Genomic DNA, 72089 nt, shown 5'->3' on the forward strand with positions numbered 1-72089 from the left:
CAATCCCAAAGGGAGAAGGAGCAGGAATTTGAGCCGCGCACCGTCTCCACCTGTCATTTCTGACAACATCCTGCAGTGGATGTCTTCTGAGGTGGAACTAGATACGATCACCCCAGCAAGTGCAAAGTTTGCTGCCATAGTGACACAGCATCAGTAGGTAAAGTAGATACTACTTCACTGGCACAACCTTGAATATGTACAAGGTCACTTAAGGTCAAATTGCAAGTTACACATATGACCTCCTATCCATGTCTAATAGTAACCATTTGTCTATCTGGCATTATTTAGCCACTAGTCCACTGGCAGCACAGTGGATTAGTGGTTAGCACTGTTGCCTCACAGCAGAAGGTCATGGGATCGATTCCCACCTGTGGCCTTTTCATGTGAGTTTGCATGTTCTCCCCGTGTTTGCGTGCGTTTGCTCCGGTTTCCTCTCATGTTTAAAAACATGCAGGTTATGTGAATTGGAAACTTTATAATTGTCCAGAACTCCCTTGCAGAAGAGGTCTCGATCTCAGTGGAACTAATCCGGTTAAATAAATGGTGAAAACTTGAGTGACCTTGACTGTAACCATCACGATCATTCAAGGACAAATGTAATGATGTCATTTGAAAGCCCACATATATGAAATCCTAACCATGTCTAATAGTTTATCATCATTTAGCCACTATAAACAATCCAAACCTGAGTGACCTTGATTGTGACCTTGAAGATCATGCAAAATCAAATGCAATGTTATGTTTCAAAACCCACATATGACTTCCTTCCCATGTTAAATGATAACTGTTAGGTCTACCTGGCACCGTTTATGGTGCCAGGTAGACCTAAATAAGGCATAAAGTTTGACCTTGTGCTGTGACCTTTGAGTCCTGAAACTGAACTGTTAATGGGTTATATTTGGTTTAGAGTTTAACTAATGTCCAGATTTTGGTTGAAATGCCTCCATTACTTGTTGAGTTATTTCATTAACAAGCACACAGACGCACGGAGGTGAAAACAATAAATCCTCTGACGGCTGATGATGGGATACATAAAGGATTATTCCTGCTGCACCTTTCCATCAAGTCAAAAAAAAAAAGAACCTCAATAGCATGGACTTGAAAAAAAATCCAGTGAAACAATGACATGAGGACATCGATGGTGTCACCACAGCCCACATATCCCCAAGCATCACAAACGGTTTCTCTGCAAAAGAAACAAAATGAAATGTCGAGGCAACTGGTTGCTGATTGGAAGCAGCACACAAAGAAAATGTGTGTGTACTCACGCGTGTGTGTTTTTAATAAACTAACACCACAGAAATGTCATGTCAGCCACTGAATTGCTTGTTAGTGTAACACCACATATTTGGTCTCACCTATTTTTTTTTTTTCTCGATCAATGCTTACTAAAATAGATCAAGAAAGCTAATATGTGCAGCTTTTTGACAGATGAATTTAATGAGGAACACACCGTCATTGTTCTCGGATCAAAGGGCGCAGTCTTATTTTAATTCCGTTTTGAAAACTGCAAATCCAATTAAGAGCAATTTGCATCAGAACAGCGTTGTGGGTTTTTTGTGTTTGCAGAAAATACGTGTCAGGTCGACCATTGTGACCTTGCGCATATTTTTATATTCTCGTGCATGCATGCTTTAAGATATGATTCTGCGTGCGTGCACATGTTGCTGTGAATACACGTGCACATGCATTTTGCATGAGATGTCATTCAAATTGCTCAGTGTGAGAGCTGCGGGCTGCGATAAAGCGTAAAGATCTGATTGCACTCCGCTGTCTGCCTCCCACGTTAGCTCATTTTCATAATTAATTAAAAAGCTGGTAAACATTACATCATGCAGCAGATAGAGCATTGTGCTCATCTTTTTGAACCACCACCAAAAGCGAGAGTGATCAGCGGATAACAAACATGCATGCCTGCTAATATTTAACCAGCTTACAGTTGGGTTCATAGGTATTTGGACAGGAGCTTTTGCTATCTGTCCTGTCAAAATGTGACCCTTTTGAGGTTCATTCAGCATATGTGAGGCATTATTATGCAAATCTTGCGGTGTCTAGAGTGTGTAGATGCAGAGTAGTGATTGCATAGTGTGACTGACGGGAGAGAATAACATGTTGTTATAATGGCATCTGTCAGTAGGTGTAACATATTGGCCAAGAAGTTAACATTTTGTCCTCAAAACTGATATGTTGGAAGCAGGAAAATTAGGACGCATAAAAGTTTGAGTGACTTTGACAAATGCCAAATTGTGATCGTGAGAGGACTGGGCCAGAGCATCTCCAAAATTGCAGCTCTTGTGGGATGTTCCCAGTCTGTAGTGGTCAGTAGCTACCAAAAGTGGCCCAAGGAAGGAAAACCAGTGAACCTGCGCCAGGGTCATGTAGGATGTGCTGGACAAACAACTCTGACCCACCTCACATCTTATAGAATATAAAGGATTTAAAGGATCAGCTACGGACATCTTGGTACCAAGTACCACAGCACACTCCAGAGGTGAAGTGAAGTTCCATGCCTTCACGGGTCAGAGCTGTTTTGGTTGTAAAAGGGGGTGCCTATACAAAATTGTCAGGTGCATTCAAAAATGGCTCAATGGATTAACTCAATTCAATTATGTGCAGATTTCAAACTAATAATATATGTAGCCCAGCACATCCATGCAAGATAATGTAATGTAATTTAGTTGGGACTATATATATTTATTAGATGGATAAATCCAATGAGTCAGGTTTTTGAGTGTATCCCTGCAAACAAATGATTCACTGGATGAAACTCAAATCAGTTAGGTGCAGGATTTCCCATCTAATAAATATATTAGCGCCCAAACTTAGTTGGGACTACACTTAAGTTTGCAAGTTAGAGTTGATTTAACTTTCAAACTTAAGTTCAAACAACTTAATTCATTCAGGTTTTTACAAATTGTAACACTTTTTTAAGCTGGTTCAAACATTCCCTTTTTTCAGTGTGCTCATAATTGAATTGAGTTCATCTAATGCATCAGTTTTTGAGTGTGGTCACATTTAATGTTATGGCTGATCTGTGTGAATATTGTAGCTACCAGACTTACCTTGAAGAGGTGGCGGTCATAAATTATGTAAATCCATCTTAAATTACTAACATGGAACAAAATCTGGCACTTCACCTCTGTAACAATATTACCAGACCCTCTGGGTAAAAAATAAATGATAAAAAATAAGGGTGTAAAAACATTTCCTTGATACGGCTTCCTTCCACAGTCCAAAGACATGCAAACAGTGAGTTTATGACTCCAAAATAATGTCTGCAGGTATGAGCCGTATGATGGGCAGTGACACGTACTGTGGTCACCACAACACCATCGACAAGCCAATTACAACACAAATAGTGGGTAAAGCAAGATGGTAAGCAAAGAAGGCCAGGATGGAAATACTGGAGAGAAGGCGAGAGACGTTTCTAGTGATGTGCACACAGCTGCCTGCTCTGAATAAGAACTCTCAGGCATCCTGTTCCCTCGGTCGGTTCGGATGACTTAGAGTGTGCACCACGGGGCCCTTCACGCTCCTCTACCCGCACCCTCCATTACCATTTTCGCCTTCCTTAATCTTCAGGTCATATTCCTCCTCTCTCCCATCTTATTTTTTATTTGTTGCCCGTCTCAGCTTCCTCTACTTAGTCTCATCTCTTTTTCTCCTCCACCAGCCTAGCATCCTAATCGTATGTTTCTGTTTATACTGTGTCTAAAACTGGATGTTTGTCTCAGTTACATTGAGACAAACTTGTCATTCGATGGCTCGGCATGTATACAGAATACTGTACTTATCGCCATCTTTTCGAGCTGTCGGCGTCACCCAGCCATAGCAGCCACAGTATTTGCTTTGGGTTTCGATGAATAAGGAGATTTCCTGTTGTTCGGCAGTCTGCGCTCTTCCTTTGTGCGTGGAGTGTAGCTGTCAGGCATTAAGGCCTCCTAATGAAGAGCAGAGGGAGAAGCCGCGGACCCGAGGTCAGCCTGGGAAGGGTACTCCAAGAGATTAACGCAGCACATAAGTGTTGGTTGCGCCACAGTGCGTGATTTGACAAACTCATTCCCAGGATATCGCCCTGGGGATTGTGGTGAAGCCTGCAATGAGTCCAGTAAGGCTGAGTGAGATTGACACATCAGGTAAACAGATCGATGGCACTACAATGAACTGGCATTCTGAATGCAGAGGAAAGTACCATCCCTAAAGCATCAAATCACGATGCTTTGCCACAGGCCTTGGAGTCACATACTAACAAGAAGGGATGGTAGCATGTAGGTAAGTGACGCTGGTTGCTCATGTGACAGTTTTGACAGATTGATCTGTTGCACATATGAATGAATGCATTTGCCCAATATTACCTAATGGCAGCATCTCAGTTACCCAAAGCTGGGACTCCTTTGGGTCCAACCTGCTGGTCTGACTAGGGATTTGGAATTGAGAACCCAGTTCCAGTTGAAACTAGTTCCAATTCTTCAGTCAATTCCGCTCATTATGCCAGTATGTATTCTGACACTTCTGTGTTAGAAAAAAACATAAACCATGATGTCACATCTGGCATCATGACATCAAAATGTGCATCTAGCAGCAAGGGAATGGTTGCTTGAATGTCAAACACCTGTATAGACCTTCATTTTTTCACACAGGTAATTGATGATGAATTGATAAGGGAATCACTAAGAAACAGAACCAGATAGCAGAACTGACAATGGCTGTGATATCGATAAGCTTTTATCATACCCTTCCCTAGGCATGATATGACCTACCATCCCTCGTTCTCAAGACCGGGCACCTAGTGGCTTTACTCTACTCTTTCTACTCTTCTATTTTACTCTTCCTTTTTAGATATTTAGATATACCTTTGATACTGGCATAGTTCCACCTTAGAATTGGAATATAATATATAAGATATACCTTACGAATTTTCATGGTGCATGAGCAGGGAGTACAGTGGGGTAGAAGTTGGGGGTAACAATATGGTAGACCTGGGTTAGATTCCTGGTCATGCTACCTGTCTGTGTTCTTGGACAAGACACTTCATCTGCATTGTCCCAACCCAAGTAGCTAAAAATAGGAACCATTCTGCCTGGCGAAGCACCCTGCAATGTACTGGGGTGCATCCAGGGGGAATCTTAGGCATTCACCCACTTCATACTACAGTATCTGGGGATAAACAAGTCATATAGTCAAGTCTTTGAGTATGCGTAGGCACAATGCTTCACTGTATCCACCACAGCATGGAAGCACCCCAGGTGTTGGACAGCAACCACCCAGGTAGACGACCAATCCATCACTACCACTCGAAAAACCATCTATCTCCCCTAGCCAGGTAAACATGTCTGCCCCCTTGGCCTTCTCCAGCCACTGGAGTCCTTAACCCTCAGGTACCTACATTCGAGATCATGCACAGAGAAACGTGCCACATGTCCTGTGTAGATAAAACAGCCGGCATGACAACTACTGCCAGATGCTAGATATCCATAAATTATATTTGCGTCACACGGTCCATTAATGTCCTGCTGCACCAATGCAGAGAGGTAGATTGAAGTTGGAATTAGTTTTGACTAGTGACCATGTCAATGTAATGATGTAGATTGGCGTTCATCACATGGCTGGACTGATGTTAAGACCTGCAGCACACAATCAGGTTTACTGCAGAGAGTTAATAAAGTGAAGTACAACCTGAACTACTAACATGTTGTGGAAAAAATGGGACAGTTGTAGCCAATGTGGAAGAGACCTAGTACTAAAGACATCAAGTCTTTACCATAGGTTACTGGTTCGCATCCAAGTCTCACAATCACACAGTAAGAGAGGAAATACCTGGACCCTACTGACCAGGAGCTTCAATCTCCTGCAAAGGTATCACTACCACCAAACCTCATGACATCAAAAGGTCTTCCCAGATGTCCCTCAGTCTCAAAAACCAAGGAATCAAAGACAAAATGTGGACATGTTGCTGCACATGTGCAGATGACATTTTATGCATCATCTTACTAACATGTTAACGCCAAGGGACCAGGGTTCAGACAAAGCTTCAGCATTTGAAAGTTAGTGTGGGCTTCAAAAGTTCCAATCCACACTAAACTGTATCAGCTAATACACAACACTAATATGAAATAGACCATATGCTCACAATACCATTCCAACCATTAGTGCTAATCCCTGCTGAGAAAAAGATTGGTGAAATAAAACGACCGTACCTAGAGGCATCGGAAAAGATGGCGTGAAACTTAGAAATAAACTCTTGAGCCTCTAAAATCTGACGTTGCCCTCATAAATATGGCGCCACATGCCACAGGATAACTGTCCAGCTTAATTGCACTTTTTTCCCAACAGTAATTGAAGGAATAATTAAGACTCAGAGGAGTCACTGAAACCATCTGTGCAGGTAAAGCGAAAACGTCCATGAGGGGCGACAGAGGAAAGGGAAGAGCAAAGGGACAGAACGGGAGGGCAGCGACGGGGACGCGGGATAGAATGAGACACAAAGAGCAAGATTTAAAAAAGAAAAAAAAAAACAATGCAGCAAAAAGGGAAAAAAGATGAACTCGTAAGTCTCTGTGTGTCTGATTGTTTCTGTGTGCATGTGCGTATTATCTGAAACTATTGTGCATAGCAAGATCCCATTAACATACAGTGTGTGTGTGTGTGTGTGTGTGTGTGTGTGTGTGTGTGTGTGTGTGTGTGTGTGTGTGTGTGTGTGTGTGTGTGTGTGTGTGTGTGTGTGTGGGGTGTGTGTGTGTGTGCATTGGCCAGTTACTTATCCTCACATCAATATGATAATTCAATTTAGAGGACAAATGCAGGGATGCAGCAAAGAGAGAGAGAGAGAGCGATCAGAGATTCGAAGAAATAAAAGAAGGGAGAAAAGACACAGCCATTACTCTTCTGACATCTCTTCCATCGTGCAAACATTTATTCTGTGATTAACATAGATGCACTCAGACCATCTGGGTGTTTGCACATTTAAAAAAAAAAAAATAGCAGCCACCAGTGTGTCTTTGTGCATGCTGGTATTACAAATCGTTGGCAGCCAAACGTGTCGTAGCAGACGTCCCTCACATCATTACCAGCTGACAGAAAGACGGAATAAAGATTTATATGTGCTTTAGTGTTTCTTTTGTGTTGATGTTTTTCCTCTGAGGTTAATGCTGCCGCCTGAGATCGACAGCCTATTGTCTCATGAGAGTTGGTTTGTTCTGAGGAAATAAGCGTGTAAAAATAGGTAAGAGCGGCGGTCATCTGCCAGACTTACTAATAGTGCAGCAGATAACTGAAACGATCCTTTAAATGGTGATAGAAGCACCAAATTTGCCACAAATACATCTTAGACATTATTCTTTTGAAAAAAAAAAACAAAAAAAAAACGGACTGGCCACTTGAATTTTCAATAGGCAGCCAGATAGGGGTCAATTGAAGAATTACACAGGGGTCAAAATTTAAAAATACTCCAATCAAATTGAAAGCTATACCACATTACTTGCCTGATCATAAATATTTCAAAAATGTATAGTTTTATCAATCTGTGACTGAATGTTTTGGAGTTATGGGGTACAAAAAAAAACAGCAAGAATGGTGACAAACGTCAATTTCAGTTTGTACAGGGGTCAAAAGTTAAAGTTGCTCCAGTTTTGGGAAAAGGTGATGCAAATTATTAGTTGAGCTAATAGGATGAATAAATAGAAAAGTTTTGCGTGTGTTAAATGCTTGGTCTCCAAAGCAAAGGTCAAGCAAGGTCAACGTCCATTAGATTCTGTCAGGGTTTGGATGTTGGATTGTGTTTATTTCTGTATTTAGTTTGCACTGTCTTTCGCTGTAGTGAATTTTCTTGCTTGTCCTTTTCTCCTGCTTGGGGTTTTCTGTCTCTATCTCTCTTGTCTGTTTCCTGGTGTTTGGTGGTAGGTGTGTCTCTCTCTGTTTGGCCATGCCCTCGTTGTGGTTCTTTCTTACACACCTGCTTCTCATTTGTAGCTCATCACCTGGGTGTATTTAAGCCTCACCTGGTGCACCTTTCCCCTTCCAGTGCTGTTTCTTGTATTTTCTCATCCTGCCTGCCTCCTTGTGTGTTTTGACCATCTGTTTTTTGACCACACCTTTTTGCCTGATGAACTTGATTTGTTTGTTGATTTTGAACTGCCTTTTTGTGTACCGGATCCAGCTGACGACCACAGTAAACTGTCTTAACCCTAAGAGCTTGTTGTCCTGCGTCTTGCCGTTGTGTCCAGCCATCTCTGACTGCAGAACTTGATTGGATTCTATGACATGTGACATATGTTATCCCGTAACGTCATAACTAGCACGACACATGGTGCAAACTATTCTTTTTAAAACCCTGTTAACTAATAACCACTTTTTACCAAATTTGGAGCAAGCTTAACTTTTGACCCTGTGCAAACTGAAAATGACCTTTGTCACCATTCTTGCTGTTTTTACTCTATAACTCCATAGAATTCAGCCACAGATAGTCCATACTATAATGTTTGGAATCTTTAAGGTCAGGGAAATAATGTGGTATAGTTTTCAACATGATTGGAGCATCTTTAATTTGACCCCTGTGTAATTTTTCAATGACCTCTACCTGACCCCCGATTGAAAATTCAAGTGGCCAATTTTTTTTTGTTGTTGTTTTTTTTGTTTGTTGCTGGTTGTTGTTGTTTCAAAAGAGGAATGTCTAAGGTGTATTTGTGCTGAATTTGATGCATGTATCACCATTTGCAGGATTCCTCTGTAAATATTGTCTTATCTGTTGCACTATTACCCCACGTAGGAAATTGTCATTCAGTCCAAGAGGGGCCCGGTCTGGTGCTGATAGATTTAAACGGTTGCAACTGTCACCTCACAGCCAGAAGAGTTTTTGTTCAATCCCTTCTTGGTGCATTCTGCATGTTCCCCTCAGGGCTTTGGTTACTTTCTCAGGTCACAGCTATATACATGAGGTATTGCGTGGCGCAAAAACATGGACAATAGTGGGAAAATGTGTGATCTTACGTCATTAGGTGGTTTTGCTGTGGGGCAGAAATATACCCTCATGTGTTGTGAAATGAAAGTATGTGCTCTTTGAGGGAACACAATTAAATAAAGGTGAGGCTGGTGTTCGACTAACCGGAATCAATGAATAATTCAAACTAAAAGGTGTTACACCACTAGAATTTAAATTTTGAACTTTTTAGCTGTCTATTTCCAATAAATTACTTTTTCAAACTTAAAATGAGCCAAATATATTTAATATTTAATCCTCTTTCAAGGGCCATACAGATGTGAGGCTAATAAAAGTCGCATTGTGCAATATCTAACATGAGAGCAAAACTAAGCATCAAAATGGACTGCATTTATATAGCGCTTTTCCATCTGCATCAGAAGCTCAAAGTGCTTTTACCAGTGATGCCTCCATTCACACATGGGTGATTCTTTAACTACGGGCACTATTGGCCTTGTAAATGTAATTCCACCCACACCATTGCCTTACATATAAAGCGCCTTGGGGCAACTGTTTGTTGTGATTTGGCGCTATATACATGTGCTCTGATGTCACTGTTTATCTCCATAGAAACTACCCAAACAATCTTTCATACAAACTGTTTAAAGGGACATTACAGTGTTGTGGTGGAAATTACGGCAATAGTGTGGGACAACTACATTTTGTTTAAAAAAAATCACAACAGTTGTATGACATTGAATACCCCAATTATGTTTTGATTATATTACTGATATTTTATTCAGAGATATTTTAATACATTAGAAAAAACGTTTCTTTACCATTCATTTTTATCATTGAAGATCAAAAGTCTGGGTGTGGGACAAGCACAAAACAGCAATATTTGCATATAATGATGCTGAAAAATGTGAAAAAGTCATCATAGACTACTAGAACAAATTTCTTAACACACTTTCATTGTAAAGATAACTATAAAGTGTGAAATTTCCCCTTTTTTCTGTTTTTCATACAATATGCTCAAAGGACATAATAAGTGCCCGTAGTCTAAGAATCACCCACATATGCACTCACACACTGTCAGGGTGCTGTCATGCAAGGTGGTCATGACACACCAGGAGCAACAAGCAATTAAGAACCTTACCCCAGAGCCCTTAGTGATTTTCCATTCTGGCTGGGTTTTGAACCAAGGATCCTTTGGTCTGAAGCCCAACACATAACTGCAAGACCATCACCTCCCAAATGACATATAACTATATATGTTGATATATAACAAATTGCATTAAATATAAAAAAGTATTGATGAAACATGAAGTGTGTATCATTTCCATATCATAATAGCCAAGTGGTGTCTGTGTGCGTGCATGTGTACGGCTTTGATCACGGCAAAACCACAGAGAGCTGACATTTGCTCTTTGGTATGCTTATGTATTTTACTGGTCTAATATCTGACGGGAAGCCTTGTGGATTTAAAATATCAGGGTAAAAACACCACAAACCTTCAATAATTCAACAAGTGTATTTTGTCAGGTCATGATAACATTCAGTATTTCAGATGTGTGAAACACTGTTGACTGAAACCGCAATCAAAAATAATCTGTGTGTTTATCAAAACGACTAAAATGACTCAACTGAGACTAAAATACATTCAGTTCTCTAACAGAATAAAAACTGTGTGAATCACTAAATATGACGAAAACTAAGAACACTTGACACAAGACTAAAAGACTAACTTAAAAACAGGTAATGAAATTAACATTAAAGGTGACAAAGTTTAGTCCACCAGGGTGGTGCTGAGATGAAAGAATGAATATACAGGATGTGTGAAAGTGAAAAAGCAGGGACACAGTTCTGACACACAGCTGTGGATGAAGGACGAGACGTGAAATCTTGACAGAAGTGACTCGCAACTAACCCATGACAGTTAAGAGCAAATTTTAGGCTTGAAACAGCTTGTTTTAATTCCTGTGACTTTTGTGCCTTGCTCTGTTCGACCCGCCCACATGACCTCTGAAGGAAATACAATAGGAAGTAAACCCTATACGGGCCCTCAAGACCATCAATATACTCAATATTTAATCATCTTTTTAAAAGCCATACAGATATGAGGTTAATAAAAGTCACGCTGTGTGTAATATCTGTCCTTAGCAGAGTTAAATGTGTTTGTAATTTCATCTTAAAAAAAACAGACATTTCTGTCTGTGCATGTAGAAACTATCCTATCGTAATGGTTTGGCAGAAAACCCCAATTCAGAGAACGACAATAGAAGGCAAGTTAATACAAAGGTTTATTATCACCTTCACACCACAGTTTTAGTGGCTGGTAACAGGCTTGGTCATTAACAGGCAGACGTTAGGCACATGGATGACCAGTCCAACAGGCAACAGTCTTAGTATGGGGAGCGGCGGAGGGTTATCCAAAATACAGGAAGTAGGTCAAAATCCAAGATGACAGCAAAAGTCTGCACCAGAGAGGCAAAAGCACTTGGAAATATAACGTGAAAGCAGGACAAACCTATTTAATCTGTTGATGAGGGAACGCTCTAATGGCAGTTAAAAAAGGCAACCAAGCAATCAAACACAGGCCACAAACAGGAAGTAAAGCTACACAAAACAAACACAGAAGAAATGCTAAGATAAAAGTACCAGACAATATTTATCACAGGAGAGAATTAGCCACATGACACTTAGAATAATAAAATAATACGCAGAGAATAATGCCAGAGACATTATAACACGGTCATCAAAACTAAACCTCAAACATGACCCATGACGCCTTGCTCTGTGAGATATGCCCACATGACCTCTGGAAGAAATAAAGAGCTATGATAGGAAGTAAACCCTACACAAGCCCTCAAGACCATCAGATCACTGCTTATTCCTGGATACTGTAGCATGAAATACATAAGAGTCTTAAACTACCAAATTTTTGAAGTGTAGCTGAGTAATAGAGAAGAATTTTAGCCATGTCATTGTATATTTCATGTCACTTTAGTTAAGGTGTAGTGAGTTGCATTGTATTGTGTGTACAACCCCTGGCAAAAATTATGGAATCACCGGCCTTGGAGGATGTTCATTCAGTTGTTTAATTTTGTAGAAAAAAAAGCAGATCACAGACATGACACAAAACTAAAGTCATTTCAAATGGCAACTTTCTGGCTTTAAGAAACACTATAAGAAATCAAGAAAAAAAGATTGTGGCAGTCAGTATCAGTTACTTTTTTAGACCAAGCAGAGGAAAAAAATATGGAATCACTCAATTCTGAGGAAAAAATTATGGAATCACCCTGTAAATTTTCATCCCCAAAACTAACACCTGCATCATATCAGATCTGCTCGTTAGTCTGCATCTAAAAAGGAGTGAACACACCTTGGAGAGCTGTTGCACCAAGTGGACTGACATGAATCATGGCTCCAACACGAGAGATGTCAATTGAAACAAAGGAGAGGATTATCAAACTCTTAAAAGAGAGTAAATCATCACGCAATGTTGCAAAAGATGTTGGTTGTTCACAGTCAGCTGTGTCTAAACTCTGGACCAAATACAAACAACATGGGAAGGTTGTTAAAGGCAAACATACTGGTAGACCAAGGAAGACATCAAAACGTCAAGACAGAAAACTTAAAGCAATATGTCTCAAAAATCGAAAAATGTACAACAAAACAAATGAGGAACGAATGGGAGGAAACTGGAGTCAATGTCTGTGACCGAACTGTAAGAAACCGCCTAAAGGAAATGGGATTTACATACAGAAAAGCTAAACGAAAGGCATCATTAACACCTAAACAGAAAAAAACAAGGTTACAATGGGCTAAGGAAAAGCAATTGTGGACTGTGGATGACTGATGAAAGTCATATTCAGTGATGATCTCGAATCTGCATTGGGCAAGGTGATGATGCTGGAACTTTTGTTTGGTGCCTTTCCAATGAGATTTATAAAGATGACTGCCTGAAGAGAACATGTAAATTTCCACAGTCATTGATGATATGGGGCTGCATGTCAGGTAAAGGCACTGGGGAGATGGCTGTCATTACATCATTAATAAATGCACAAGTTTATGTTGATATTTTGGACAATTGAAAGGATGTTTGGGGATGATGAAATCATTTTTCAAGATGATAATGCATCTTGCCATAGAGCAAAAACTGCAAAAACATTCCTTGCAAAAAGACACATAGGGTCAATGTCATGGCATAGGGTCAATGTCAATGAGCAGATCTGATTTGATGCAGGTGTTAATTTGGGGGATGAAAATTTACAGGGTGATTCCATAATTTTTTCCTCAGAATTGAGTGATTCCATATTTTTTTCCTCTGCTTGGTCTAAAAAAGTAACCGTTACTGACTGCCACAATCTTTTTTTCTTGATTTCTTATAGTGTTTCTTAAAGCCAGAAAGTTGCCATTTGAAATGACTTTAGTTTTGTGTCATGTCTGTGATCTGCTTTTTTTCTACAAAATTAAACAACTGAATGAACATCCTCTGAGGCTGGTGATTCCATAATTTTTGCCAGGGGTTGTATGTTGTCGTCATTAATTTTCATAGAGCAATTTGTGACATTCATGAGACTCAAGTGACTCATGATAAAAAGGTGACAGCATGTCATATCACTGTCATGCCGTACACAGCAGGTACATTTTAATACGCACACCTTAACTCGCACAGTGTACGCTGCCCCTTTCGGATTGTATTTAAAGTGCACCCTAGCCAGCCGCTACTATGTAGTAAGTAAAGTGTGATGCTTGTTACCTGTCCTGACTACCACTTGAACTCTGAAAATAAGGGCTCTAGTGATTGTGATTGTAATTAAAGTGCACGTACGCACGCAGTGTGCATTGGCCCGTTCGGATTGTAATTAAAGTGCAACCTATGTTATGGTTAGGGGTTCAGATGGAACTGAACCGTTTCAGACTAAGGACCCAAATGCAGGGAGCTGGACACAGAGAGGAGTGCAAAGGAAAAATCTGATTTATTTGCAATAAATAAATGAAAATGCTGCACTGGTGTGCCTGCAGTATGGAGAGTGGCCCGCCCTCTAGCGGTGAAATTAGGGAGCTGCAGTTTTCCAAGCCAGTCTTGAAAGAATGTGTAACAAAGGATTCTGATACCAGGACCAGGTGGGACGTTTGCCTCTGTGACCAGGAACTAAGGAAGAAGACACAGAGGGTGAGTGGAAGGCACTCGTAATGCTGGAGTCTCACACTGTCACAGTTCATAAAATGTTTAACACAGGCTGTAGCAGAGTACACAAAATAAAGTCCTCTTCTTTAGAAATACAGTTCACTGTTCAGCAGTTCATAGTTCATAAGTTGTATCCAGATTTCAAGCACAGTTGAAGCGCAGTTCCAATTAAGTAGTAGTAGTTTGTGCAGTTCTTACACTGAGTTCTTGTTCTTTATCATAGCACAGTCACAACAGGAACTTGGTGAGAACGGGATCTCACAGAGACAAGGGGACAAGCGCTCCATGCCAGGAGCTGAGAAGTTCCCAAAGTAATGTTGAGGTGCAGGTATTAGTACCAGGGTCCAGATCTGCTTGGAAGCCGTACTGGGATTATCTGGAACAGTAGGAAAAGACAGTCTGCTCTAATGCAGAAATTAGAGGGAGAGACCAGCATTATCTGAGCATAAACTGCAGGAAGCTTCAGCGTCATAAGCGCACGGCTGGAGACATTCAGGGTCAGCAGTAAGGCTTGGCCGTTCGGGCTCTGTCTTCACTTTCAACCAGGCTGGAAGCTGGCGAGGAAAACATGGAAAGCAAGGCACAGACAGCAAAAACATGCACATCTCTGGATCTAAGATCACAAAAGTATCTGGCAATTATCTAACAGATGCTCAGAGTATAAATAGAATCACAGGTAATTATAGAATCAGTTGAGACTAGAAACTAAAGGTGCCATCTAGTGGGAAATAAAACACATGACACAAGTGAAAAACCGAGTCCAGAGCTGAGGCCGGGGGAAATCCTGACACCCTAGCCAGCCGCTACTATGAAGTAAGTAAAGCGTGATGCTTGCAACCTGTCCTGAGTACCACGTGAACTGCGAAAATAAAGGCTCCAGTGAACAGGTTGAGATCGAATATATAAGGCTGTGTGTGTGTGTGTGTGTGTGTGTGTGTGTGTGTGTGTGTGTGTGTGTGTGTGTGTGTGTGTGTGTGTGTGTGTGTGTGTGTGTGTGTGTGTGTGTGTGTTCGTGCACATACTCTTTCAGCCTAAGGGCCCTGGTGACCTCCCCCTTGGTGTCCCCAGTAACCATAGCAGGTTTGGTGTTGATTGCTTAATTACTGTGGCTGTGCATAGCAAGCACACACACACAGTCAGCTTTATATATTAGATTATTTACATCTTTGACACATATTTTTAAGACACTGTTTCACACTTTGTCGTCTCTCGTCTTTTGGATTGTTTGCATTTGCACCAATCCTGTTTGCAGGGTCAAAAGGAGAGTAGACTTTAGCTCATAGTACAGGTAGGATGATGGAGTGAACACGGGGGAAACACTCTATAAAAGGATGGGTGGGGTAAATCGGCTGCCATAACGTCAAAGAGGTCCCTGGAGTAAAAGAAGAGGTCTGCAGAAGTGTCCTGAATGCATTACTGTCATCAACGGCACAGTTTGCCCAAACTCACAGAGAAAACTACTGCGAAGAAGGAAGGAAAACAATTGATTCTATTCCGCTACACGTGTTGTAGCTGTCAGCGACGGTCTGAGTGACGTAGAGGGCAGAGACGCATGCTGGCACAGGCACACACGGGTTAATTACAATGACAAATGTGATCACATTCATAAATGAAAGTATGAATACTTGAGTAGCTTTCATTTAAGAGTGTTTGCCTCATTGCTAAAGCAAACGCAGGTGCAACTTGTCAGGTGTGAGGACCAAAGCCTGACCCTTTTTTCAGTCCAGGATTATTGTGGAAATAGGCTACATTTTGTACCACTGATGAAAAATGCAGGCATAACTTAGTTAACAAATAAATTAACACTTTTATACATTTTCCTACAATGACAATCAAGCATATATTTCATATTAGTGCATGCCTACTTAGAACACTTCCAAATTAATAATAAGAATAAGAATAATAATAAAAATGAAATCGTTAATCTCTGAATACCATATTAAAGATGTCCTAATTTTTTCTGCCACTAGATGTCACACTGGCTCCATTTTCAGAACAAAATAATTGTTTCCCTTCTCTGACACTCCTTTCCAACCTTTACTGAGCAGAAGGAATGACAGTTGGAGTTTAACAGGTCTAATGGCTCTCCATGTGGGAAAAGACAAATGTATGTGGATTGTAGTCCAACCACCTTCTTCGCAAGAGACATTTTTAGTCATTAAATCACTGTTTCTCAAACATTTTCAGACCAAAGACCACTTAACCAATTAAAAAGAAATCCAGCTGACTACCTAACTCCCCAAATATCCAACAACAGGTCTTCTTACCACTGTTACTACTATCTATTAGACTTTGGAGTAGTTTTAAACAGTGCTTTTATATTGTATGAGATGAGCTACTCTTAATGTAATTTTTGAAGGTGTTTCTGGAACATCATTGCCATCTGCCACTTTGGGGGAAGAAAAATCCAATACCAGTGGAATGATTACCGAGTACTGCTGTCTCCTTCTAAAATAGGGAGGGGCAACAGTTTAATGGGGGGGCTCACATGCACAGATCTCATGCACTAATCATACATGCACAGTCATACCTGGAAGGTAAACAAAGGACAAAAAAAAAGCTCAGGGCACAGAAGGAGTGTTGCTAGCAATGTTAGTCAGCACGCATTATACATATATTTTTGTAGCCACCCGGTTTGATGGGCATTATTAAATTCCAAGTAATGGGCAGTACCGAGTTAAATGAAGCACAGCGAATTCTGGATTCTGAACTGTACTGAGCAGTGGACAGTCACTTGCTCTTCCACCCACCCGTCCTTCACCTCCACTTTTTTATGCCGCCACGTCTGTGTCAAGAAACTATAGATCACAACTGCTGCATTATGGGAAAGAGAAATAATGATTTTGACATGTGACATCCAAACACCTTCTCTGACAAAGGTCATTGTGTTCTGGTGCTTATTGCCCATCAACTAACAAGGTGACAGATGAGCACGGATTCATATAATCACATTTCTTTTGATTAAAATGTGGAGCAAACATAAAAGACCATTTTACATAGAACATAAAGTGAACAATTGAATAAAGTTGTTTGTAATTTTTAATAAACTCTAATGTGCAAAAGTTTTAAGCACCCTGACATTTGATTGAAACATTCTTATTTCCGCAAATCTCGGTTGGGAAATTATGATGATATAAACGTTATTTCAAGAATGAATAAATCATTTTTATAGGTGTACTGTTTCATAAGTGTACAAACGTATCCGTACAACACTAAATAAAAAATGTAATTATTATAAAACATCTTTTCATAATGTTTTATTGCTTCTGTGGTTTATTTTATATGCAAACAACCAAATTACAACATGCAAAAAGGAGACTAGTGAAGGAAGCCACCAAGAACAAGTTTTGTCTACTGCAACACAAGTTATACATCTTTATGGTGGCTCAGAAATGGCTCTCTTAAAAAACCATACTCTTCTTTGCCTCGTGCCGCTATGAAGTTGAGACTGCAGATGCAACAGAAGCACAGCTGCTGTAATCACAGCCAAAGAAGCTTATAACTCCTTCAAAGATGTCTTTGTGGCCCCTCTCACTAGGTTCCTTTTTGCACGGTCACCCATGTAGGTATGAAGGGCTCATTGTAATCTCACGGAAATTCATTCATTCATGGCTTCTGTGTGTGTGTGTGTGTGTGTGTGTGTGTGTGTGTGTGTGTGTGTGTGTGTGTGTGTGTGTGTGTGTGTGTGTGTGTGTGTGTGTGTGTGTTGTGTGTGTGTGTGTGTGTGTGTATGGCTTCGATCACGCAAAAACTGGGGAGAACTGACATTTGCCATTTGGCATTCTTGTGTATTTTTTCTCAAGGATGAACACTGCAAAAAACAGAAAGTTGATAGGACAAATATTTTTGGAGAAATTAGCAATTTTAGCTAACCGATAAACAATGTATGCTGTGCTACAATGCACCATGGGAGGTCGGAGTTATGAGGTTTTAAATGTTGTTGTGGTTTGTTAGTTTAACAGTGCTGTTAGTGTTATTAATTTATTGTGTTTTGTAGTTCAGTTGGTTTAGTTAGTTTAGATAAGTCTCATGTTGCTATTACCACAAGTGACTTCAGTTTCTTGTTGGTACCATGAGTGAAATGTTTATTGGTTTAAATGTCTTTTAAAAGTCCCACGCCTCTGGTGGAGGACACAAATTTGAGGGAAACTCACATAATTTGTGTTGCAATAATAAAAAAGCCCAATAGGAAACATTCTCTCTCTTTATTTCTCTCTTTCTCTCGCTCTCTCTGAATATGGAGCAGCACCCGCAGTGTCTTTTCATTACATGGTAATTAGAATAAGGCAACAAAAACAAGCAAGCAGTTCAGGATGTTACATCACATATAAAATAAATAAAAGAGAAACACGATCACTTACACTTTTCAAAAGCTGTCAGTAAACTAAATGCACCTAAAGGTTTTTGCTGTGTGTGTTCGGATACAACAGTGTCAGACACTGCCTGTGTGATACGAATGGCATTTTTGCATTCATCATGTTCTCGGGGAACATCTTTATAATTGTTAAATCACTCGGTGGGTGTTTGAGATGTGATACGTGTAATTTCATTACAGGCTCATTTTAAAATGAAAAAAAGTATGGGAGAGATGGGTCTGAGGTGCTCAGATGTCCTTGCCCAGCTATTATTAGCAGAAGAAAAATGAATATAGAATTTGAGATGAATGGATTAGTGTCTTAATGCTGCACTTTTCAAATATTTGCCTGATTATCTGACGGTCTCAGGCCTTTTCAGGTTTTGAAATTATCCATTCAGGGCAATCGTGTCTGTTGATAATTACAAGACACCTTAATAGAGCTTGCTTTTATTTTTTTTTAAATTACATACCGATCTGTCTCTCTATCTCTCTAGATAGATATATGGATGGATATATATACATACACACAGTAAATGTTTCGGAGTAAAATATATGCTACTGGGATAACATTTGGTCCAGTCCAAATAGAGTTAAATATACTCTATCACAGTGCTAAATCAACTCCATCATGCTGTGAATGACTCTTATTGGAGTATAAACACTTGATTTCACAAGACAGTAGAGTTGATTTCACTCTATAATAGTGTATTTTACTCTATTTAGACTGGGACCAAATGTTATCCTGGCAGAGTAAATTTTACTCAGCAAAATTAACTGTGTGTACATACGAGATCGTAGATCCTCTGTGTTGTCAAAGTAGCAATAGTAGTGAATTGTTTTCACTGGTGTGTGTGTGTGAGAGAGAGAGAGAGAGAGAGAGAAAGAGAGAGAGAGAGAGAGAGAGAGATAATGCAAAAAAAATGATAGATTTCCTTTAAACTTGATGGGAACACTGCTTGGATCGATGTCTAGAGGTGATTATGTTTTAGAGCAGTTTGGTCAAAGAACAAGGAAAACAGGTGTGAAAAACTTTTCTCTTTTTTTATATTTATATATTTATATCTCAACATACAAGAAGCCCAGATGGATGATCTAAATATATTGATCATCAAAACATTTGTTATTAATTAGTAGGAATGACAGCGGCACGGTGGGATTAGTGGTTAGCACTGTTGCCTCACAGTGAGAAGGTCATGGGATCAATTCCCACCTGTGGTCTTTCTGTGTGGAGTTTGCGTGTTCTCCCAGTGTTTGCGTGGGTTCCCTCTGGGTGCTCCGGCTTCCTCCCACATCCAAAGACAAGCATGTTGAGTGAATCGAAAACTTTAAATTGTCTGTAGGGGTGTGTGCGGGTGTGTGTGCCTGTATGTGGCCCTGCGACAGACTGGCGTCCTGCCAGGATGTACCCCGCCTCACGCTGTATGACTGCTGCGATAGGCTCCAGCCCGATCTTGAATAAGTGGCTAAGATGTGTGTGTGTGTGTGTGTGTGTGTGTGTGTGGTATGTATGACTTCATCAAGAAGTCAAACATAGTCAAAAACACCATTACAGAAACATGTATATGGCGGTGTGCAGGGCGCGCGGGCTATGCATTAGCCCTAAGCCTTTACTTTTTCTTCATGCCACTTCTATGTGGCCCAGTTTTCTGCAGCTCCTCAGATTTAATAAAACCCCGATGACGGAGGAGGTGGGGGGGAGTCGCGAAGTCTTTGAAGCAACTCTGAATGTCAGAATGGCGAAAGAACGGGGGAGCACCAGGAGAAAGGGGGAGCGAGGGATAAAGTGAAGAAGAATTGAGCGCTTGGGAGGGAGAACAGAGATGGATGCAGATACAGAGGCACAGATAAAGAGAGTGTGGAGAGCTGGAGGGAGGAGGACCGCACGTCGCACGGTCACAGACGGGGTGCAGCGAGTGTGAAATGGCTTAAATAAACACTGTAGGGGAGCAGGAGGGGGAGGACGTGAGTCATGCAGGCCCCATCACAGGGAGAAACACAGAGGCCTGAGAGAGATAAGAAGCCTGATTGCAAACCAAGTCGCAGAATCTGACTGAAAGATTTTTAAATGATGGAGAGATGCAGGTGGTCTAAAAGTCAGTGAGAGATAAACACAACTGCAAACAGACACGATGAGCGCCGGAGGGGAGAAAAATGCCTCAGGGGCCACTTCATCCACATAACGCCGCTGTGACAGCAACACGCTTTACCTCCAAAACCAACCGTCACTTGGAGCCGCCGGTGTCACCGCGCTGCAGGGATCACACCATCTACTCAAGCAGCAAACAAAAAGCACCGAAATATTTCAGTGCCGAGGGCGCAGATTATTTCTGCACTAATGTCCTTGGTTTACAAATAAATAAAATGCAACTTTTCTTCCTATAAAGTAAAATAATGACCCATGCTGTGGTGTAGATAATCATTTTTGTTCACCTGGGAGAAAAATAAAATGAATTTTTCCTGTTGTTTCATTACAACAGAATATTGTTTCCAATATGAGGAGAAACAGCTCATGTTTCATTATAATAAGATTCATTTTATGCTAAATATCTAAATATATGGTGCTGTCACTGAACTTATTTATTTATAGACAAAGAGGTTTAGTCCAGGCCCTGAGGGAATAAATTGTGCAGATTTGTCTACAAGCATGAAATTTGGCCCAGGTGTAGACCAGAACATACCATTTTCATTTTTGGAGAGCGCCAAGCCAGCGCTCACAGGGAGCTGCAATATTTGTCAAATCAAAGATGGCCACCCGCTAATCTGCGGTTATATCATAACTTCATAACTGAAAGTCATAGAACAAGGAATGAAGGCACTTTTTATGGGTTTTGACCTCAAGGATTCCAAATCTGTTGTTCACAGACTGGCTCCTCCCTACCTAGCTGACCTAGTTGAACCTTACGTACCGGCCTGGGCTCTGCATTCTCAGTGTGCAGGACTACTTTGTGTCCCTAGGGTGAATAAAAAGTCTGCGGGTCACATAGCTTTCTATTATCGTGCCCCTGTTATGTGGAATGATCTCCCTGCATCAATAAAACAGTCAGATTCTGTACAGACTTTCAAGTCCAGACTTAAGACGCACTTATTTTCCCTTTCGTATGGCTAGCATACTGGTATAGTATGTTAAAATGCTTTTTACTTCTTTTATCTTCTGGTTATCTTTTGCTGTGCTTTTTTTAATCTTTTAATTCATTTTATTTTGTTTTTTGTTTTATTATTGTTTTGTGAGAAGCGCCTTGAGACGACTTTGTTGTAATTTTGCACTATATTAAATGAATAAGTTGAATTGAATTGACATTCACAGTCAGGATAATCCCTCCCAGAGCAAATAGAGCCTAATTTTGTTTAGCTTTAGGTGTCAAATTTGGGCATCTGTGACAGCAATCTATATAATGCTTGTTTTTCTGTGTTTGTCAGGTCTGAGGATTTGGATGTTGTGCTGTTTGTATGGTTAAAGGTCTGTTGAGCCCATAAAGGCCACAGATATTTCTGTTTATTTGGGATAATTACAAAGTATTTTTTATTTCTGTATGGGTTGCTGATATGACTACTTGTTCTGTAATTTTTATTCTGGTAATTTATGTTTATGTGATTGAACCTACTAATAAATAGTCTATCTTTTTCAGATGTGCTTGGCTGGATTGGTGAATTACATGGACTGGTGGTGGTGCTAAATAGTGAACCTGCTTAAGATATCTGTGATTCATAATACTGCGTCAACAACTGATAATATCCAGAGGTGGGACAAAGTCACCATCATGTCATGAATCAGTAAGTCTCAAGTCATAATGACCACCAACTGTTTGCAAGCTGACTTGAGACTTGACTTGGGACTTGCAGATTGACTTGACAGTGACTTCATCCCACCTCTAATAATATCAGTTGGGAACTGTACTGTCTTTGTCAGATAAAAATAAACAGGGAGAGGAAGGACTTCTATCATTTGAGAGATCTGTATGACTTTAAGAAAATCAATGCTGTTCCTTCTGATATTACAGTCCCCTTTGATCATCTGAATGATGGATTAGGATTAGTGTAAGGGATGGCAGCACTTGAATCCCAAAGCATGATTGGAACAGTGGGTTCCTTAAAAATCAGGATAACAAAAAGGAGCTATTCTCCTTCCTCAGTGAGGAGTCAAGAAAGATATGGATGGGAGGCTCCCCCTCAGTAGAAGGTTGGAGAATGTGCTCTCCAACAGACCCTGTGTTGTGTCAGCTCTCCAACCCTGTAACCACTCTGAGGCAGATCCAAGAATATTCCTTCATCTGGCACAGGGTCACAGGACAGCCTATGTTTGTATCGTTGACAGCGATGTGGTGGTTCTTGCTATATGCTTCTTTCACAGCTGTGGGTGGGCTTCGGTAGTGGGAACAAATTTTGTGATATTGCCATCCATTATATCTGCTCTCATCTTGGACCCTCTATGTCTCTGGCATTGCCGCTCCTCCATGCCCTCACAGGATATGATATGACATCACAGTTCCTTGAATGTGGCAACAAGGCTGCCTGGACATCTTGGCAAAGCACCCCAGGACTCACTGAAACAGTGGTGGGCATCACCCATGAGCCAAAAGTCTTCAGTCTTGAGTCTCTTCACATGCATAAGCTGGAACAATTTGTGGTAATAAGATACAGTAAGAGAGGTGGTTTGGTGAGGCACCGTCTTTTAACAAGCCGTACTATCATAGTACAAGTTGTCCAACTCTAATAGAATCATTTGGACCCCTTGCCAATGGACCAAGACTACAGTCAAAAAAACTGGCTTATTGGATTGGATTTCCATGTAATAAATATATGTAGTCCAAACTAAATGAAATCAAATTATCTTGCATGGATGTGTTTTATTTGAGTTGGAGCTACATATATTTATTAAATGGAAATCCTGCACATAATTGAATTGAGTTCATCCAATGAGTCATTTTTTAGTGTAAAATGAAGGAAATGTGATCTTGCTGATGTACCTGCAACAAGCAACAGCACAACAGGAGAATAGCTAACTCCTGTTTACATAAACAAGAAACCAAAAATAATACCGTACACTCAAAACTGATGCATTGGATGAACTCAATTCAATTATGAGCAGGATTCCATCTAATAAATATATGTAGACCCAACTCAAATAAAACACATCCATGCAACATAATTTAATTTAATTTAGTTGGAGCTACAAATATTTATTAGATGGAAATCCTGCCCATAATTGAATTGAGGTCATCCAATGAGTCATTTGTTTGAGGGATAAAACTGACTCATTGGAGTGGATTCCATCTATTTTTCAATTTTTTTTTTATTTCAATTCATTATAGTGCCAAATCACAACAGAGTTGCCTCAAAGCGCTTCACACAGGTAAGGTCTAACCTTACCAACCCACAGAGCAACAATGGTAAGGAAAAACTCCCTCTGAGGAAGAAACCACAAGCAGACCAGACTCAAAGGGGTGACCCTCTGCTTGGGCCATGCTACAAACATAAATTACAGAACAATTCACGGAGAAATATACAAGAAATGCTATTGGCGCACAGGACAGGAGGATCGCTAACACGAATACAACTCCCATCTCTGGATGGAGCTGCACCTTAAACAGAGAAAAAACAGAATCAGGCATCAGAAAGACAAAAAATACTGTATAATTTGCCAGCATTAAACAACAAGAAAAACAGAAGAAATACTAAGGTGATCGCCGGCCACTAGCCCTCAACTTCACTAAAAGACCCAGAATTTAGGTAAAGTTGAGGCCGCAGCCCTCTCCAATTACTAATAAATGAATTAAAAGAGTAAAAAGCGTAAAACAAAACTGTACCAGTATGCTAGTCATATGAAAGGGAAAATAAGTGCGTCTTAAGTCTGGACTTGAAAATCTCCACAGAATCTGACTGTTTTATTGACGCAGAGAGATCATTCCACAGAACAGGGGCACGATAAGAGAAAGTTCTGTGACCCGCAGACTTATCTAATAAATATATGTAGTCCCAACTAAATTAAATTACATTATCTTGCATGGATGTGTTTTATTTGAGTTGGATTTACATATATTTATTAGATGGAAATCCTGCTCATAATTGAATCGAGTTCATCCAATGAGCCATTTTTTGAGTGTATGAGCAGCAGTTCACGGAATATCTCCTTGCAGCTGTGCATTAGAGACTTATACTTTCTGATTAGGTCCAATATAACAACCCCCTAACCACAGCAGGACCTGCAAAAAGTCCAATATCCGTCCAGCTCTGTCCTTGTTGCTTGACTCTTATCCTTCTGAAAACAAACCATCTATAACATAAGTTATTCCTGGACTTTTCCGTACACACATTTACACACAAACACTACATGTATTCCTGTGTCTCGCTGTATCTGTGGAGCTTCCACGTGAGTGCGGGTGCTGCTGTGCCAGCTGGTGGGTCCTGTCTGGTGTCTCAGGGCCAAAGGTCACTGGCTCTGCTGTCATATTGAGTCCGTCACAGGATCTGATCTGTCTTACAACACCGGTGTGTGGCTCAAGCTCCGCTGACGACACTCAACCTTCCGGAGAGAGCTTCATGTGAGCCGAGACGAGAGTGACGGGGCGGGCAGACGACACAGAGGTCACGGAGCCAAAGGGCCGTGAAGAGCGTCGCAAGGATGAAGAAAACACAACAAGGGTGATGGAGGACAACTTCTTTTGATAAATGCTGCTGTAGTATTTCTGTATTTCTTTCTCTCGCACCTCCTTTGTTTCCTTTCTCACTTTCTCTCCCATTTCGTTTGCTCCACTGCTTCTGCTCGGCGTCATGCACCGCCGTGCGTTCCCCTCTCTTGCTTTGACTCAAACGGCGAGGAGAAACTTGGACTCCTATCCCATTCTCTGCTTCACATAAAAATCCGTTACTTGATTATCACCTTACAAGAGCCAACTCGTTAAATTAAACATGTCATTAATAGAGCCTCCGTACGGACGCAGATGCGCCAAACTCTATGTAGTAATTAAGAATCTTAATGATCTGATCCCAGATCCAGTAAACTCTAAATACTTGCGCGTGTGTGTGTGTGCGCATGTCCGTGTGTGTGCAAATCCAGGTGGACACGCACGCCTCCGTGCATGTGTGTTTTTGCCTTTGTGTTTGAATATTATGCTTTGTTATCTCCTCACACACCTTAATGAGCCAGTTCTTCAAGATTGGACCAATTAGTCTCAGCAATCTGGTCAATTTAGCCATTTTGTTTTCTCCTCGGGGTTTTAAACTCCTGGAAATCTTGCTAAAGCACTCGATGGGTCGGAGGAAGGGACTTTTCCGGAGGTGGGGGGTTGAGGGAATCTATCGGCCGTTCAATATCATAATGGTGCATTACGGCTCCGAAAGCTCCCAGCGCGCTGCGGCTAGCTCCGCCCGAGGTCAGTCAGAGGATCACTAGCGGCGGTTAGAGCGTCTGTGCAGCCTCTCTGTCCCATAGGCATTATGGTTTAATTGCAGGTGTAGCTGGTACACAGGGTTGGCGGGGTTAGCAGTAATGTGAACCTGTTTGGTTATAACCATGTATCACTGTCACCTCTTCTGTCCATTAGACACAACCCTGTATTGTGGTATCGATCTTCAAGCCTCCTTTACATCTAATAGGCTGCAACGTTTAATGAAGATTTTTAAATCTGGATCCGCTGTGGCCTCAGCACTTGAGATGTGTAGTCTATACCACCCGTCACGGACCCTCGCTCCACTACGTCTCATTACATAGTGACAAATGTAAGCCAGCATAACATAGTGTAATTAGCACCAAGCTATTTTAAAGCACTGCTTAAGGATCATCACTATCTGAATGTTTTGTTGTGCTAACGTTGCACCGGGGGGGACTAACCTGGCTCCTAGTTCTCTTCTGACTGTCTTTTTTTTTTTTAGGAATGTTTGTTATATGTGTTTATCATAATCTACTGTTTTCCTCATTGAGAAGTGTTCACGTTATGACTTAGTGACTTAGCACTGTGGCCTCGCAGGAAGAAGGTTGTAGGATCGCATGTTTGCATGTTCTCCCCGTGTTTGCGCTGGGTTCCCTCCGGGTGCTCCGGCTTCCTCCCACATCCAAAGACATGCATGTTAGGTGAATTGAGAACTTTTAAATTGACCTGTAGGTGTGCGTATGGGGGTGAATGTGTTTGTGTGGCTCTATGTGGCTCTGCAATGAACTGATATCCAAGTGATGATGATGTCCAAGGTGTATCCCACCTCACACCGTATGACTGTTGGGACAGGCTCCACCCCGGAACCCTAAAGTGGAGTAAGCATAGAAAGAATGAATGAATAATTAAAGGTGTTTTTGCCTTATCTTATGCATGTAAAAAAAAAAAATGTATTTATTTATATATAAAATTAATTTGCACAGGTGCAGAAAAAACCATGGCCCAAGCAGAGGATCACCCCTTTGAATCTGGTCTGCTTGAAGTTTCTTCCTCAAATCATCAGAGGGAGTTTTTCCTTACCACTGTCACCTGTGTGCTTGCTCTAGGGGTTGGTGAGGTTAGACCTTACTTGTGACAGCTTTGCTGTGATTTGGCACTATATAAATAAAGTAAATTAAAATTTAATTGAAAAAAGTAAAACAAAAAAACAAACTGGACACTACACCGTCGTCTCTCGCAGATGGACGGATGCCAAGGTGATATCAGGATGGTGTGTGTTGTGTGTGTGTGTGTGTGTGTTGTGTGTGTGTGTGTGTGTGTGTGTGTGTGTGTGTGTGTGTGTGTGTGGTGTGTGTGTGTGTGTGTTGTGTGTGGTGTGTATACACTCAACAAAAATGTAAACGCAACACTTTTGGTTTTGCTCCATTTTGTATGAGATGAACTCAAAGATCTAAAACTTTTTCCACATACACAATATCACCATTTCCCTCAAATATTGTTCACAAACCAGTTCTAAATCTGTGATAGTGAGCACTTCTCCTTTGCTGAGATAATCCATCCCACCTCACAGGTGTGCCATATCAAGATGCTGATTAGACACCATGATTAGTACACAGGTGTGCCTTAGACTGCCCACATTAAAAGGCCACTCTGAAAGGTGCAGTTTTATCACACAGCACAATGCCACAGATGTCGCAAGATTTGAGGGAGCGTGCAATTGGCATGCTGACAGCAGGAAATGTCAACCAGAGCTGTTGCTCGTGTATTGATGTTCATTTCTCTACCATAAGCCATCTCCAAAGGCGTTTCAGAATTTGGCAGTACATCCAACCAGCCTCACAACTGCAGACCACGTGTAACCACACCAGCCAGGACCTCCACATCCAGCATGTTCACCATCGGAAGATCGTCTGAGACCAGCCACTTGGACAGCTGCTGAAACAATCGGTTTGCATAACCAAAGAATTTCTGCACAAACTGTCAGAAACCGTCTCAGGGAAGCTCATCTGCATGCTCGTCGTCCGCATCGGGGTCTCGACCTGACTCCAGTTCGTCGTCGTAACCGACTTGAGTGGGCAAAGGCTCACATTCGCTGGTGTTTGGACGTTGGAGAGGTGTTCTCTTCACGGAATAAGCCCGTTCACATGTCCAGGGCAGATGGCAGACAGCGTGTGTGGCGTCGTGTGGAGGTGAGCGGTTTTTCTGATGTCAATGTTTGTGGATCGAGTGGCCCATGTGGCTGGCTGGTGGGGTTATGGTATGGGCAGCGTCTGTTATGGCGAAGAACACAGGTGCATTTATTCATCAATCAATCAATCAATTTTTTATATAGCGCCAAATCACAACAAACAGCTTGCCCAAGGCGCTTTATATTGTAAGGCAAGGCCATACAATAATTATGTAAAACCAAATTGATGGCATTTTGAATGCACAGAGATACCGTGACGACGATCTGAGGCCCATTGTTGTGCCATACATCCAAGAACATCACCTCATGTTGCAGCAGGATAATGCACGGCCCCATGTTGCAAGGATCTGTACACAATTCTTGGAAGCTGAAACTGTCCCAGTTCTTGCCTGGCCGGCATACTCACGGAATGTCACCCGTGAGCATGTTTGGGATGCTCTGGACTGGCGTATACGACAGCGTGTACCAGTTCCTGCCAATATCCAGCAACTTCGCACAGCCATTGAAGAGGAGTGGACCAACATTCCACAGGCACAATTGACAACCTGATCAACTCTAGCGAAGAAGATGTGTTGCACTGCATGAGGCAAATGGTGGTCACACCAGATACTGACTGGTATCCCCCCCCCCAATAAAACAAAACTGCACCTTTCAGAGTGGCCTTTTATTGTGGGCAGTCTAAGGCACACCTGTGCACTAATCATGGTGTCTAATCAGCATCTTGGTATGGCACACCTGTGAGGTGGGATGGGATTATCTCAGCAAAGGAGAAGTGCTCACTATCACAGATTTAGACTGGTTGTGAACAATATTTGAGGGAAATGGTGATATTGTGTATGTGGAAAAGTTTTAGATCTTGAGTCATCTCATACAAAATGGGAGCAAAACCAAAAGTGTTGCGTTTATATTTTTGTTGAGTATATATACACACACACAGTGTGGGCACACTTCCGATAATCCGATAACAGATAATTATCAAAGATAATGTTTTCATTATCGGATTATCTTTTTAGATAACTATAAAAACCATTATCGGACTAATTATCTTCCGATGAATTGTCGTCCGATAACGTTTAGACCGATAACGTAGTAAACAAAGCGAACAGCCAGGAAACATTTATAAAATTTAGGATCAGTTAAGACTTACCTATTGAAGGTTTCGTTAAGAGACGTGTAGTTCTTCTACTCTCTGCAAACAGAAGTGAGCCAGTTTCAGGAGAAACCACTCTACCCTCTGCTGACACAAGAAGAAGTGGTCATTTAAAAAAACAAAAAATCACTTCTCTTTAACACCATACTGATATGCGGGCAATATCACCCAAGTCATCCAGAGGCAAATTTTTAACTTATGGTTCACGTTTTATGAAGTGAAAACATCAGTATATGTTTTAGTTTTAAAGTAATGTGCTAATTTTTAAGATTTTGTGAGTACATGCTGTGCCCGCAGTGCATTATGGGTAGGATGATGTAATCTCAGTACGTTACGACAGGACAAATGCATTTCAGACACTCTGTTCAGGCTCCATGGACAACAGCATTAACTCTAGTGCCTGAAACTCTTGTGAATATATTCTCTGGGTTTATAGATGTTATTGTATTTGCGTTTGTTAAATTCCACGCATTTTAAATGTAGCAGACGCTAGACACTGATTATCTGGAATATTGTTTTGGCAAGTTTTTCAGACCTCTGCTGCCATCTACTGGCCAGTAGTGTTCATGGCAGTATTCGCCCTAAGTACTAAGTGTCTGGTTGTCAAATCAACTTTATGGCTTTGCAAATGGCTTTTTTTTTTTTTTTTTACAAATTAAGTTTAAAAACAAAACAACAACAGCAAAAAACATTACAAGACAGCTCTGCGGTGTTTGCACATGCACAGTGCGAGAGGTTGGACGCTTGTAGCTCTGCAGCAGGAGGATAACCTCACGAAGGCCAACCAGAATAATATCAAACAGGTTTGATTTTATTCAACCATACGATCGCGATCAGAGGGTGGTGTGAACGCGGCTTGTTACTCCATGACAATCCACGATGCAGGATGTGCGATTAACCTGAAACTTGGTCCAAAAATTCCGGCATGAAATCATCTCGCACAATGTAAAGCACATTTTACAACATCATAAAACGTGGCGCACATTCTCTCCACATGCAAAACATTTTGTGATGACACTTCCAGGGCTCCATAAAAATGCCTGTTTTTACAAATAAAAAAAATGGAATATTTTACAAAAGCACATTTAAACACCAACACACGACAGACGTCACATTAACGTGTTGGTTTACATAATGAATGACTGAACCAATCAGTATTTAGCAGAGGCACTTTTACCCAGAATCCTTTTGTGATCTGTTTGTGTTTGTTACAAACCTCAGAATTAGTGCATTATTTAACATTAAAAGATATATGCTATATTTAACTTTGTACAAATGACAGAATTGACATTAATGGAGTTATTCTATCGGGATTAATGTTATTTATAAATCAAAACCATAAGTCAGTATGACTTTATTTTTCAAGACCTCCACCTGACCTGAGCGTTGTAATTTATTGAGAGGTAGCTTCATGGCTGCTCTCAAGGTGTCTCTGTGCTGGGAGCGCTGTAGTTAACAAGAGCTTCTAGCAGGGGCAGAATGTTCAAAGGCAAAAACGTGGTTTCATTGTTTGGGTCTGTTGTTACTTTTAATATTAATAGAAGCTATAGTGGCATTAAAACTTAAGTTTGTTCTGCTAGTAGTTGCAAATGTGCGAAAGACAATATGGAAATTTATCGGTTATCTGTAACTTCCGATACATTTTTGAGTGGTTCATCGGTTTATCTTATCAAAGATAAATTTTCTCCTCTTTCCATGATAAAAACTCCTGTAACAGTGGAATGTGCCGTTCATTTCTAAACTGGATGATGTCTTGATCCGGTATGTCGTCTGACTAGCACAGGAATTGCGGAAGACGCGGACATCAGCACTTTTTCGGCACATTGAGACACACGTGCGGCGAGCGCAAAGCACCGCCGTGATGAAGCCTCACAGGACATGTTGGGGCATGTCCAGCTCATGCACAATTTCACGGATACTCACACGACTGAAAAGCAACCAGAAGCCATCTGAAAGCCACCTGAAAGCCGTCCTGTGAGACCAACACGGAGGTGGTTTTGTCCCACGCCATGAAGCGGCATGGTGGCGCAATCCTCCGCTTCTCTTTCCATGAAAAAAACTCCTGTAACAGTAGAATGTGCCGAAAAGTGCTGATGTCACGGCTTCTGCCTTTTGTGTGAAAGTTAGACGACGTCCCGGATCAACAAAGCCTTCACGTTGGAAATGATCTGGTTGTTTGAGCAGGGTTTGAGCTTGTCCATCAGCACTCGGAGCGCGCCGCGCTCTCAAACGCTGTGGGCAGTCTTTAAACCAGTTGGAGCACTCCTTAATCTGTGTAATCCCCATAAAATCGTCGCTGAAAGCCATCTAAATTTTCCGAATGGTGTCCAGCTGGAGGTCTCTCACAGTTTCTGGAAAGATTTGATGCAGCAAACCAGTCGATACGCTCGTTTATACACTAAGCTAGCATAGCTAGTTGCATGTAGCTGGCCTGGTTACTAAACAATAATTTTGTGAGAGCAAAATTTGTAAATTCTAGTGTTTATGTTCAAATCAATATGCAGATCCACCTTGGATCTGCGGTGGCAACCCCGAATAAAAAAAAAAAGAAAGGGACCGCCGAAGGGACTTACTTTTATGTAACAACTACATAGAAGCTAATAGCTAGAATATATGTAAACTACAAATTAATTTATAGATTGATACCGAACATCAAGTGAGGCTGAAGGCCCGAACGAGATGTCCGGGTGATGACAAAAATAAATGAATAAATAAAATCCAGCTGGGCCATCCGTGTCATCCACCATGAGCACCCTTAGAACCATGGGCGCTGCTATTTTGAATGGTCACATGTGCCGTGCCATGCCATCCGTTTCATCTGCTATGAGGACCCGGTCACAGTGACGTCACTTCAAGTTTGCTTCCACGTCAGATCAGTATCTGCCTTGTCCACCATGAGAACCCGGTCAGAGCGACGTCACTTCCAGTTTGCGTCAGTCCCGGCATTGCTAAACACTTTGCTAAAATCTTTCAAACAGAGTACCCAGAAGTGCAACCGACTGAAAACGCATCTCGAATCTCAAAGTAAGTAGTGGATAGTACCCAAACAATTTAAAACCCTAAGCTTGCTTTTAATACCTAGTGGTGTTGTGACATGTTTTGTTTTTATGTGCTGTTTTAACTTTATTGTATGTGTATTTTATTTTTTTGAATCTTTGATTTTACTGTAAAGCACTTTGGACATTGTCTGGTTGTTGTAAAGCCCTTTATCAATAAATGTTGTTTGAAATTTGCCACGTAGCTCGTCACTCAGATTTATGTCATCTGTCGTCTGCAACATCAAAATTGATTGAGAATCTGTGATATTCTTTAAATCACAGGCAGAATATTAGCATAAATATGAAAATAACATATAGGATTAAGAGCATTTTATTGTACATCATGTTTCTTGCCAATTTATTTCTCTTAATTAAATTTGACTTTTGTTGCAATCAAGTTGCAATCGCTAGTGTCCCTGCCCATTCCAATACAGAAGCTGAAGGGTTTTAGTTAAAAAGTCTGAAGGTCCTACTGTAAATGACATGGTGAGGAGCTTCCCATCATGTGAGAGGCAAATAAAAGAAAAATGCTTAAAATTGCAGGGTGAATAAAGCCCTGGTCGGGGGTCTGGGGGAGCAAAGCTTGCCAGAAGCTGAAGGATTTTAACCATGCTAATGCTCCCCATAACAATTTTACTGAAAAAAAAAGTCTGAATTACCTAAATGAAATGGTGAGATGTTGAGGAGCATCCAGGCATGTGAGATGCAAATAAATAAAAATGTTTAAAATGCTGGTGGTCAAAAGGTCCCTGGTGGGGGGAAGGGGGGTCTGGGGAGTGAAGCCTATCAGGCTGGATGGTCAGGAATTACAGGACACAAATGCACAGCTCGTACAAATAGCTCTAGTTTAGTGAAGGCTTTAATGAAGTGGATAGCAGAGGTCGGTACACGAGTAAGCAGTCCAGAAAAAGCAGCAGTACAAAGAACATCAGGCAAATGGCGTGGTCAAGGCAACAGGCTGGAGGTCAGATACACACTGAGGCAGGCAGGAATACAAACACAGAAATACAGCTGGAATGAAGGCACAAGGCAAGACAAACCGGCGAGGGACAAACACACCCAGTCAGTTTATATAACCCCAGGTAGTAATCAGCAAATCAGAAACAGGTGTGCATGGAAAGTACCAGTACCAGGGCGTGGCCAGAGAAAGAAACACCCATCACCAAGAACCAAGAGAGAGAGACAAGAGAAATAGGGACAAACAGACCCAATCAGAAAAACCCAGCAAGAGAATAAACAATCCAAAACCAATGAAATGCAAAAAATAATAATAATAACAGAACAAAAGAACTAAATAAAACAGAAAACCAAGCAAAACTCAAACCCTGACAAAGCTCCCCAGAAGCTGAAGGGTTTTAGCCATGCTAATGCTCCCCAGAACTATTGTACTGAAACAAAGTTTGAAGGACCCAAATGACATGGTGAGATGGTGAGGACCTTCACTCATTAATGTCGGTGACATGAAACATCTTATTTAATAAATCTATCCGGTTGTTAAGCGCTGACGTAACGCATCACGTGATAAATCTGTTTCCGGGTCCAAGCACCTCCAAGTTTACAATTAAAGTTACGTCTGTTCGATCCTTTTAAGGATTTACAGTTTAAGTTTAGTTTGTGTTTACAGTGTGCGCAAACCTCTGTCCCTCCCTTCTCCGCCTCCACCGCCGTTAACCGCATTCTATGATTCTATGGTCAGAACACTTAATAAAACTTTTTTTTTCTTTTACTTATTTTATTATGTACAGGTAAAATATACATGTCTGTTTGTTAATAAAAAAATATTTATTACAATAAACAGGACGTTAAAGTGCAAACTTCACTTTCTCCCTGAACGACATGAACAGGAAGCGATCGCAGCTCGCAGCAACTCTCATTGAAAATAATGGAGAAACAACCTGAGCGTCTGATATTTTTACATAAAACAAACACAGTAACAACGTCTAAAACCCAGTTAATATATCAGGAGAGTTTTAGGCACAATATACTTGTACAAAGAGTTTTATGTTACAATGTTAATGCTGTTGTCCGTGTGCAACGGTGTTAAGTGCAGCCTGATCAGATCATCTCAGTGCAGTTCTCAGTGTTAATGACAACGCGCCTTTTTTGTTTGGAGCCGGAAGTTGAAAATCACAGGATGCGTTACGTCACACTTAACCAGATGGATCTCGAGAATACAGAGTTTTCTGTTCTTGATATTCTACTTAGTAATAATATTTTCATGAATACTTTTAATAAACCCATATGTATGTACCATTAAAGCCTACAATATTTTATCATTAACAAATCACGTCAGTCTATTGAAAGTACCTTCATCTCAAGACCTTCATACACGCAAGCAATTTGAACTACGGGTGTATCACATACAGTCGACACGATATATTTACATCAACCTACGTCGGTGCTCGGTCCAAGGCTTTGCCTTAGTTATATTATACTGCAGTTTGTACACAGTTGTTTGAAACACAAGACTAGCTAGTGCAAATATATTCCTTTCACATAACTTGGTTTGACACTAGCAAACAAGCTAACTATCTTAGCTCAGTTGATACCATGTGAGCTAGTTTACCTAGCTAACATAGCTGGCTTTAAAGTGAGTCTATCATTTATGAGCAAATTATATCCTTGTAATATTTGTTCATCAGGTAACATCAGGCTGCCAGTTCATGATACAATTCATAAAAAAATAACAGCGCAGTTGTGAGGGTTAGATATTTGTATACGTATCCCTGTCATTCCCATTTCACAAGACCGTGCAGATAGAATTTGCCCTTCTAATTTGTAATCGCAGCATTAATATTTTGGGCCGTGACTTCACATGCTAGTGGTCTTGTATACCTTTATCAGAGATCACAATAAAATGAGAGACTAAATGAGATACATTGTGTTTGTCTTGAGCTGAATATACTTACAACATATTGATTGTACAGCCCTGTTCATGTCACATTTGAGTGAGCATGATCAATTCTGTCCTGGCACTTTGATTGATCACCAATATGCTTTCACCAGTATTGACCGGTGCTACAGTTAGAATAATGCTACCACCCTAAATGGGTTGGGGGAAGAACAATATGCTGAATTGCTTTGGGCTTGTGTATTCTACACAGTCAGATCCATATGTAATTGGACTGTGACTTATAATATATATATATATATAATATATATATATATATATATATATATATATATATATATATATATATATTTTAAATGTGCACAGCACCACCATCAAATGTGACTGTATGTAGTGTAAACTTTCAAATTTAATTCAAGAACCAACAGCAGTGATCATTTAGGAATTACAGCCACTTTTACACACATTTTAAGAAATAAATAATTGGACAAAACTAGGTACAAGTATATTGTAATAGAAGTAAGTAAAGTAAGTCCTTTCGGCTGCTTCCTTGTTTTGGGTTCACCACAGTGGATACGAGGTGGATCTGCATGTTGATTTGGCACTTTTACACTGGCGCAACTTCCTATTATGTGCAAAATGGGCAGGGGTGCGTATTTTGAACGGAAACAACACTTTCCCGGCCACCACCCCTGATTTATTGTTAATATAAATCAACACTTTTACCTCTGATTTTCTTTAGACATAGGGAGATGGATACTTGAACATTTCCAAGTAATATAAGATTTCTCAGACTTTAGTACATTAATTCTTAAGAAATATAAATGGCGTGGTGTCGCCTATGGTATATGTATCACGAAATATAAGGGCGTGGTGTCGCCAATAGAATATTATCAAGAAATAGAAAGGGCATGGTGTCGCCTATGGTATATTTATCAAGAAATAGAAAGGCCGTGGTGTCGCCCTATGGTATATTTATCAAGAAATATAAACAGCATGGTGTGCCCTATGGTCTATTATCAAGAAATATAAACGGCGTGGTGTCACCAATGGTATATTTATCAAGAAATATAAACGGTGTGGTGTCACCAATGGTATATTTATCAAGAAAGGCTGTGGTGTCGCCTATGGTATATGTATCAAGAAATATAAACGGCATGGTGTCGCCTATGGTATATTTATCAAGAAATATAAACGGCGTGGTGTCGCCTATGGTATATTTATCAAGAAATAGAAAGGCCGTGGTGTCGCCTATGGTATATTTATCAAGAAATATAAACAGCATGGTGTGCCCTATGGTCTATTTATCAAGAAATATAAACGGCGTGGTGTCACCAATGGTATATTTATCAAGAAATATAAACGTGTGGTGTCACCAATGGTATATTTATCAAGAAAGGCTGTGGTGTCGCCTATGGTATATGTATCAAGAAATATAAACGGCATGGTGTCGCCTATGGTATATTTATCAAGAAATATAAACGGCGTGGTGTCGCCTATGGTATATTTATCAAGAAATAGAAAGGCCGTGGTGTCGCCTATGGTATATTTATCAAGAAATATAAACAGCATGGTGTGCCCTATGGTCTATTTATCAAGAAATATAAACGGCGTGGTGTCACCAATGGTATATTTATCAAGAAATATAAACGGTGTGGTGTCACCAATGGTATATTTATCAAGAAAGGCTGTGGTGTCGCCTATGGTATATGTATCAAGAAATATAAAGGGTGTGGTGTCACCAATGGTATATTTATCAAGAAATATAAAGGGCGTGGTGTCACCAATGGTATATGTATCAAGAAATATAAACGGCGTGGTGTCACCAATGGTATATGTCAAGAAATATAAAGGGTGTGGTGTCACCAATGGTATATTTATCAAGAAATATAAAGGGCGTGGTGTCGCCTATGGTATATTTATCAAGAAATATAAATGGCGTGGTGTCGCCTATGGTATATTTATCAAGAAATATAAACGGCGTGGTGTTGCCTATGGTATATTTATCAAGAAATATAAACAGCATGCTGTGCCCTATGGTATATTTTCTGGAGAAGCCATTTCTCAAAAGCAGTGCGGCTCTGAAAGATGGTGAGGGAAGCCACCAAGACGCACAACTCTGAAGGGGTTACAGGTTGGATATAGTGCAGTCCTTGCCTGTTGCACCACAAAATATCCTGTACAGCTTCCTGGTGGAGTGGAACAAAGGACTTTCTTGGTGGTGAGGAAAACTTTCCCGTAGTTTCTCAAATCACAGCCAGAAGCTTGTAACTCCTCCAGAGTTGCCTGGCTGTCTTGGTGGCTTCCATCACATCTCTCCTTCTTGCACAGTTTCTGAGAAGTGTCTACTCCAGATAGGTTCATTATCCGGTATGTGGTGCCTCTTTCACTTCTTGTGGTTTTCTGTCTCACAGCTTTTCCTAAATCTCCATATCCTTAGAAATCTCCTCCTTGAATTCTCTTCAGTTAGATGCCCTTTTTCTTCTTCGTCTTCTTCTGTCCCTCTTGGCCACAGTCTCTCTCCCCTCACAGACACCCTTATTCCTCTGTCTGTGCTTATTATCCCTCCTTCCCCAACTTCTTGACTTGTCATTTTTCTAAAGCTGCTCCCAAATCTCCTCTGTGGATCTGTGGACTTTCTCTCTCTCTCTTTTGGTAGCATTGCCTCCGTACACCTGGACTCTTCATTCCATCCATCTCTGTCTCTCTCCTTCCTCGGCCCTCTGACCTCATCCATCTCTCCTGCTCCCTTATTCATATCCTCAGAGTTTTCTCTCCGTGCCTCTTTGTTGCACGTAATGGCAACCAACTTTCTCCTTGACCCTCTGAAGCCGAAGCACATGCTTCTGTAAAATATGTCATTATGTGAGTATTTGCGTTCAGACGGTCGTGCCTTTGTGTGTGTGTATGTCTTGAATAATACTGTTACATACGTCTATCGACAGATCTACCCATCAATATTCATACTCAACAGCTTGCTCATTTTCACATGCAGCCATGCAGACAAGAGTCCAGTCATTTCTTTCCTCTCCTCCTCCCTCACTGCTCTCTCACACCCCACCCCCACCCCCGCCCACTTCACAGAGAAGGCCCAATTAGAGAACATCCTGTGTTCCACATTGGCTCGACCAAGAAACTCTCCACGACTGCTAATTAAACACAAAGCTTTCCATCTTCTGCCTCCTGTATTCTCCCCTATTGTCACCTCTCTCCCATTGCCTCACCTCCTCCCTCACCCTCCTCACAACCTCTTTCCATCAATTCTCCCCCCGCTTCCCTCTTTTTGCCGCTCTTGCCCGGCCCTTAAGCCCTCACCCTCTCGCCTATTTGTGACGGCGGAGGTTTGATATTCACATTGGGACAGTCTTCAGAGTCAATCTATACAAAGCACCGGACTTGTTATTCTCCTCTGCCGGTGTTAACCATACACCCTGTGACCTCAGCCGTGTACGCTTTAGGAGGATGTCCAGATCTGACAGTGCTGCTCCTTTTTTTTTAATAATGTTCCATCGCAAGTTCTGTGGCCGGCTGTCCACAGCTGAGCCCACTGACACTGACAATCTGCTCCGTTAATGGCCCCGTCATAGTTACTCAATGAGCCCCCCCCCCCCCCCCACACACACACACACACACACAACAACAACCCCCACCACCCCGTCTTTTCCTGTCCGAAATATTCTTCTCCATGCAAATACGAGGTCTACTAGAAAAGTATCCTACCTTTTTATTTTTTAAAAAAACTATATGGATTTGAATGACGTGCGATTACACCAATCATGCTTGAACCCTCGTGCGCATGCGTGAGTTTTTTCACTCGTGTCAGTGACGTCATTTCCCTGTGGGCAGGCCTTGAGTGAGATGTGGTCCCGCCCTCTCGGCTGAATTCCTTTGTTTCACACGCTGCTCCAGACGGCGCGCGTTGCTTTATCAACATTTTTTCTGGACCTGTGAGGGATATCCGAGTGGACACTATTCGAGAAATTAAGCTGGTTTTTGGTGAAAAGTTTAACGACTGATGAGAGATTATGGGGTGTTTCTGTCGGTGTAAGGACTTCCCACGGAGCAGGACGTTGTGCAGCGCTTCCAGGCGCCGTCGTCGGCCTGTTTCAACCTGAAAACATCCTAATTTAAGGCTTAATTCACCCAGGATGTTGTGAGGAACAGAGAAGATTCAGAAGAGGCCGGCATGAGGACTTTATGCGGACATTCCACTGTTTAAGGACATTTTTTAATGAAAGACGTGCGCGCAAATTCACCGAGTCGTTTCCGTGACGACTCAGTGAATCTGTGTGTGCCGCGACAGGAAAAACACCTCCGTGTTGAAAACCATTTGTAAAATTCAGGCGGCTTTTGATGGCTTTCAACAAGTGAGTAACTGAGAAATTGTTTAACAGCTTGGGCATGTTCCAACTTGCCCGTTAAGGTTTCCAATGGAGGTGTTTTTCCTGTCGTGACCCCCCGCGGTCGGGTCTGGCCCGACATGCGACTCTGCCCGCACGTTCTTTTATTACAAAATGTCCGTTAACAATGGAATGTCCGAATAAACTCCTCATGCCAACTTCTTCTGAAAGTTCTCTGTTCTCTGACGACTTCCTGGATCAACAGAGCCTGAAATGTGGAAGTTTTCAACTTGAAACGGCGAGACGCTGCCGCCTCGAAGCGCAGATCACCGTCAGGCGCCGTGGGCCGTCCTTAACGGCGACACTACCAGACAAAAATCTCTCATCAGCCGTTAAAATTTTTACCGAAAACCAGCTGAATTTATCGAATGGTGTCCACTCAGTTGTGCCTTAGAGCTTTGAAAAAATTTTGATCAAACAAAGCAGCAGTCTCTGAGCCATTCCTAAACATTGAAAAAAACGACAAGAGGGTGGGCCACTCCTCACTCAAAGACTGCCCACAGGCGAATGACGTAACCGACAGGCGTGAAAAAACTCTCGCATGCCCACGAGGGTTCAAGCATGTCTGATGTAATCACACGTGATTCAAATCCATATGGTTTTTGAAAAAAATAATAAGGTCGGATACTTTTCTAACAGACCTTGTACACACTCTTTGCCTGACCACACTTCCACTCAAGTATCTTTGGAATTTGGGCTGTTGCTCACACATAATAATATTAATCTTTTGCCTTTGTGGACTTTTCACTATTTTCCAACATTTAGACTGAAGAATTTAAGTGATTAATAATACAAACTATAGACATCATACATCTGCTAAAGCTGAACAATCTTCACATTTTCTGCTTGATTATGAATATTATTGTTCCCACCACAGTTTGGAAAATGAAAATACTGGAATGACTTCTCTTCCATTCACTCTTCAGGAGATACAACTTAAAATGTAGAGGAGAATTTGAAGACCTTTGCAAGGTTTGTCAGTTGTCCAGCATTCTTGAATCCCTCTTAAAAAGAGATTTGTGCACCTTTTTGTATGTTTGTTTGTTTGTTTTTAGAGTTCTCTCATTACATCACCAGGAACTGTCCAGAAGGCGTCCTATGAAACGGTGGGAACGTCCCACTAGTCCTAGTATTAAGGAGAGCATGTTGCAGTTGTTTTTAACATTATAGTAGGCTATATGTTGCACTAAAGTAGGTTAAGTAATGTTACAAAAATGTGACAAAAAAAATTAAATTATGGCAAATTACCATTAATTGTTGATTTTCAATTCAACAGATTTATAGACAACAGTACAATTAAAGGTGATTAATAGTGTATGTCAACAGAATCATATGTTTTATTTTTGTAATCGACGTAGAGAAATTATCATTTTTCCGACAAACACCCTCAAAAACAATGGCCACTCTGAAGGACCGATAAGGGAATCGTTAAGCAAAAAGGCTATTGATGTCAGCGGATTGAAACATTTCTCAATGATACCCGAAAAAAAACGGTTCTCGATACCCAACCCTAACTGGGAGTGCTGTGTGTCGTAGTGACAGGAGTCTCAGATGTCTTCCCAGAGATTTCTGGTGTCTTTCAGGAATATGTTCCAGTTCCTGCTCTATTCAGTGCTTGCATGGACTGGATGTTGGTTAAGATTGTGGAGTAAAGCAGCTTAGGTGCCTTTGTTGTCAAAGAAAGCTTTACCAACCATGACTTCATGGAAGATGTTGTGATATTTTTGGTATCAGTGAATGCCCTTGGTGCAGCACTTGAGAAGGTAAGTAAGGAACCTGAGTGTCTAGGTTTCATTTGTCCTGGATCAAGACTAAGATCAAGACTTTCAATGACTTCCTGGACTCAGTCATCAGAAATGTCTATGTATGCAGCAAAATGTCACATCAGTGTCAATGACATTTATTTGTCTGGATCAATGGCCTTTGAGATTGAAAGATGCCAGAGAAGAGCATATGGAGTTGAGAAGTGCCCTTGTTTGGTGATGCCAAAACCTCTACAGGAGAACAAAGGTGAATGCCTTTAGGTCACGGATGGTACTAGGTCGGCATGGTGGCTTAGTGGTTAGCACTGGTACCTCACAGCAAGGACATGGGGTCGCTTCCTGCACTTTCTGTGTGGAGTTTGCATGTTCTCCCCGTGTCTGCACGGCGTTCCTCCGGTTTCCTCCCACAATCTTATTTAGGGTCTGCTCCTTTCTCTGCCTTTGACCAAGGAAGCATCTCTACATCTGGAGTTGGTCCCTGAGCCCCCTGGTCCTAGTGATTGGATTGTGTCTAACTGTAATTACGATGGGTTAAATGCAGAGGACAAATTTTGTTGTATGTATATATGTACAATGACAACAAATGCTCTTCTTCTTCTGCCTGTCTTACTCTGTGGTTGTGAGGACTGGGCACTAACCAGGGACCTAAGGTAACTACTGGATGTCTTTGCTTTGTCTATTGGAGGATCATTGGGTACCACTGGAATGTCTGTCTCAAACTCATATGTAGATTCTGAGTATCACTTGCATTTTAAGAAAATGTCAGACATGACATTATGGCCATGTGGTGCATTTCCCTGGGCATGAGCCAGTATTGAAATACTTAAGTATTAAAAACTCAAGTAACTAGAAGAGCCCAAGAACACACCCATATTTCACCTGGCTACAGATAGTTGGTTACTCTCAAGAGGTGAGGATGGACTGGTTGTCTGCTGGGGTGGTTGCCATCAAGAACTCAAGGTGGCTGGACAAACTGCTCAGACCACCAGACTGTACAACTCCTCACTCAGGCGGAGGAGGAGTAACAGGAAGACAGAGGACGGGAATGAGAGTAACAGTAGTAACCAGTAAACCAGCATTAATCAGTATGCCTGGTATTTATATTGTGTATTTATATTTACATTTGCAAACTGTTTTTCTTTTTTTCCACTTTTGATACTCTGTGTGCTTCTATACAATGCTGCTGGAACCTCAGTTTGCGGGAGTCTTCCCAAGGGATCAATAAAGTGATGCTGCCTGACCTGATTTGACCTCATCATTTAAACAAAATGGGGTCTAAAGTCATCAGTTACCTTTTAGATATAAACAGACAGACATACATTATCAGAGGCACTAATCAACAGATTAATCAACATAAAAATAATATAATAATTTTGCTGGTCTATTTCCCTACGCATAAATAGAGTAGTAGAGAAAAACAGAATACAGCAAAAGCCATGTTGCTATTTAATGGGTGGTTTCATCCCCCAAAAAACTTGATTAGTCAAAGCTACATTCCAGCTGTGCCGTTTATTCCCACAAATCACAGCAATTTGTTTTTTTTAATACAGTTGTCAGCTCTGGTTATATCCAGGGAATTAGCAATCATTCTTGTTATCTCCATTTTGTATATCTGTGAAGAAAAATTCAGACAAAGCAAATGTTTGTTATTGCATCAGAAGCAGGATGGGGTCCTGCGGAGTGCTATTTCCATGGTAAGGCCTCCTCTGGTGGCCCCAATAAAAGGGGAGGAAAAAACATTCCACAAATAAATCATTAATTTCCAAATAAAACTGGGGAAACAAGAGATTCCAGCCAAATGAGAAGGGAACAGCTGTAGATGCTCATTCAGATTAATGTGCTGCAAACTGGCTTTTGGTTTTGTGCCGATGGACATAATCCGTCCTAATTTTTAGGGACAGGACATTTCCAGAAACCACCTCTGTCACTGTCAGTACATCAGAGGTGGTGAAAGCGCTGAAAAGGACCAAGAAAAACACTGCTCCGTGGCCAGACAACATCTGTGGGTGGACCCCATGGCACTGTGCTGAGCAGCTGGAAGGTGTGTGTTCCAGCACCTGTTCCAGGGTTCTCTGACCAGCAGCACAGTCCCTGTGATGTGGCACCACCAAGGTTCTAAATGATCTCAGACCTGTGGCTCTCACCAAGGCAACCAACTCAATGATGGACCCCATGCAATTTGCATATTGGCCTGACAGAGGTGCCGACGATGCAAAATATTTATACTCAACACCACAAGCATCTGGAGACTCCCTGCTCCTCTGCCAAACTTCTCTTTGCAGATTTCTCATCAGCATTCAATTCCATGGAGCCTCAGACCCTGGCTGAGAAGCTCATCTCACACTTCCAGCTGAACCACAAACTCACCTGATGGATTTTACACTTTCTCACCAACAGGACTCAGAGGTTGGTGGTGAATCACACCTTGTCCGACACCTTCTCCACCTCCACTGGTTCTCCGCAGGGTTGTGTCTTTTCCCCTCTTCTCTACATTCTCTACACTGATGACTGCAGATCCACCCAGACAAACTGTCATTTTGTAAACTTTGCTGATGACGCAGTCCTCCTGTCTCTGCTCTCCAGTAACACTCAGCAGCACAGCTCAGCTCTGCAGGACTTTGTACTGTGGTGTGAAAACTCCTGTCTTGAGCTGAACATTAATAAGACCAAGGAGATGATGATAACTTTTTCAGCCAAACAGAGACAGCTGGCCGAGGCTGCAGCCACCATCATCCATCAGGAGCCGGTGGAGATAGTGGAGGAACATAAACACCTCGGAACGCTCTTGGACAACTCATTGAGGGTCTCCTCTAACACGGATGAACCACTCAAGAAATGTCACCAGAGACAGGACCTTCTTAGAAAGCTGGAATCATTCAGTGTAAACAAGGACATGTTATTATGCATTCATTGAAAATGTAATCACCTTCTCTTTCACTCGCTGGTTCCACTCCATCACCCTGCAAACAGAAGTCGTCTGCTGATTGTGGCCAGCGTTTGCTCTAAAATCATTGGACAACCTGTTCGGCCTCTGATCTCATTACGTGATCAACTGACAAACTGCTCGCAAAATATGACTCGACTCCCCTCATATGTTTTCTTTGGAGTTTGAGTGGCTCCCTTCAGGACGCAGACTTTGTTGTCCAGGCTGTCGGACCCAGAGGAGGAAGACAACCTTCATCCCTCATGGCTGAAACTGATGTTTGAAGCACATTTTAATAAGCACTTTATTTAAAGGTACTTTATAATCCAGCACTTCTAACCTTGTTAGCTGTTGAATGTGGCTGCATGGTCTGTGTATTGTTGATGGTTGTGTACTGTGTGTATGTTATTTATTTATTTCTTTATTTATTAAGTTTTCCAAGCCACTATCACGCCCTTTTAAAGCTGCCACTTGGGGATAAATAAACTGATTTGAATTGAATTGAAGAAAACAATATAAATTTGAATACACTGATGAGGTCACCAGAGGGGTCGTATAACAAATTCTGGTTAGTGAACCCAACTGTTTTGTGGGGAAATACAACATGAGACTAGATGGGCACTTGGTTGAGTGCATACCTCCCCAAAACTAAATTCCAAATAGTCCACTCCAGTGGACTGCCCCTGTCCAGTAGGACATTTTTATTCTTCACATTCAGATCATTATCTGGGTCTGGACCAAAGTACGTGTGTGTTTAGAGAATTATAAGATCACTTTGATCCCATGATTTGGCTTTGATCTTGATCACTCACCTTTTGTTTCTGATTACCTGTGATCCTGATTTTTGTTACTGATCTCATCTTTGATATTGATCACGTTACTGACCTTGGATGCTGATGGCTGGACTGTGATTCTGATCATCAACCTTTGACCCCAGTCTCTGAACTGATTGTCAAGTCCTACAGTTGATCTTTAATACTGATGGCTGCTCTTTGATCATGGCTCTGATTGTTGATCTTTGATCTTGATCACTGATCTTTGATTCATACGGCTGACTCTAGATCACTGATGCTCGATAGTGTTCCTGAACTTAGATTCTGATCACTCATCTCTCATCCTGAACGCTGACCTTTGAACCTGAATACTGATCTTCAGTTTCTAACCTCAGATGTGATTGTAAACTTTAATCCCGACTACTGACATTTGAACCTAAACACTGACCTTCGAGCATGTTTGGAAACATGTTTACTCTACTGTCATATCTGACCTTTGAAACGGAACAGTGACCTTAGATTCTGATTGTAGTTTATACAGCTGCTCTTTGATCCTGATGACTGACCTTTGAACTTATACAGCGGTCTTCAATCGTTTTTCTGACTTTAGATCCTGTTTGCTCTTGATCTTCATCGCTGACCTTGAAACTTAACAATGAGCTTTGATTGTGAAAGTTTGACCCTTAACACTAATCTTTCATCCTAATTCTTGTGCTTTTAGATGCCCTTTGATCCAGATCCGCACTCAGCTGGCTCTTCCTTGGCTCATGCCCCACCCCACTGCTAAGGTTCATAAAAATCTGTTTGTTGTTCCATGACCCTGCCAACATGCAAATACACAGAGGTAAATGTAAATAATATCTGAAAATAGGTTAAATAAAAAAAACTCATTTTAATATTGGTGTTCTTATAACGGTAACCAACTGCAATTTATATTAACACATTTATTTGTCACTTCATGATTATTTATGAACGTGTGCTGTCATTGATACGACTGACATTGTTCTGGGTCTCACTTTGTCAACAACTGACTGATAAAAGGTTTTGTTTTCATGACGCCACCCAGATCGCCTGACTCCCTCTCACCCATTCAATCCTCACTCCCTGAAGCAAAACTAATCCCAACTAAACTCCCAAGATTCCTCCCACTCTTCTTCCTCTCACTCCTCCATGTTCTGTCATTCCTGAAGTGGCACTAATCCCCCCCCCTTTGCTTTTTCATCTCCTGTTTCCTCCTTTCCCTTGTTTTTATGATCTGTCGTTACCGGAGCAAAACTAATCTTCCTCCTGCTCGCCTTCCCTCGGGGACTCTGGCCTTCCTCGCACCTCCTTCGTTCCCACTCTTGTGCACATACTTCTTCTTCTGACATCCTGCTGTTATTCACCTCAGACCGTAGCTGTGTTTACCTCTCCCCTGCTCGCTGTAGCTCTCTTATACTCGCGATGTGAGGCGCGGTATTGACAGGAAAGCCTTTGGAAAGAGGCTCAGGTGAAAGCTGCCGCCATGTATGCGATGTTCCTCCCCAAAAACATCATACACAAAGACATGGCGTCTGACGTATCCAACAGCTGCACCAGATAGAAGAAGATACACAAGGTAACAACGTTCTTCCACTTCTCAAATAGAACGCAGTGACAGTGCGGCGGGAATAACAGCACAGTCTGTGGTTTCTGTTCCACCTGGACTCAGACGTTTTCTGACATCTCAGTCTAAGATACACATATAAGCCTTGTTAAACACCAGATGTCTCCAACTCACAGCCCGAGGGCCAGACACGGCAATGAGACAGCAGATCATTGTACTACACTGAACAAAAAGAGAACTGTTGAACCAACTTTAAAAAAGCGTTACAATTCACTGTAAAACTCAGTGAGTTAGTTGAACTCAAACCATTTGAGGAAACTGATTGCCTTAAACCATTTGAGTTTGCCAACTTAAATAAATAATTTTCCAAAATTTAATTAAAGTTTTAGTAACTTAATTTATAGTTAATTAAACTTATCTAAATCTAGTTTATGTTTTTCAATAAAAAGTCACAAATTTCTGCCTAAAAAATTTGCATTACATTTTGGATTAGATTTTTTGATGCATTCTTTTGTTTACTTGTTGACTCTGTGCTGTGTTGGTATGACTCCGCCCATTCGCTCCTCTCGGGATCTCCGGAAGTCGGACTCTCTAACCAGAAGGCTAAAACCCAGGAGTCTGGACTTGTGACCAGAGAATTCTTTTGAGCTGCTGGGAGTGAGGTTTACTAACTACATCTGCACAGCGACACCTGCTGGCCTCCGTTACATAAACTCAATTAAAATGAGTGAATGGAATGCACTGGAAATACATCACCAACACGTAAATACCACAAAACTTTAAATGCACTTAAAGGAACTGAGTTGTTATGACAACAATTCATTTTTGAGTTAGTTTAATTAATGGAAATGAGTGACTATAACTTTTTCAAAGTTTGAGTTACATTAACTTAATTATTGTATTAAAATGGAGTGTTCAGTTTAACAGTGTTGGTAAAACCTGAATGAATTCAATTGTATGAACTTGGTGATGGTCTAGTGGTTAAGGTGCTGGGCTTGAGTGCAGAAGATCATGGGTTGAAATCCCCGCCTGACTGGAAAATCACTAAGGACCCTTGGGCAAGGCCTTTAATCCCCTATTGCTCCCGGTGTGTAGTGAGCGCCTTGTATGGCAGCACCTGACATCGGGGTGAATGTGAGGCATAATTGTAAAGTGCTTTGAGCGTCTGATTCAGATGGAAAAGCGCTATATAAATGCAGTCCATTTACCATTTATTTGGGATTTACCAATTGTCATGCTTTGTTTTTTAAGTTGGTTCTCTTTTCAGTGTATAATTCAAGGAACATTTGATCCTGCAGTCCTCCCAGGTCCTTTGTCTAGTTTTCACCAAATTTTATAAATGGACAACCCCAGAATTGCCTTGAAAGGGTTCTTTTGTCAAAGGTCAATGTCATTGGGTCAAAGGTCAAAATTCTGTTTTTTTATTATTCTTTCACTCTTACTTCTCTAATTTGTAGGTCAAAAAACAATGTGGGATCAAAGGTCACCCCTTAATTTTTTACTTTATCACTGCTGAATGACACAAGTCCAAGATAAACGTTAGCTGATCCATCTGATGTCTATGTCTCACAGCACCAATGACCACCATCTTTACCTTCTCAGAATTTAAAAGTAAGACGTTCCAAGACATCCAGTCCTCATCACATCACATCAGCCAGGCAATCCCCTAAAATCCTAGTGTGTGAGATTATCTGCAGTTACTGGCATAACCAACTGAGTGCTATTGGCATAGCAATGACATGTAATTCAAAAACATTACAATATCTGTCCAAGAGATGCTATATACAGTGCGTCTGGGAAGTATTCCCAGCTTCACTTTTCCACATTTTGCACATTTTCAGATCTCTCCAGTGATGTTCAGTCAGATTCAGGTCTGGGCTCTGACTGGGCCACTCAAGGACATTCACAGAGTTGTCCTGAAGCCACTCCTTTGATATCTTGGCTGTGTGCTTAGGGTCATTGTCCTGCTGAAAGACAAATGTCACCCCAGTCTGAGGTCAAGAGCGCTCTCAGGTTTTCATCCAGGATGTCTCTGTACATTGCTGCATTCTTCTTTCCCTCAATTCTGACTAGTCTCCCAGTTCCTGCTGCTGAAAAACATCCCCACAGCATGATGCTGCCACCACCATGCTTCACTGTAGGGATGGTGCCTGGTTTTCTCCAAACATGACACCTGGCATTCACGCCAAAGAGTTCAAGCTTTGTCTCCTCAGACCAGAGAAGTTTGTTTCTCATGGTCTGAGAGTCCTTCAGGTACCTTTTCGAAAACTCCATGCAGGTTTTCATGTACCTTTTACTAAGGAGTGGCTTCCATCTAGACACGCTACCATACATGCCTGATTGGTGGATTGCTGCAGAGATGGTTGTCCTTCTGGAAGGTTCTCCTCTCTCCAGAGAGGAATGCTTTAGCTCTGACAGAATGACCATCGGGTTCTTGGTCACCTCCCTGACTAAGGCCCTTCTCTGCAGATCGCTCAGTTTAGATGGGCGGCCAGTTCTAGGAAGAGTCCTGGTGGATCCAAACTTCTTCTGTTTACAGATGATGGAGGCCACTGTGCTTACTGGGTTCTTCAAAGTCACAGAAATGTTTCTGTACCCTTCCCCAGATTTGTGCCTCAAGACAATCCTGTCTCAGAGGTCAACAGACAATTCCATTGACTTCATGCTTGGTTTATGCTCTGACATGCACTGTCAACTGTAAGACCTTATATGTAGACAGGTGTGTGCTTTTCAAAATCGTTTCCAATCAATTGAATTTACCCCAGGTGGACTCCAGTTAAGCTGTAGAAACATCTCAAGGATGATCAGGGGAAACAAGATGCACCTGAACCCAATTTTGAGCTTCATGGCAAAGGCTGTAAATGCTTATGTACATGTGATGTCTTGTTTGTTTGTTTGTTTGTTTCTAAATTTGCAAAAATCTAAAAAACCCAAACAGGCAAACAAAAAAACTTTTTCGCACTGGCATTATGGGGTATTTTGTGTAGAATTTTCAGGGATTAAAATGAATTTCATCCATTTTTAAATAAAGTTGTAACATAGCAAAATGTGGAAAAAGTGCAGCACTGTGGATACTTTCCAGATTCACTATGGAGAGAATAGCAGAGGGCCTCGTATGGACCCTTGTGATACCCATATTTTACTGAAACAAGTAACGTTATTGTACAAGCCATACTGAGAATGACCAGATAAGTAAGATTTCAACCACACAAGAACATTGTCCATAATCCTGGAATAATTGTCAAGCCTGTCCAAAGGTAGCAGTAGCAGCACTACGGTGGTATTGGAGTGCATTGCATGTAGTCGATCATTCACCACTTTAGTAAGTGCCGTCTCTGTGGAGTGACACATTTAAAATGTGTACTGCGGTGACTCAAAGACGTTCTTTTCACTGCATGCTTCAAGATTTAGACTGGTTTGTGACAATATTTGAGGGAAATGGTGATATTGTGTATGTGGAAAAAGTTTTAGATCTTTGAGTTCATCTCATACAAAATGGGAGCAAAACCAAAAGTGTTGCGTTTATATTTTTGTTGAGTATATATACACACACACAGTGTGGGCACACTTCCGATAATCCGATAACAGATAATTATCAAAGATAATGTTTTCATTATCGGATTATCTTTTTAGATAACTATAAAAACCATTATCGGACTAATTATCTTCCGATGAATTGTCGTCCGATAACGTTTAGACCGATAACGTAGTAAACAAAGCTGAACAGCAGGAAACATTTATAAAATTTAGGATCAGTTAAGACTTACCTATTGAAGGTTTCGTTAAGAGACGTGTAGTTCTTCTACTCTCTGCAAACAGAAGTGAGCCAGTTTCAGGAGAAACCACTCTACCCTCTGCTGACAAAGAAGAAGTGGTCATTTAAAAAAAAAAAAAAATCACTTTCTTTAACACCATACTGATATGCGGGCAATATCACCCAAGTCATCCAGAGGCATACATTTTTAACTTATGGTTCAAGTTTTATGAAGTGAAAACATCAGATATATGTTTTAGTTTTAAAGTAATGTGCTAATTTTTAAGATTTTGTGAGTACATGCTGTGCCCGCAGTGCATTATGGGTAGGATGATGTAATCTCAGTACGTTACGACAGGACAAATGCATTTCAGACACTCTGTTCAGGCTCCATGGACAACAGCATTAAACTCTAGTGCCTGAAACTCTTGTGAATATATTCTCTGGGTTTATAGATGTTATTGTATTTGCGTTTGTTAAATTCCACGCATTTTAAATGTAGCAGACGCTAGACACTGATTATCTGGAATATTGTTTTGGCAAGTTTTTCAGACCTCTGCTGCCATCTACTGGCCAGTAGTGTTCATGGCAGTATTCGCCCTAAGTACTAAGTGTCTGGTTGTCAAATCAACTTTATGGCTTTGCAAATGGCTTTTTTTTTTTTTTTTACAAATTAAGTTTTAAAAACAAAACAACAACAGCAAAAAACATTACAAGACAGCTCTGCGGTGTTTGCACATGCACAGTGCGAGAGGTTGGACGCTTGTAGCTCTGCAGCAGGAGGATAACCTCACGAAGGCCAACCAGAATAATATCAAACAGGTTTGATTTTATTCAACCATACGATCGGCGATCAGGAGGTGGTGTTGAACGCGGCTTGTTACTCCATGAACACTCCACGATGCAGGATGTGCGATTAACCTGAAACTTGGTCCAAAAAATTCCTGCATGAAAAATCATCTCGCACAATGTAAAGCACATTTTACAAACATCATAAAACGTGCGCACATTCTCCTCCACATGCAAAACATTTGTGATGACACTTCCAGGGGCTCCATAAAAATGCCTGTTTGTACAAATAAAAAAAATGGAATATTTACAAAAGCACATTTAAACACCAACACACGACAGACGTCACATTAACGTGTTGGTTTACATAATGAATGACTGAACCAATCAGTATTTAGCAGAGGCACTTTTACCCAGAATCCTTTGTGATCTGTTTGTGTTTGTTACAAAACCTCAGAATTAGTGCATTATTTAACATTAAAAGATATATGCTATATTTTAACTTTGTACAAATGACAGAATTGACATTAATGGAGTTATTCTATCGGGATTAATGTTATTTATAAATCAAAACCATAAGTCAGTATGACTTTATTTTTCAAGACCTCCACCTGACCTGAGCGTTGTATTTATTGAGAGGTAGCTTCATGGCTGCTCTCAAGGTGTCTCTGTGCTGGGAGCGCTGTAGTTAACAAGAGCTTCTAGCAGGGGCAGAATGTTCAAAGGCAAAAACGTGGTTTCATTGTTTGGGTCTGTTGTTACTTTATATTAATAGAAGCTATAGTGGCATTAAAACTTAAGTTTGTTCTGCTAGTAGTTGCAAATGTGCGAAAGACAATATGGGAAATTCTATCGGTTATCTGTAACTTCCGATACATTTTGAGTGGTTCATCGGTTTATCTTTATCAAAGATAAATTTCTCCTCTTTCCATGATAAAAAACTCCTGTAACAGTGGAATGTGCCGTTCATTTCTAAACTGGATGATGTCTTTGAATCCGGTATGTCGTCTGACTAGCACAGGAATTGCGGAAGACGCGGACATCAGCACTTTTTCGGCACATTGAGACACACGTGCGGCGAGCGCAAAGCACCGCCGTGATGAAGCCTCACAGGACATGTTGGGGCATGTCCAGCTCATGCACAATTTCACGGATACTCACACGACTGAAAAGCAACCAGAAGCCATCTGAAAGCCACCTGAAAGCCGTCCTGTGAGACCAACACGGAGGTGGTTTTGTCCCACGCCATGAGCGGCATGGTGGCGCAATCCTCCGCTTCTCTTTCCATGAAAAAAACTCCTGTAACAGTAGAATGTGCCGAAAAAGTGCTGATGTCCACGGCTTCTGCCTTTTGTGTGAAAGTTAGACGACGTCCCGGATCAACAAGCCTTCACGTTGGAAATGATCTGGTTGTTTGAGCAGGGTTTGAGGCTTGTCCATCAGCACTCGGAGCGCGCCGCGCTCTCAAACGCTGTGGGCAGTCTATTAAACCAGTTGGAGCACTCCTTAATCTGTGTAATCCCCATAAATCGTCGCTGAAAGCCATCTAAATTTTCCGAATGGTGTCCAGCTGGAGGTCTCTCACAGTTTCTGGAAAGATTTGATGCAGCAAACCAGTCGATACGCTCGTTTATACACTAAGCTAGCATAGCTAGTTGCATGTAGCTGGCCTGGTTACTAAACAAATAATTTTGTGAGAGCAAAATATTTGTAAATTCTAGTGTTATGTTCAAATCAATATGCAGATCCACCTTGGATCTGCGGTGGCAACCCCGAATAAAAAAAAAAAGAAAGGGACCTGCCGAAGGGACTTACTTTTTATGTAACAACTACATAGAAGCTAATAGCTAGAATATATGTAAACTACAAATTAATTTATAGATTGATACCGAACATCAAGTGAGGCTGAAGGCCGAACGAGATGTCCGGGTGATGACAAAAATAAATGAATAAATAAAATCCAGCTGGGCCATCCGTGTCATCCACCATGAGCACCCTTAGAACCATGGGCGCTGCTATTTTGAATGGTCACATGTGCCGTGCCATGCCATCCGTTTCATCTGCTATGAGGACCCGGTCACAGTGACGTCACTTCAAGTTTGCTTCCACGTCAGATCAGTATCTGCCTTGTCCACCATGAGAACCCGGTCAGAGCGACGTCACTTCCAGTTTGCGTCAGTCCCGGCATTGCTAAACACTTTGCTAAAATCTTTCAAACAGAGTACCCAGAAGTGCAACCGACTGAAAACGCATCTCGAATCTCAAAGTAAGTAGTGGATAGTACCCAAACAATTTAAAACCCTAAGCTTGCTTTTAATACCTAGTGGTGTTGTGACATGTTTTGTTTTTATGTGCTGTTTTAACTTTATTGTATGTGTATTTATTTTTTTGAATCTTTGATTTTACTGTAAAGCACTTTGGACATTGTCTGGTTGTTGTAAAGCCCTTTATCATAAATGTTGTTTGAAATTTGGCCACGTAGCTCGTCACTCAGATTTATGTCATCTGTCGTCTGCAACATCAAAATTGATTGAGAATCTGTGATATTCTTTAAATCACAGGCAGAATATTAGCATAAATATGAAAATAACATATAGGATTAAGAGCATTTTATTGTACATCATGTTTCTTGCCAATTTATTTCTCTTAATTAAATTTGACTTTTGTTGCAATCAAGTTGCAATCGCTAGTGTCCCTGCCCATTCCAATACAGAAGCTGAAGGGTTTTAGTTAAAAAGTCTGAAGGTCCTACTGTAAATGACATGGTGAGGAGCTTCCCATCATGTGAGAGGCAAATAAAAGAAAAATGCTTAAAATTGCAGGGTGAATAAAGCCCTGGTCGGGGGTCTGGGGGAGCAAAGCTTGCCAGAAGCTGAAGGATTTTAACCATGCTAATGCTCCCCATAACAATTTTACTGAAAAAAAAAGTCTGAATTACCTAAATGAAATGGTGAGATGTTGAGGAGCATCCAGGCATGTGAGATGCAAATAAATAAAAATGTTTAAAATGCTGGTGGTCAAAAGGTCCCTGGTGGGGGGAGAGGGGGGTCTGGGGAGTGAAGCCTATCAGGCTGGATGGTCAGGAATTACAGGACACAAATGCACAGCTCGTACAAATAGCTCTAGTTTAGTGAAGGCTTTAATGAAGTGGATAGCAGAGGTCGGTACACGAGTAAGCAGTCCAGAAAAAGCAGCAGTACAAAGAACATCAGGCAAATGGCGTGGTCAAGGCAACAGGCTGGAGGTCAGATACACACTGAGGCAGGCAGGAATACAAACACAGAAATACAGCTGGAATGAAGGCACAAGGCAAGACAAACCGGCGAGGGACAAACACACCCAGTCAGTTTATATAACCCCAGGTAGTAATCAGCAAATCAGAAACAGTGTGCATGGAAAGTACCAGTACCAGGGCGTGGCCAGAGAAAGAAACACCCATCACCAAGAACCAAGAGAGAGAGACAAGAGAAATAGGGACAAACAGACCAATCAGAAAAACCCAGCAAGAGAATAAACAATCCAAACCAATGAAATGCAAAAATAATAATAATAACAGAACAAAAGAACTAAATAAAACAGAAAACCAAGCAAAACTCAAACCCTGACAAAGCTCCCCAGAAGCTGAAGGGTTTTAGCCATGCTAATGCTCCCCAGAACTATTGTACTGAAACAAAGTTTGAAGGACCCAAATTGACATGGTGAGATGGTGAGGACCTTCACTCATTAATGTCGGTGACATGAACATCTTATTTAATAAATCTATCCGGTTGTTAAGCGCTGACGTAACGCATCACGTGATAAATCTGTTTCCGGGTCCAAGCACCTCCAAGTTTACAATAAAGTTACGTCTGTTCGATCCTTTTAAGGATTTACAGTTTAAGTTTAGTTTGTGTTTACAGTGTGCGCAAACCTCTGTCCCTCCCTTCTCCGCCTCCACCGCCGTTAACCGCATTCTATGATTCTATGGTCAGAACACTTAATAAAACTTTTTTTTTCTTTTACTTATTTTATTATGTACAGGTAAAATATACATGTCTGTTTGTTAATAAAAAAATATTTATTACAATAAACAGGACGTTAAAGTGCAAACTTCACTTTCTCCCTGAACGACATGAACAGGAAGCGATCGCAGCTCGCAGCAACTCTCATTGAAAATAATGGAGAAACAACCTGAGCGTCTGATATTTTTACATAAAACAAACACAGTAACAACGTCTAAAACCCAGTTAATATATCCAGGAGAGTTTTAGGCACAATATACTTGTACAAAGAGTTTTATGTTACAATGTTAATGCTGTTGTCCGTGTGCAACGGTGTTAAGTGCAGCCTGATCAGATCATCTCAGTGCAGTTCTCAGTGTTAATGACAACGCGCCTTTTTGTTTGGAGCCGGAAGTTGAAAATCACAGGATGCGTTACGTCACACTTAACCAGATGGATCTCGAGAATACAGAGTTTTCTGTTCTTGATATTCTACTTAGTAATAATATTTTCATGAATACTTTAATAAACCCATATGTATGTACCATTAAAGCCTACAATATTTTATCATTAACAAATCACGTCAGTCTATTGAAAGTACCTTCATCTCAAGACCTTCATACACGCAAGCAATTTGAACTACGGGTGTATCACATACAGTCGACACGATATATTTACATCAACCTACGTCGGTGCTCGGTCCAAGGCTTTGCCTTAGTTATATTATACTGCAGTTTGTACACAGTTGTTTGAAAACACAAGACTAGCTAGTGCAAATATATTCCTTTCACATAACTTGGTTTGACACTAGCAAACAAGCTAACTATCTTAGCTCAGTTGATACCATGTGAGCTAGTTTACCTAGCTAACATAGCTGGCTTTAAAGTGAGTCTATCATTATGAGCAAATTATATCCTTGTAATATTTGTTCATCAGGTAACATCAGGCTGCCAGTTCATGATACAATTCATAAAAAAATAACAGCGCAGTTGTGAGGGTTAGATATTTGTATACGTATCCCTGTCATTCCCATTTCACAAGACCGTGCAGATAGAATTTGCCCTTCTAATTTGTAATCGCAGCATTAATATTTTGGGCCGTGACTTCACATGCTAGTGGTCTTGTATACCTTTTATCAGAGATCACAATAAAATGAGAGACTAAATGAGATACATTGTGTTTGTCTTGAGCTGAATATACTTACAACATATTGATTGTACAGCCCTGTTCATGTCCACTTTGAGTGAGCATGATCAATTCTGTCCTGGCACTTTGATTGATCACCAATATGCTTTCACCAGTATTGACCGGTGCTACAGTTAGAATAATGCTACCACCCTAAATGGGTTGGGGGAAGAACAATATGCTGAATTGCTTTGGGCTTGTGTATTCTACACAGTCAGATCCATATGTAATTGGACTGTGACTTATATATATATATATATTAATATATATATATATAATATATATATATATAATATAATATATATATATATATATTTTAAATGTGCACAGCACCACCATCAAAATGTGACTGTATGTAGTGTAAACTTTCAAATTTAATTCAAGAACCAACAGCAGTGATCATTTAGGAATTACAGCCACTTTTACACACATTTTAAGAAATAAATAATTGGACAAACTAGGTACAAGTATTATTGTAAATAGAAGTAAGTAAAGTAAGTCCTTTCGGCTGCTTCCTTGTTTTGGGTTCACCACAGTGGATACGAGGTGGATCTGCATGTTGATTTGGCACTTTTACACTGGCGCAACTTCCTATTATGTGCAAAATGGGCAGGGGTGCGTATTTTGAACCGGAAACAACACTTTCCCGGCCACCACCCCTGATTTATTGTTAATATAAATCAACACTTTTACCTCTGATTTTCTTTAGACATAGGGAGATGGATACTTGAACATTTCCAAGTAATATAAGATTTCTCAGACTTTAGTTACATTAATTCTTAAGAAATATAAATGGCGTGGTGTCGCCTATGGTATATGTATCAAGAAATATAAAGGGCGTGGTGTCGCCAATAGAATATTTATCAAGAAATAGAAAGGGCATGGTGTCGCCTATGGTATATTTATCAAGAAATAGAAAGGCCGTGGTGTCGCCTATGGTATATTTATCAAGAAATATAAACAGCATGGTGTGCCCTATGGTCTATTTATCAAGAAATATAAACGGCGTGGTGTCACCAATGGTATATTTATCAAGAAATATAAACGGTGTGGTGTCACCAATGGTATATTTATCAAGAAAGGCTGTGGTGTCGCCTATGGTATATGTATCAAGAAATATAAACGGCATGGTGTCGCCTATGGTATATTTATCAAGAAATATAAACGGCGTGGTGTCGCCTATGGTATATTTATCAAGAAATAGAAAGGCCGTGGTGTCGCCTATGGTATATTTATCAAGAAATATAAACAGCATGGTGTGCCCTATGGTCTATTTATCAAGAAATATAAACGGCGTGGTGTCACCAATGGTATATTTATCAAGAAATATAAACGGTGTGGTGTCACCAATGGTATATTTATCAAGAAAGGCTGTGGTGTCGCCTATGGTATATGTATCAAGAAATATAAACGGCATGGTGTCGCCTATGGTATATTTATCAAGAAATATAAACGGCGTGGTGTCGCCTATGGTATATTTATCAAGAAATAGAAAGGCCGTGGTGTCGCCTATGGTATATTTATCAAGAAATATAAACAGCATGGTGTGCCCTATGGTCTATTTATCAAGAAATATAAACGGCGTGGTGTCACCAATGGTATATTTATCAAGAAATATAAACGGTGTGGTGTCACCAATGGTATATTTATCAAGAAAGGCTGTGGTGTCGCCTATGGTATATGTATCAAGAAATATAAAGGGTGTGGTGTCACCAATGGTATATTTATCAAGAAATATAAAGGGCGTGGTGTCACCAATGGTATATGTATCAAGAAATATAAACGGCGTGGTGTCACCAATGGTATATGTATCAAGAAATATAAAGGGTGTGGTGTCACCAATGGTATATTTATCAAGAAATATAAAGGGCGTGGTGTCGCCTATGGTATATTTATCAAGAAATATAAATGGCGTGGTGTCGCCTATGGTATATTTATCAAGAAATATAAACGGCGTGGTGTTGCCTATGGTATATTTATCAAGAAATATAAACAGCATGCTGTGCCCTATGGTATATTTTCTGGAGAAGCCATTTCTCAAAAGCAGTGCGGCTCTGAAAGATGGTGAGGGAAGCCACCAAGACGCACAACTCTGAAGGGGTTACAGGTTGGATATAGTGCAGTCCTTGCCTGTTGCACCACAAAATATCCTGTACAGCTTCCTGGTGGAGTGGAACAAAGGACTTTCTTGGTGGTGAGGAAAACTTTCCCGTAGTTTCTCAAATCACAGCCACAGAAGCTTGTAACTCCTCCAGAGTTGCCTGGCTGTCTTGGTGGCTTCCATCACATCTCTCCTTCTTGCACAGTTTCTGAGAAGTGTCTACTCCAGATAGGTTCATTATCCGGTATGTGGTGCCTCTTTCACTTCTTGTGGTTTTCTGTCTCACAGCTTTTCCTAAATCTCCATATCCTTAGAAATCTCCTCCTTGAATTCTCTTCAGTTAGATGCCCTTTTTCTTCTTCGTCTTCTTCTGTCCCTCTTGGCCACAGTCTCTCTCCCTCACAGACACCCTTATTCCTCTGTCTGTGCTTATTATCCCTCCTTCCCCAACTTCTTGACTTGTCATTTTTCTAAAGCTGCTCCCAAATCTCCTCTGTGGATCTGTGGACTTTCTCTCTCTCTCTTTTGGTAGCATTGCCTCCGTACACCTGGACTCTTCATTCCATCCATCTCTGTCTCTCTCCTTCCTCGGCCCTCTGACCTCATCCATCTCTCCTGCTCCCTTATTCATATCCTCAGAGTTTTCTCTCCGTGCCTCTTTGTTGCACGTAATGGCAACCAACTTTCTCCTTGACCCTCTGAAGCCGAAGCACATGCTTCTGTAAAATATGTCATTATGTGAGTATATTGCGTTCAGACGGTCGTGCCTTTGTGTGTGTGTATGTCTTGAATAATACTGTGTTACATACGTCTATCGACAGATCTACCCATCAATATTCATACTCAACAGCTTGCTCATTTTCACATGCAGCCATGCAGACAAGAGTCCAGTCATTTCTTTCCTCTCCTCCTCCCTCACTGCTCTCTCACACCCCACCCCCACCCCCGCCCACTTCACAGAGAAGGCCCAATTAGAGAACATCCTGTGTTCCACATTGGCTCGACCAAGAAACTCTCCACGACTGCTAATTAAACACAAAGCTTTCCATCTTCTGCCTCCTGTATTCTCCCCTATTGTCACCTCTCTCCCATTGCCTCACCTCCTCCCTCACCCTCCTCACAACCTCTTTCCATCAATTCTCCCCCCGCTTCCCTCTTTTTGCCGCTCTTGCCCGGCCCTTAAGCCCTCACCCTCCTCGCCTATTTGTGACGGCGGAGGTTTGATATTCACATTGGGACAGTCTTCAGAGTCAATCTATACAAAGCACCGGACTTGTTATTCTCCTCTGCCGGTGTTAACCATACACCCTGTGACCTCAGCCGTGTACGCTTTAGGAGGATGTCCAGATCTGACAGTGCTGCTCCTTTTTTTTTAATAATGTTCCATCGCAAGTTCTGTGGCCGGCTGTCCACAGCTGAGCCCACTGACACTGACAATCTGCTCCGTTAATGGCCCCGTCATAGTTACTCAATGAGCCCCCCCCCCCCCCCACACACACACACACACACACACACAACAACAACCCCCACCACCCCGTCTTTTCCTGTCCGAAATATTCTTCTCCATGCAAATACGAGGTCTACTAGAAAAGTATCCTACCTTTTTATTTTTTAAAAAAACTATATGGATTTGAATGACGTGCGATTACACCAATCATGCTTGAACCCTCGTGCGCATGCGTGAGTTTTTTCACTCGTGTCAGTGACGTCATTTCCCTGTGGGCAGGCCTTGAGTGAGATGTGGTCCCGCCCTCTCGGCTGAATTCCTTTGTTTCACACGCTGCTCCAGACGGCGCGCGTTGCTTTATCAACATTTTTTCTGGACCTGTGAGGGATATCCGAGTGGACACTATTCGAGAAATTAAGCTGGTTTTTGGTGAAAAGTTTAACGACTGATGAGAGATTATGGGGTGTTTCTGTCGGTGTAAGGACTTCCCACGGAGCAGGACGTTGTGCAGCGCTTCCAGGCGCCGTCGTCGGCCTGTTTCAACCTGAAAACATCCTAATTTAAGGCTTAATTCACCCAGGATGTTGTGAGAGAACAGAGAAGATTCAGAAGAGGCCGGCATGAGGACTTTATGCGGACATTCCACTGTTTAAGGACATTTTTTAATGAAAGACGTGCGCGCAAATTCACCGAGTCGTTTCCGTGACGACTCAGTGAATCTGTGTGTGCCGCGACAGGAAAAACACCTCCGTGTTGAAAACCATTTGTAAAATTCAGGCGGCTTTTGATGGCTTTCAACAAGTGAGTAACTGAGAAATTGTTTAACAGCTTGGGCATGTTCCAACTTGCCCGTTAAGGTTTCCAATGGAGGTGTTTTTCCTGTCGTGACCCCCCGCGGTCGGGTCTGGCCCGACATGCGACTCTGCCCGCACGTTCTTTTATTACAAAATGTCCGTTAACAATGGAATGTCCGAATAAACTCCTCATGCCAACTTCTTCTGAAAGTTCTCTGTTCTCTGACGACTTCCTGGATCAACAGAGCCTGAAATGTGGAAGTTTTCAACTTGAAACGGCGAGACGCTGCCGCCTCGAAGCGCAGATCACCGTCAGGCGCCGTGGGCCGTCCTTAACGGCGACACTACCAGACAAAAATCTCTCATCAGCCGTTAAAATTTTTACCGAAAACCAGCTGAATTTATCGAATGGTGTCCACTCAGTTGTGCCTTAGAGCTTTGAAAAAATTTTGATCAAACAAGCAGCAGTCTCTGAGCCATTCCTAAACATTGAAAAAAACGACAAGAGGGTGGGCCACTCCTCACTCAAAGACTGCCCACAGGCGAATGACGTAACCGACAGGCGTGAAAAAACTCTCGCATGCCCACGAGGGTTCAAGCATGTCTGATGTAATCACACGTGATTCAAATCCATATGGTTTTTGAAAAAAATAATAAGGTCGGATACTTTTCTAACAGACCTTGTACACACTCTTTGCCTGACCACACTTCCACTCAAGTATCTTTGGAATTTGGGCTGTTGCTCACACATAATAATATTAATCTTTTGCCTTTGTGGACTTTTCACTATTTTCCAACATTTAGACTGAAGAATTTAAGTGATTAATAATACAAACTATAGACATCATACATCTGCTAAAGCTGAACAATCTTCACATTTTCTGCTTGATTATGAATATTATTGTTCCCACCACAGTTTGGAAAATGAAATACTGGAATGACTTCTCTTCCATTCACTCTTCAGGAGATACAACTTAAAATGTAGAGGAGAATTTGAAGACCTTTGCAAGGTTTGTCAGTTGTCCAGCATTCTTGAATCCCTCTTAAAAGAGATTTGTGCACCTTTTTGTATGTTTGTTTGTTTGTTTTTAGAGTTCTCTCATTACATCACCAGGAACTGTCCAGAAGGCGTCCTATGAAACGGTGGGAACGTCCCACTAGTCCTAGTATTAAGGAGAGCATGTTGCAGTTGTTTTAACATTATAGTAGGCTATATGTTGCACTAAAGTAGGTTAAGTAATGTTACAAAAATGTGACAAAAAAAATTAAATTATGGCAAATTACCATTAATTGTTGATTTTCAATTCAACAGATTTATAGACAACAGTACAATTAAAGGTGATTAATAGTGTATGTCAACAGAATCATATGTTTTATTTTTGTAATCGACGTAGAGAAATTATCATTTTTCCGACAAACACCCTCAAAAAACAATGGCCACTCTGAAGGACCGATAAGGGAATCGTTAAGCAAAAAGGCTATTGATGTCAGCGGATTGAACATTTCTCAATGATACCCGAAAAAAAACGGTTCTCGATACCCAACCCTAACTGGGAGTGCTGTGTGTCGTAGTGACAGGAGTCTCAGATGTCTTCCCAGAGATTTCTGGTGTCTTTCAGGAATATGTTCCAGTTCCTGCTCTGTTCAGTGCTTGCATGGACTGGATGTTGGTTAAGATTGTGGAGTAAAGCAGCTTAGGTGCCTTTGTTGTCAAAGAAAGCTTTACCAACCATGACTTCATGGAAGATGTTGTGATATTTTTGGTATCAGTGAATGCCCTTGGTGCAGCACTTGAGAAGGTAAGTAAGGAACCTGAGTGTCTAGGTTTCATTTGTCCTGGATCAAGACTAAGATCAAGACTTTCAATGACTTCCTGGACTCAGTCATCAGAAATGTCTATGTATGCAGCAAAATGTCACATCAGTGTCAATGACATTTATTTGTCTGGATCAATGGCCTTTGAGATTGAAAGATGCCAGAGAAGAGCATATGGAGTTGAGAAGTGCCCTTGTTGGTGATGCCAAAACCTCTACAGGAGAACAAAGGTGAATGCCTTTAGGTCACGGATGGTACTAGGTCGGCATGGTGGCTTAGTGGTTAGCACTGGTACCTCACAGCAAGGACATGGGGTCGCTTCCTGCACTTTCTGTGTGGAGTTTGCATGTTCTCCCCGTGTCTGCACGGCGTTCCTCCGGTTTCCTCCCACAATCTTATTTAGGGTCTGCTCCTTTCTCTGCCTTTGACCAAGGAAGCATCTCTACATCTGGAGTTGGTCCCTGAGCCCCCTGGTCCTAGTGATTGGATTGTGTCTAACTGTAATTACGATGGGTTAAATGCAGAGGACAAATTTTGTTGTATGTATATATGTACAATGACAACAAATGCTCTTCTTCTTCTGCCTGTCTTACTCTGTGGTTGTGAGGACTGGGCACTAACCAGGGACCTAAGGTAACTACTGGATGTCTTTGCTTTGTCTATTGGAGGATCATTGGGTACCACTGGAATGTCTGTCTCAAACTCATATGTAGATTCTGAGTATCACTTGCATTTTAAGAAAATGTCAGACATGACATTATGGCCATGTGGTGCATTTCCCTGGGCATGAGCCAGTATTGAAATACTTAAGTATTAAAAACTCAAGTAACTAGAAGAGCCCAAGAACACACCCATATTTCACCTGGCTACAGATAGTTGGTTACTCTCAAGAGGTGAGGATGGACTGGTTGTCTGCTGGGGTGGTTGCCATCAAGAACTCAAGGTGGCTGGACAAACTGCTCAGACCACCAGACTGTACAACTCCTCACTCAGGCGGAGGAGGAGTAACAGGAAGACAGAGGACGGGAATGAGAGTAACAGTAGTAACCAGTAAACCAGCATTAATCAGTATGCCTGGTATTTATATTGTGTATTTATATTTACATTTGCAAACTGTTTTTCTTTTTTTCCACTTTTGATACTCTGTGTGCTTCTATACAATGCTGCTGGAACCTCAGTTTGCGGGAGTCTTCCCAAGGGATCAATAAAGTGATGCTGCCTGACCTGATTTGACCTCATCATTTAAACAAAATGGGGTCTAAAGTCATCAGTTACCTTTTAGATATAAACAGACAGACATACATTATCAGAGGCACTAATCAACAGATTAATCAACAATAAAAATAATAATAATAATTTTGCTGGTCTATTTCCCTACGCATAAATAGAGTAGTAGAGAAAAACAGAATACAGCAAAAGCCATGTTGCTATTTAATGGGTGGTTTCATCCCCCAAAAAACTTGATTAGTCAAAGCTACATTCCAGCTGTGCCGTTTATTCCCACAAATCACAGCAATTTGTTTTTTTTAATACAGTTGTCAGCTCTGGTTATATCCAGGGAATTAGCAATCATTCTTGTTATCTCCATTTTGTATATCTGTGAAGAAAAATTCAGACAAAGCAAATGTTTGTTATTGCATCAGAAGCAGGATGGGGTCCTGCGGAGTGCTATTTCCATGGTAAGGCCTCCTCTGGTGGCCCCAATAAAAGGGGAGGAAAAAACATTCCACAAATAAATCATTAATTTCCAAATAAAACTGGGGAAACAAGAGATTCCAGCCAAATGAGAAGGGAACAGCTGTAGATGCTCATTCAGATTAATGTGCTGCAAACTGGCTTTTGGTTTTGTGCCGATGGACATAATCCGTCCTAATTTTTAGGGACAGGACATTTCCAGAAACCACCTCTGTCACTGTCAGTACATCAGAGGTGGTGAAAGCGCTGAAAAGGACCAAGAAAAACACTGCTCCGTGGCCAGACAACATCTGTGGGTGGACCCCATGGCACTGTGCTGAGCAGCTGGAAGGTGTGTGTTCCAGCACCTGTTCCAGGGTTCTCTGACCAGCAGCACAGTCCCTGTGATGTGGCACCACCAAGGTTCTAAATGATCTCAGACCTGTGGCTCTCACCAAGGCAACCAACTCAATGATGGACCCCATGCAATTTGCATATTGGCCTGACAGAGGTGCCGACGATGCAAAAATATTTATACTCAACACCACAAGCATCTGGAGACTCCCTGCTCCTCTGCCAAACTTCTCTTTGCAGATTTCTCATCAGCATTCAATTCCATGGAGCCTCAGACCCTGGCTGAGAAGCTCATCTCACACTTCCAGCTGAACCACAAACTCACCTGATGGATTTTACACTTTCTCACCAACAGGACTCAGAGGTTGGTGGTGAATCACACCTTGTCCGACACCTTCTCCACCTCCACTGGTTCTCCGCAGGGTTGTGTCTTTTCCCCTCTTCTCTACATTCTCTACACTGATGACTGCAGATCCACCCAGACAAACTGTCATTTTGTAAACTTTGCTGATGACGCAGTCCTCCTGTCTCTGCTCTCCAGTAACACTCAGCAGCACAGCTCAGCTCTGCAGGACTTTGTACTGTGGTGTGAAAACTCCTGTCTTGAGCTGAACATTAATAAGACCAAGGAGATGATGATAACTTTTTCAGCCAAACAGAGACAGCTGGCCGAGGCTGCAGCCACCATCATCCATCAGGAGCCGGTGGAGATAGTGGAGGAACATAAACACCTCGGAACGCTCTTGGACAACTCATTGAGGGTCTCCTCTAACACGGATGAACCACTCAAGAAATGTCACCAGAGACAGGACCTTCTTAGAAAGCTGGAATCATTCAGTGTAAACAAGGACATGTTATTATGCATTCATTGAAAATGTAATCACCTTCTCTTTCACTCGCTGGTTCCACTCCATCACCCTGCAAACAGAAGTCGTCTGCTGATTGTGGCCAGCGTTTGCTCTAAAATCATTGGACAACCTGTTCGGCCTCTGATCTCATTACGTGATCAACTGACAAACTGCTCGCAAAATATGACTCGACTCCCCTCATATGTTTTCTTTGGAGTTTGAGTGGCTCCCTTCAGGACGCAGACTTTGTTGTCCAGGCTGTCGGACCCAGAGGAGGAAGACAACCTTCATCCCTCATGGCTGAAACTGATGTTTGAAGCACATTTTAATAAGCACTTTATTTAAAGGTACTTTATAATCCAGCACTTCTAACCTTGTTAGCTGTTGAATGTGGCTGCATGGTCTGTGTATTGTTGATGGTTGTGTACTGTGTGTATGTTATTTATTTATTTCTTTATTTATTAAGTTTTCCAAGCCACTATCACGCCCTTTTAAAGCTGCCACTTGGGGATAAATAAACTGATTTGAATTGAATTGAAGAAAACAATATAAATTTGAATACACTGATGAGGTCACCAGAGGGGTCGTATAACAAATTCTGGTTAGTGAACCCAACTGTTTTGTGGGGAAATACAACATGAGACTAGATGGGCACTTGGTTGAGTGCATACCTCCCCAAAACTAAATTCCAAATAGTCCACTCCAGTGGACTGCCCCTGTCCAGTAGGACATTTTTATTCTTCACATTCAGATCATTATCTGGGTCTGGACCAAAGTACGTGTGTGTTTAGAGAATTATAAGATCACTTTGATCCCATGATTTGGCTTTGATCTTGATCACTCACCTTTTGTTTCTGATTACCTGTGATCCTGATTTTTGTTACTGATCTCATCTTTGATATTGATCACGTTACTGACCTTGGATGCTGATGGCTGGACTGTGATTCTGATCATCAACCTTTGACCCCAGTCTCTGAACTGATTGTCAAGTCCTACAGTTGATCTTTAATACTGATGGCTGCTCTTTGATCATGGCTCTGATTGTTGATCTTTGATCTTGATCACTGATCTTTGATTCATACGGCTGACTCTAGATCACTGATGCTCGATAGTGTTCCTGAACTTAGATTCTGATCACTCATCTCTCATCCTGAACGCTGACCTTTGAACCTGAATACTGATCTTCAGTTTCTAACCTCAGATGTGATTGTAAACTTTAATCCCGACTACTGACATTTGAACCTAAACACTGACCTTCGAGCATGTTTGGAAACATGTTTACTCTACTGTCATATCTGACCTTTGAAACGGAACAGTGACCTTAGATTCTGATTGTAGTTTATACAGCTGCTCTTTGATCCTGATGACTGACCTTTGAACTTATACAGCGGTCTTCAATCGTTTTTCTGACTTTAGATCCTGTTTGCTCTTGATCTTCATCGCTGACCTTGAAACTTAACAATGAGCTTTGATTGTGAAAGTTTGACCCTTAACACTAATCTTTCATCCTAATTCTTGTGCTTTTAGATGCCCTTTGATCCAGATCCGCACTCAGCTGGCTCTTCCTTGGCTCATGCCCCACCCCACTGCTAAGGTTCATAAAAATCTGTTTGTTGTTCCATGACCCTGCCAACATGCAAATACACAGAGGTAAATGTAAATAATATCTGAAAATAGGTTAAATAAAAAAAACTCATTTTAATATTGGTGTTCTTATAACGGTAACCAACTGCAATTTATATTAACACATTTATTTGTCACTTCATGATTATTTATGAACGTGTGCTGTCATTGATACGACTGACATTGTTCTGGGTCTCACTTTGTCAACAACTGACTGATAAAAGGTTTTGTTTTCATGACGCCACCCAGATCGCCTGACTCCCTCTCACCCATTCAATCCTCACTCCCTGAAGCAAAACTAATCCCAACTAAACTCCCAAGATTCCTCCCACTCTTCTTCCTCTCACTCCTCCATGTTCTGTCATTCCTGAAGTGGCACTAATCCCCCCCCCCTTTGCTTTTTCATCTCCTGTTTCCTCCTTTCCCTTGTTTTTATGATCTGTCGTTACCGGAGCAAAACTAATCTTCCTCCTGCTCGCCTTCCCTCGGGGACTCTGGCCTTCCTCGCACCTCCTTCGTTCCCACTCTTGTGCACATACTTCTTCTTCTGACATCCTGCTGTTATTCACCTCAGACCGTAGCTGTGTTTACCTCTCCCCTGCTCGCTGTAGCTCTCTTATACTCGCGATGTGAGGCGCGGTATTGACAGGAAAGCCTTTGGAAAGAGGCTCAGGTGAAAGCTGCCGCCATGTATGCGATGTTCCTCCCCAAAAACATCATACACAAAGACATGGCGTCTGACGTATCCAACAGCTGCACCAGATAGAAGAAGATACACAAGGTAACAACGTTCTTCCACTTCTCAAATAGAACGCAGTGACAGTGCGGCGGGAATAACAGCACAGTCTGTGGTTTCTGTTCCACCTGGACTCAGACGTTTTCTGACATCTCAGTCTAAGATACACATATAAGCCTTGTTAAACACCAGATGTCTCCAACTCACAGCCCGAGGGCCAGACACGGCAATGAGACAGCAGATCATTGTACTACACTGAACAAAAAGAGAACTGTTGAACCAACTTTAAAAAAGCGTTACAATTCACTGTAAAACTCAGTGAGTTAGTTGAACTCAAACCATTTGAGGAAACTGATTGCCTTAAACCATTTGAGTTTGCCAACTTAAATAAAATAATTTTCCAAAATTTAATTAAAGTTTTAGTAACTTAATTTATAGTTAATTAAACTTATCTAAATCTAGTTTATGTTTTTCAATAAAAAGTCACAAATTTCTGCCTAAAAAATTTGCATTACATTTTGGATTAGATTTTTTGATGCATTCTTTTGTTTACTTGTTGACTCTGTGCTGTGTTGGTATGACTCCGCCCATTCGCTCCTCTCGGGATCTCCGGAAGTCGGACTCTCTAACCAGAAGGCTAAAACCCAGGAGTCTGGACTTGTGACCAGAGAATTCTTTTGAGCTGCTGGGAGTGAGGTTTACTAACTACATCTGCACAGCGACACCTGCTGGCCTCCGTTACATAAACTCAATTAAAATGAGTGAATGGAATGCACTGGAAATACATCACCAACACGTAAATACCACAAAACTTTAAATGCACTTAAAGGAACTGAGTTGTTATGACAACAATTCATTTTTGAGTTAGTTTAATTAATGGAAATGAGTGACTATAACTTTTTCAAAGTTTGAGTTACATTAACTTAATTATTGTATTAAAATGGAGTGTTCAGTTTAACAGTGTTGGTAAAACCTGAATGAATTCAATTGTATGAACTTGGTGATGGTCTAGTGGTTAAGGTGCTGGGCTTGAGTGCAGAAGATCATGGGTTGAAATCCCCGCCTGACTGGAAAATCACTAAGGACCCTTGGGCAAGGCCTTTAATCCCCTATTGCTCCCGGTGTGTAGTGAGCGCCTTGTATGGCAGCACCCTGACATCGGGGTGAATGTGAGGCATAATTGTAAAGTGCTTTGAGCGTCTGATTCAGATGGAAAAGCGCTATATAAATGCAGTCCATTTACCATTTATTTGGGATTTACCAATTGTCATGCTTTGTTTTTTTAAGTTGGTTCTCTTTTCAGTGTATAATTCAAGGAACATTTGATCCTGCAGTCCTCCCAGGTCCTTTGTCTAGTTTTCACCAAATTTTATAAATGGACAACCCCAGAATTGCCTTGAAAGGGTTCTTTTGTCAAAGGTCAATGTCATTGGGTCAAAGGTCAAAATTCTGTTTTTTTATTATTCTTTCACTCTTACTTCTCTAATTTGTAGGTCAAAAAACAATGTGGGATCAAAGGTCACCCCTTAATTTTTTACTTTATCACTGCTGAATGACACAAGTCCAAGATAAACGTTAGCTGATCCATCTGATGTCTATGTCTCACAGCACCAATGACCACCATCTTTACCTTCTCAGAATTTAAAAGTAAGACGTTCCAAGACATCCAGTCCTCATCACATCACATCAGCCAGGCAATCCCCTAAAATCCTAGTGTGGGTGAGATTATCTGCAGTTACTGGCATAACCAACTGAGTGCTATTGGCATAGCAATGACATGTAATTCAAAAACATTACAATATCTGTCCAAGAGATGCTATATACAGTGCGTCTGGGAAGTATTCCCAGTGCTTCACTTTTCCACATTTTGCACATTTTCAGATCTCTCCAGTGATGTTCAGTCAGATTCAGGTCTGGGCTCTGACTGGGCCACTCAAGGACATTCACAGAGTTGTCCTGAAGCCACTCCTTTGATATCTTGGCTGTGTGCTTAGGGTCATTGTCCTGCTGAAAGACAAATGTCACCCCAGTCTGAGGTCAAGAGCGCTCTCAGGTTTTCATCCAGGATGTCTCTGTACATTGCTGCATTCTTCTTTCCCTCAATTCTGACTAGTCTCCCAGTTCCTGCTGCTGAAAAACATCCCCACAGCATGATGCTGCCACCACCATGCTTCACTGTAGGGATGGTGCCTGGTTTTCTCCAAACATGACACCTGGCATTCACGCCAAAGAGTTCAAGCTTTGTCTCCTCAGACCAGAGAAGTTTGTTTCTCATGGTCTGAGAGTCCTTCAGGTACCTTTTCGAAAACTCCATGCAGGTTTTCATGTACCTTTTACTAAGGAGTGGCTTCCATCTAGACACGCTACCATACATGCCTGATTGGTGGATTGCTGCAGAGATGGTTGTCCTTCTGGAAGGTTCTCCTCTCTCCAGAGAGGAATGCTTTAGCTCTGACAGAATGACCATCGGGTTCTTGGTCACCTCCCTGACTAAGGCCCTTCTCTGCAGATCGCTCAGTTTAGATGGGCGGCCAGTTCTAGGAAGAGTCCTGGTGGATCCAAACTTCTTCTGTTTACAGATGATGGAGGCCACTGTGCTTACTGGGTTCTTCAAAGTCACAGAAATGTTTCTGTACCCTTCCCCAGATTTGTGCCTCAAGACAATCCTGTCTCAGAGGTCAACAGACAATTCCATTGACTTCATGCTTGGTTTATGCTCTGACATGCACTGTCAACTGTAAGACCTTATATGTAGACAGGTGTGTGCTTTTCAAAATCGTTTCCAATCAATTGAATTTACCCCAGGTGGACTCCAGTTAAGCTGTAGAAACATCTCAAGGATGATCAGGGGAAACAAGATGCACCTGAACCCAATTTTGAGCTTCATGGCAAAGGCTGTAAATGCTTATGTACATGTGATGTCTTGTTTGTTTGTTTGTTTGTTTCTAAATTTGCAAAAATCTAAAAAACCCAAACAGGCAAACAAAAAAACTTTTTCGCACTGGCATTATGGGGTATTTCTGTGTAGAATTTTCAGGGATTAAAATGAATTTCATCCATTTTTAAATAAAGTTGTAACATAGCAAAATGTGGAAAAAGTGCAGCACTGTGGATACTTTCCAGATTCACTATGGAGAGAATAGCAGAGGGCCTCGTATGGACCCTTGTGATACCCATATTTTACTGAAACAAGTAACGTTATTGTACAAGCCATACTGAGAATGACCAGATAAGTAAGATTTCAACCACACAAGAACATTGTCCATAATCCTGGAATAATTGTCAAGCCTGTCCAAAGGTAGCAGTAGCAGCACTACGGTGGTATTGGAGTGCATTGCATGTAGTCGATCATTCACCACTTTAGTAAGTGCCGTCTCTGTGGAGTGACGCATTTTAAATGTGTACTGCGGTGACTCAAAGACGTTCTTTTCACTGCATGCTGCTCAGAAAGCACTTTTTCAAGAGTTATAGAGCTAAAGGATGGGTTCAATACTGGTTTGATACCAGCCTGTAATTTACAATGAACCCAGAGCTTAGGTTTCTTAAAAAATAAGTTTGATCACTGAAGATTAAAAACGTCTTAGAACAGATCCTGAGGTTAGTGACAGGTTTATAATTGTTAGTATAGTGAGCTCAAGTGTAGCCCACAGATCTTTAAATATTTGTATTTACATTGACTCGAAAAGACAAGTCCTGCTTTTAGCACAGTGTTCACGAGTTGCTACAGCATACCCAGTGAAACAGGATCAAATTTAAGTCTTGACAACGGAGCAGAGATGGCACAAACATCAGTAGCAGGCTCTAGTAGCGAGACCAGGGGCCTGTACTACGAAGCGGGGTTAACTTACTCAGATGTAACCCAGGGTTAACTTCTTAAACTGGGGTTGACAAAACCTGGTGTTCTCAAGTGGTGTTAATCCGTACTACGACGCTGATTAAGATGTTGATTTGTTGAACCTGTGTTAACCTAATTGGAGTTTGTGCGCGTTCACATAAAAGGGGCAGGTTGCAGCGCACGTCACCATTTTTCAATGATGGCGCAGTCACCTTACTTTACCGAAGAAGAATGCATGATTATTATGCAGAGCTACGAGGAATTTAAGTTAATATTAAGGGGGAAATCGAACACATCGTCTGCCAATAAAGCAAGACAGGCTTGTTGGCAACGTATTGCTGATCGAGTAAATGCGTAAGTACAATTCAATTGTTCTCCAAATCTGTTACAGATGATTAACCTATGGAATGTCTGATATGTGTAAAATAATGACCTTCTTTCATTAATTATGCCCAGATGCAACACGATTCAGAAGTGGGCATAGGCCTACTAATAGATGTTAGGTTAATTTAATGTTTCCTAAATAGGCTACCTATCTAAGGATTTAAAGCCATTAATGGTCATTCTGTTAACATAGTTACATATATATCACTTTGGCATGAAGGTTATCCAACAGGACAGCCCCATGTGGGGAGAAAAAGAATGTGA

The sequence above is a fragment of the Thalassophryne amazonica genome, chromosome 20 (assembly GCF_902500255.1).
Source record: "Thalassophryne amazonica chromosome 20, fThaAma1.1, whole genome shotgun sequence".
Classification (NCBI taxonomy): domain Eukaryota; kingdom Metazoa; phylum Chordata; class Actinopteri; order Batrachoidiformes; family Batrachoididae; genus Thalassophryne; species Thalassophryne amazonica.